The sequence below is a fragment of the Pogona vitticeps genome, chromosome 8, assembly GCF_051106095.1.
Source record: "Pogona vitticeps strain Pit_001003342236 chromosome 8, PviZW2.1, whole genome shotgun sequence".
Taxonomy (NCBI): domain Eukaryota; kingdom Metazoa; phylum Chordata; class Lepidosauria; order Squamata; family Agamidae; genus Pogona; species Pogona vitticeps.
This window is the reverse complement of record NC_135790.1, coordinates 21,102,752-21,161,352: the sequence shown is the minus strand read 5'-3', so window position 1 is coordinate 21,161,352 and position 58,601 is coordinate 21,102,752. Positions and strand designations below refer to the sequence as shown.

Below are 58,601 nucleotides of genomic sequence, written 5' to 3'. Positions count from 1 at the left end.
TTTTAGCAGTAATAATTGTATCTCTTATTCAGTAAGGCTCTTCCTATATGGCTGATCTTCTGACAGAATAGGGCTCATGATACAAACTTGTTCTACAAGGTTTTCTCAGGATTAAGTGAAGGATTATATAATGCTTCAAAGATAAACATGAGAGTGCTCCTTGCAGTGGCTTGTTAGTTCTAGTCTGCAGCCAACAAGTCCTTCATGAGCCGTAGTCAAAACTCAGCAAGTGATTGGTCTGGCATTGCCACATTATCCTTCAGTCCCCACTTTAGAGTTACTGGAGATTCAGGAGGGCATGTGTGGTCTACTCTGCTTTTTGCTATTCCACCATTGTTGGAAGTTTAGGTATTAATGGAAAGTTTGCAATGGGGAAAATATGACATAGGCGGAATAATAGTTGGCTGGATAGCTTCAGTGGTTTGGGTATCTAGCTGTAGAATGAGAGGTTGGGAGTTCAATTCCCCATGGTGCCAGCTTGTGTAGCCTTGAGCAAGCTTCTTCTAGAAGAAGGGAACGGAAACCACTTTTGAGTGTTCACTACCTGGAAGACCCTAAAACGAAATTGCCATAAATCAGAATAGATTTGACTGCACATGGTTATTATTAGGCCTGCAACTGCCACTTGAATACCCCCGTTCCATCCAATTTCAGATGCTAACCATGATGAATCCTAGCTAGGGCTTGAAATCACCAGTGGTGATCAGGGCTAGGAAAGAACCTTGCTTGAAAGCCTGGCATGCTTTTGCCAGTCACAATTAACGATGCCATTCTTGGTGCAGTGATAATTTCCCTCAATATAAGGCAGTTTCATATGCTCCTAAGAGTAGCTTTTACATTAAGGTGACCCAAGGATTCTCCACATGAAACAGGCAGCTGCCTGTTAAGTATCATGTTTCCACTATTGTACCAAAGAAAAGTGGATTAAACGTATAGCAGTTTCAGCTTTCTCTGCTTTATATGTATGGCCTCTTGCTCAAAGGTAGTGTTCCATAATTCCGGTCTACATATTCTGTGCAGATAAATGTGATTTTCACAGACATTCCCTTATCCTAGAGCAGAGCCAAAAAATGGTCACAGATTTTCCACAGACACTTTTAGAAGTGCTCCAAAATGCCTCTCTTTCTGTCACTGTTGAGTGTTCTTTGTATATTGCCTTCAGATGCTCTGCTTGCTTTCCGTTTGATTGGCCAGCCAGCATCATGATAGATTCCACTCAATGCACAATTCCCCATCTTCCACATGACGAATTTAGGAAGAGGCAAGGACTAATAATCTGGAAAACAAATGGTGCTGAAACTACAATGGTCAAGCAAGACAGTGGCACAAAACAGGATGAAAAAGTGTTCTCTGGAAAGCAGAAAATTGCTAGTTTCCCCCTGAGAATGTTAATCAGAGACCATTCAGTTGGGTTGGATTCAATATTAAGAAAGGCAGGATACATTTAGTTGGAATCCGATCTCTGAAGGGGGATTGTGTTACTGTCTCTTATCCAGACCCACTACTTGCTCATTCATCTCAAACATGGTTATCCTGTCATTGTCTTCCCTTTGGCTATCTGCTGTTGAGCGGGCAGATAGCTTTCCCAAGGCGGGGGACTTTCCTTCGCATCCAGGACTCCGGCATATTGCCAAAGCCAGGCAGAAAAGCCAAAATACTTTCCTTGGCCCAGACTGTCTGGCCCGAGGGCAGACACCCAATCAGTCAATGAACTTTCACCTTTTCAAGCATGCTGCCTTTGATCAAACTTGTACCAGGACTGATGAATCCTGGCAGCCAGAGGTGTCTTAGAAAAGATTCAGCCAGGCTACTGGGAATTGTTGAATGTAGATGGCTCTAGGGAAGAGGGGCAAAAAATAGTTCAGCATCTTGGTCTTACTCTCTCTGCCTTTGGAGGTTCTTGCAATTTTTATCCCCCATAGAACTTTCATCAACCTGAATGTGTGGTTTTCAGCTTTTCACAGGAGGGAAACCACTGGGCATTAAGCTTTTTCTTCTTCTCTAGTTGTCTGTAGTTTTTAAAAAAACACGGACACACACAAACACACAAATGTGAAGACCAGACAAGATGAAACCGAGATATGTGCAACTAAAAGCTGAATTAAGCAGTAGAGGAGATCATCCTTCTATATCTTTCACTGGTGTGAAGTCATTTAATTTTGTTTAGTGACTGCTCGTCCAGCAGAAACGACCAGCTCTGTTTGCATATGGAGTATGCAAAATGGCAGAGTTGAAGAATACCTCCCTACAAGAATGATTCAGGACAGCCCACTAATTCCTCTTAATTGCAAAGCTGCCCGTTTCATCTGATTTGGCCTTCAGGTTATGATTCTTGATCTCTCTCCACACATGCTCTTTGAATTGGCAGATTGTGGCAATTTACTCAGGGGAAGGTGCCCAGCCTTGCTTTTCAAGCATCAAGCTGGCGCATATAAGGACACGTTTACAAGATCAACCTGAGCACAGATCAACCTGTCACTGCATGCATTTGCCCGATTCATGAAGTAGCAGAACTGAGACACTTCCTTGTGATTTGACAGCCAGGCAGGGAAGTGTTCCAGCCTTCCAGCAAGTCTGAGTCATCTCGCCATTTGCACTAGTAGGTTGATGCGGTTGCTCCTAATATCTAAATACCTCCATCCTGTGATTTTAATGTTTGGGACACTAGCATAAATTAACTCCCATTCTACTCTTGGTGCAGCACCAAACATTTAAAGACAAGCAAAGAAACAGTTTAGCTCCGTTTGCTTTTAAAATAGAAGACTTCCATGCGGGTGCAGTGAAATGCTTCAGAGGTGTTAAGGAAACAGAAGGTTGCAGAATTCTGAACTTGAACAATTTCAAACGGTAAGGGGGGTTTCACGTTTTTGCTATTTGAAAGAAAGAAAAGAAACCTGCCTGCATTTAGTATCTTTGCTTTATGGAGAACACTGCACTTAACTTGAGCTAGTCACTACAGAGTTTCTCTATCCCTGCCACTTACAGTCCTGTGGTACAATCTAGAAGCCAACTAGCCCTTCTTGCTTATTACAGGGAACAATTTGAGGCTGTGCTGTTATCCCCAGCAGCAGGCAACTGGTGTGATCCAAGCTACTGCTGGGCCTGTTTTCTTTTGCTTCCATCTCTCCTCGGAAACAAGATTTGAGCCGCTCTCCTGTAGAGCCTGTGTATTCTTTGATGCCAGCATCAGAGGTCATGGAGTGTCCAGCTGTTTTTTGGGACATTGTGAGACAGTGTTGTGTGCTTGAGAAATAGCAGTGGAATTCCCCGGCGTTGCCTGGCTCCTCTCTCTCTCTCTCTCTTGGGGCCACAACGGTGCAGAACGGGCTTTGGCAACCTAAAGAAGAGCGGGCCCAAGGCCGGGATGACCGGACCTCCTGCAGAAAGCAGCCTCTTTCAAACAAAGCTGCCTCTGCACCGTGTGTGTATGTGTGTGGAGAGGGATTCTCACTGCTTTGGCCAAGCGTGAAGAGCGCGGCTGAGCTCCACTTGTGTGAAAAGGGAAGAAAACCTTTCACAGAGGATCCATCATTGTGCCAGGCCTCTGACCCCTGCTACCTTTTTTCCACAATAGAGAGGAAACTAGTTTTGTTCCTCTTGAACAGAGTAAGTTAATGATTGCCTAAAGGAGATTCCCTCCCACCCCCCCGGCACATTTACAGCAAGGGAACCACTATAGCCCAGAACATCTGTATTAGGTAGCACAGTCTGAGGACTTCCATTTCTTAAAAGTTGTGATGTGGTGCAGAAATCCAGATGGTCACGTCAGTCAAGGATTCAGTGGGTGGTCTTCGACGAGTCATTGTCTCTCGGTCCTTTACATCGGCCACATGGAACTGTGATGTTCACCTACATTGAAAGATTTTGGGGGGGGAGAGGTGATTACCGAGTTAACAAAAAACTAAGTTAAAACGTATAAACAATAGCACGATCTGCAAAGGGCTTCACAATCAGTGTGCTCCAGCATCACAAGGAGTCTTGTGGTACCTTTAATGCTAGACAATTTATTTTAGAACGAGGTTCTGTAAATTAAAGACCGCAGCCTGTCCACATGGGCATTTGTCCAGCTGTTTGGTGTGCTGATGGGGTGGGGTGGTTTGCCCTTTTTTCCAGCACCCACATGTGGACATCACTGGAGTGGACCAATTTGCTCCAACCTGCACCTTTTTTAACCCCTATCAGGAGGTTCTACTCTTTTGGTGCAGGTTGGAGGGCTTTGGTTTACTCCATTCCTAGCCATGTGTTGTCACTTGTTTTCACATATGAGCCACTTCAGAATGTCAGAAACTGAACACTTCCCCTGATCATCTGCAGAAAGTCGGCTATGTGGACTTATTATTAAATCTTGATCGTTGCTGATGGGATTAATCGCTTTATTATTTTTTAAAAATTATTTGCCTGTCTGTGTATTATTGATCAAAACCATAGCTGAGGGGAGATTCTCAGTTCACAGACAGATAAAGAAATATATTTTGTTAATATAATTGAAGTGGTTCATCAGTGACAATCTTGCAGATGCAATAAAGATAATTTCACTTCTTCTGACCCTTTGCAAATGATCATGGGAAGTGTTTAACTGACTGAGGAATGAGCTAAAAGTTGATATGATGTTCGAATGGAAGGAGAGTGCCAAATAGCACATTGACCTTCCCCCTGACTCTTTGTAGCCCAAAATAGCCAGTCTGGACAGGCTCTCAGTCTGAAACTTGCACTTTCTCAGATGCATCAGAGAACCAAAACACACATTTCAGAGCCATAGAACTTTCATGCTGTTTCATCATTTTCTTGCCAGCAGTATGCTCTGCTTTGTTGTGATTATGTCTAGATTTAGACATGCAAAGAAAGCCTTTGTTTATAGTGCAGCGGCTGAAACCCTCTTGCTTAGCATAGTAAGCGACAGCTAGAGTAGGCCCACTTGAATAAGTAGAACTTATGGAGCAGTCAGCTCACCAGATCCCCACTGATTCAATGGGCCTATGGTGCTAAGCAACAAGATTTTGGCCAATTACTATTCTTAGGACATGGAGATTCCTCCTTTTCTCCTTCCAAAAAAAGTCCCCAAATGTGAAAATGTACAGAACACTCATAATCTCACTCAGCATAGAGGAATCTTTTGAAAAATTTTCTTTTGTATCTGTGATACCTAAAATCACCTAGGAGTGTTAGAAACCATGATTTTAAAAGTATCTTTGCTAAGCTCTAGCATGACCATTAATTAATAAAACATACAGATGTTAGAGGTTTACCAATCTCTTGCTTATCACAGGGCTTAGAAGCAAACATCCCAGTCTAGGCTGGCCATGAGCTCAATAATCAAAAACCTCAACTTAAGCTCTGGTGCTTAAAAGAAAGCTAAAGGTGAACAGAAAACTATTTTCACTTGTTGCTGTTGTTGTGTAGCCCAATGGCTGAAAGATCAGCTTAAAGCATAGGGGGGAGGAGACAGCAGTAGGTGAAGTCTCTAAAGCTGGTGTCTACTGGGAGATGTAAAGTGGGGGAATAGAGAGGACACTTGCAAGTCAATTTTGAAGATGTGCTCTTGGCACAACTAAGGTTAAGCTGCTGAAAATAAGAGGGGTGCAGTTCCTTTTAATTGTGGGGGTCTTTCTAGATCAGCCTTCCCCCCCATCTGTCATCCTCCAGGTGTACTGAATGCCAAATTCACTATTAAGGATGGAGATTTTACTGCAACATATCTAGTGGCCTCCAGCTGAAAGCAGCTGTCCCAAGACCTGTTCATAGCAAGATTGATTCTTTCTCAAGGTGACTTTGTCACACTTCCAAAAAATAATAATAATTAAAAAGGAGATTTTACATGCCTTTGGCAAGGATGGAATTCGTGAGCTTCTGTAAGCAAAACCACTAAGAGACCTTTAAAATTCTTTAAGTGGAATCAAAACAAACAAATAAATAAATATCTTCAAGATCTGTCATGGAGTAAACCTTGGGACTGTGACCTAATTTTTTCTTCCCCAGTTCAAACAATATCTTGACAGAAAATGTTGACGATGATGATGATGATGATCATAGAACTGCTGAGCTGGGAAGGACCCAACGACTGTTGAGTCCAGGCCCGGTCAAAGAGGCACAAGTAGGGAATCGAACCCCAAACTCTTAGCTCCACAGCAGAAGTCCTAAACCCCTGAGCATGAGATGCTTTCATTGCATTTCAAGGTTCCGGAGGCAACCTGAAGCAGAAATGTTAAATACTGGGACAAAAAGATGCCTGAGAGGCCAGACCAGTTGAGGGAAGATAGTTGTTAGGTCTTTAAGAAGAAGAAATGTAATTAACAATTGGTTAGTGCAGGTAGAGTTATTTAGTCACTGCCTAATGTGACAAGAAGGGCACAGCCATGTGGAATTAACCGCCACGAGGTGAGCCACTAATTTGATGGGTTGGAGGTAGAATAAATTAAGAGGCTCGCTAGTGTCCCCTTCTATTTTGACTGTCATGCTTACGTTCTGTCCGTTCGACTGCTGAATGCCTATGTTTATGTTCCTGTGAGCACTATGTAAATATGTACAGCAAGTAAATGTTCTCTGCACTTACTTCTGGTGTCTTCCTGTGTGTCTTACTATGCTGGAGCTTCTGGTCCAAACCTTCATAAGGAGAAAAATCTTCTGCTGTGATTTTAAACTGCTAACAATAGTGACTCTTGGCCAGTAGGCTTGTCCTTGTCAGACAGCGGTCTTAATTTTTTAGGCTTGAGACGTTTGGCAACAGTCCCAGTCTCTTTTAGAAGGATATAAAGAGTTTCTATAGAAGACGCCAAGAACATTTCTTAGCCTATGAATAGGGTTGGAGAGGAGATAGGGTTCCTTATGACCTACAGGGAGTTCTTGAGCCAAACCACTGGATTTGCAGTTTGCAGTTTGTTTTAAGGTAGACCGGAGAATCCTTTAGTGATGTCATATGTTTGCTAGAAATAATAATTTGCCTTCAGTGATGTTCCTTTGACTTCATCGCTGCCCCCAGTCTTCTTTTTAATACGCAGCTGTTTTCCAGTGCAGTGGCAGGCTTTTGATATTTCATTTTTCTAGTGTATCTCCTTTTACTGATAAAATACAATTTCTATTTAAATAATAATAATAACCAACTCAAGACACAGAGTGTCTCAGAATTAGAGTGAGGGTTACAGGGGATGTGAAACTAGATGCTAAAGGGGAGCGTGTTGGTAGGAAGCACCAATTCATTAAGTGTTGTTTTTTTTTAATCTGTCATCTTCTTGAGGGTTTCTTCGTGGGGGAAAGATCTTGCTTTGTTTTGTGATGGCTCATCAGCAATTAAACATGGTCTTCATTTGCACCCCGATGGCTCAGAAACACGCTTGATGCACTAACATACTTTTATCTTCTAATGACAAGCTCGCTGTAGCATCTGTTTCAACTGTAGAAGATAATACAGTAATCTACAGGGTGTGTTTTTTGGTTTGCCCTTTTTAAGACACTGAAAGCCAGCCAAAGAATCTTGGTTAGTGTTCCTTCCCTACCCCGGGGCCATTCAGGTCCATTTCTAACAAGGAAGGAAAACACTTAGTTGACCCAGGGTAAATCTGAAATATTTGGACAGGCCATGTAGAGAAGAATTTTTTGATTTCATGTAGATAAATATTGGTGTGAGCTTAACTGAAGATCAGTAAAAGGATTTGCATGACTGATGTGTCAGTATTGGAAGCAGAAATGTATTTAGGGATGAAGATAAAGCATATTGTTCTTAACTCTGGCTTTTCCACTTTGTTTCTTGCTTTGCAGAAGTACATGTCTTATTCATGGCTTTTCCAGACAGAGCATTTGTTCTTTTAAAAGTACTGGTTTCTGCACTGATGTTAATAATTTCCCCACCATCCCTATGACATCCCTCTTGACTCGCTTAGTGCAGTGCATTCTTCTGACTTTGCATTCCTTTCCATGCCTCTTGGAAACATGGTGTATTTTTTTTTACTATCCCTTTTTACCAGGGGCAAAGGATAGTTTGATGGCACATCCTGTTGGAAGTTCTCCACTGTGACCACAACCTCCTAGTCAGAAACCTTCGAGAGAAAAAATATTCTGAGTGGAGACCTGGATTTCTTTAAATAAAGTTTGCATTCTGGGAAAAAAAGCATTTCTAAGAGAAGCTGGGGTGTGAACCTCAGCAAATTCTGTGCCCCTTCAGCACCGAGTGATAAAACAGGAGGTGGGACAAATACCCCATCTGGAAAGCCCCTAATTCAAATGCTGGACCAAAGCAACACATCTTTCTTTCACCTTACTGGAAAAAAAATGGGAAAAGATGTGTTGGTGATGTCATGGGCTCTTGCCACTACAGCATTTACCATTAGGTGCTGACCCTACCTTCATATTGGATCTTTTCAAAGCCATTTCTTCTGCAGTTCCTTGGTGTTTTCAAGGCAGCGAATCTACATGTGATGCACTTAAAATACTGCCTCGGTCTTTAGGCCGTGCATGAGGTTATCCACCAGAAATGAGATTTCAGTCATCCCCAGCAATATGCTCAATGACACTGTCATTTTCTCTATTCATTCCTCCCTCCGGCCCTGTATTTCCAAACCCAAAAGGTCACCGTGCCCGTCGTTCCTCTTGGGCTGTCGGGAGCACCGCTGTGGAATATGTTCGGCATTCTTGCCTGACATTTCCCTGAAGCGGTGTTAGAGATAGGCTTGTTATACGAAGCCTGTGCTCGAATCAGAATTGGAGAGAGGAACACCTCATTTATCAATGTCATCAGGAGAGGCTGCTGTTTGGTTTTCCCTTTTACAGGAAAAAAAAACACAACGTATCCTAGTCCATGAGCTGCAGTTTTTAAAGCCCAATTTGGCTCTCCGTTCTTGCATGCTTGTATTTTGCTGAGGGTGGGGGAGAAAGGCAAATGTATACAAACCCTTACTGAAAAAAAGAATGGTACAGTGAATGCCAACTGGCCAGCACCCAGGATACCAAAAACAGTCTCACAGCGAAGGACAGGGTCTCCCACATGAATTGTCGGTTTTATCCCAAGCTTATCCTAGCCTAAAAGAAAGAAGGCCATTCCTCTCCATCCATGGTGATAGGCTACTTGCTCTTAGAACCATACTGGTGCATCTCCTTAATTTCCAGAAACAATTCACTTATCTTGGGTTCCACCCTCAGGATGTTCTAAATCATGCAGCCAACTCCTCTAACCCCACTCGGTGTCTTTTCGAGCTTCCTTTCCTCAAGGCACTCTCCTCCCATCTGTGTGCAAGAACCCTTTGCATTTTGAGCACAATTATTGGACGTATTCTCGGTCGCCCTTTTGGTTCCATCAGATCACCCGTCGTATTTATTTGGCCCCACTGCTGCCCGTAAATTGTGAGTGTGCCCTCCTTGTGGCTGCCCATGGCATTGGAAAGAAAACTACCAGTGGCAGAAGAGCAGAATCACACAAGATTCTGAGGATCCCCCTGTTCTCCAGGATACAGTCATGCAACGTTTTTCATTTACTTAGCATTCATTTCACTTACTTAGACTAAGAACCTAAGGGAATTCATGAAGCAAGCAGCAATATCAGGTCTATCGCTCAGGCATTCAAGAAAGAGGCCATGAGGTTCTCAAAGTTGCATATGTCTGATTTTAAAGATAAATTCTTGGGAGTCTAAAAAAAAAAGCCCAGCGAACCTGCCCATTGATGGTCTGTTCTATATGTGCATGGCTTGATTTCATAAATATATCTTCTTCAACCGGCAGAAGTATCAACTGATGACTTTTACATGCAGGTCGGCCATCACAAAGGGGACTCTTCTATCGCATGACAGCTACAGCCCTGTAAAAGAGTCCCAAATGGGCCAAAATCAATAAATGTTACCTGTGCCTGTGAACCCAGGTCCCGGGACCTGGCTCTTTGCTCTTTTTCTGGATGCTTCCTCCTTCTTTTATTTTAGGAACATGGGAAACACAAGACACAAAACGGCCTTCAGTATCAGTTCTGAGGTAGTATGTTCTGCTCTACCTAAGGCAGGCCAGTTGGAGGGAACTAGGGCATGCCATACACAGCTCATGCCTTTTTAAAAATGGGAGAAATAGTAGTACTGAAATTAGCATTGTCAAGTTTTGGTCAACTGCTAACCTCATTCTGCCTTGATCATCTCATTCCATCTAAGAGCAGCGCCAACGTTGCCTTGGGAGAAGTCCATAAATCCCCTAAATTGTCACCCATTTCCCGCAGCAAATGCACAGGCTCTTCCTTGATCAAACCATCTGAGGAACTGAGGGATATCAATAAAAAAAGAAAGCTGTGATATGAACAGTTGCATCAGAAGGGCCTCATGCATTCCCATTTAACCCAGTTGAAGCCAAAATCCAGTTGATCAGAATTACACAGGCATTGTCCTCATTTGCCAGGCTTCTAGTGGTATGTCTGGTCACATCATCGATTGTGCAACCTGATAAAGACAGGGCATGCAACGGACAGGATGGGAAACAGATACCTTCCTTTGCACGATTGCTCTGACAGGACTGCCTAGGGCAACAGGATTCTGGCCTTTCAGTCTACACCTTAAAGATGCTTCCTTAAGGACTTTCCCATTCAAACTCTCTGTTCCAGTCTATCACTGCTGTCCTTCCTGGCCAGACTGCCCGATTCAGTTTTAAAGGAAACGGTGGAAATCTTGCTTTTATTTGAAGGCTTGCCTGATTGATGCCCTTCTCTAAAAACAATACAACATGTAGCATTTATGGTGATGTACGTAAAAAATAAGTTATATACAGGATTTATATGTGTATATATGTTTCCCTTCAGTGAAGGATTGTAGCTTTGTACTGAGCCTCTTGTAAAAGATATTTATTTTGTGTATAGTAACTGTTTTCTGGTGATGGGAGAGAAGGGAGGGCTGTATTTTACACAATGTTGTCCACCTACTCAAGGGAGGAAATGTCAACCTGGAAGTCTCACTCCTTTGTCTGAACGGCTTAGTTCTACATCTAGTGTATCCGTACAATTCGGCATACAAACCTGGAAAGCTGAATTTTTCCTTGCAAAAATGAATTTTTCCTTGCAAAAATAAGTTTCCTAATTTCATTTTAATGCTCTTTTCTTACAAAAAAGAAGGAAAACAACCACCCTTTCCTACTTTCTGTCCTCTCCTCACTTTTAACTTTTAGAAACATAACTGCATTGTAAACTAGACTTTAGCTGTGAATAAAAGACTTGGTCACTTAAATTCCTTTTCTTGCGTTTCCTTCTCCTGGGTTTGTATTTGGGGTTAATTCCAATTTTCTTCTGTTGCAAAACCTCAGGACTTTTGCATGCACCTCTCTTGTTGGAGGGGGAACTAAATGGCCCCTTACTGGCCAGGGAAACTTACCTGCCACTTCCTCTTTCAATCAATCCCAGTTACTTTTATCCAAGGCCCAAACTGGACAATACAGCTAGGATTCTAAATCCACTAGAAGCAGAACTCCCAGAAGTAATAAAAGATGTCTGACTATCCTAGCACAAAGATGTCTTATTCAGCATTGTGCAGAGTAGCTTACTTTTGTTGTGGATTGTTCAGTTTTGTTTCTGATTCATCAATGGGAGGAAAACACAGGTTTTCTTTACAAGTCTGATTGTCCTTGAAAGGAATGATACACCTGGAGGGAAAACATAACATCACAAAGTACAGATTTCCCTTAACATATGATTTGATACTTCTTGACTTTTGCAAACATGCAATAATGTCAAAGGACTACAAAGTTAGGTAACTAACCAGCACTAGAAACCATGAGTAACCACCCCAGTCAATATTAAAGTCTCTCTACAAGAAACATTACTAATGTCTCTTGGAGTCATTGGGAAGAACAGAACTCCAGGGTATTTCTCTGCTGGAAATGTGAGAGATTGAACTAGTGGACTTCATCATCATTTTAGAACTGCAGAGCTGGTAGAGACGCTAGGTAAAGGTAAAGGTAAAGGTTCCCCTTGACAATTTTTGTCCAGTCGTGTTCGACTCTAGGGGGCGGTGCTCATCCCCGTTTCCAAGCCATAGAGCCATCGTTTGTCCATAGACCGTTTTCCATGGTTATATGGCCAGCGCGACTTAGGCACGGAACGCTGTTACCTTCCCACCGAGGTGGTCCCTATTTATCTACTCGCATTTGCATGCTTTCGAACCGCTAGGTTAGCGGGAGCTGGTACAAGCGACGGGCGCTCACTCCGTCGCGTGGATTCGATCTTACGACTGCTTGGTCTTCTGACCCTGCAGCACAGAGGCTTCTGAGGTTTAGCCCGCAGCGCCACCACGTCCCTTAGGTTTTGGATTTGATAATCCATAGAGACGCTATGGATCATCAAATCCAGCTCCTGTCAAGGGGGCCCAGTGGGGAATCGAACTCCCAGCCTCTGGCTCAGCAGCCAGAGATCTAAACCACTGAGCTATCCAGCAGTTCTTCGGGATGCAAAGCATGTACTCTGACACTGACCTATTACCCGTCCACAAAGACAAGGTATATATATTAAATAATAGAACTTGTTATCTTTCATTAAGAGACCAGCAAAAAAGAAAAGAAATAAAAGTATAATACAGTACAATATAATAATCTCCCAGAATTGTGGTCCAAAAGGCAACTTTTCCACATTCTATATATAGACCTGAAGTAGAGATGGAAAAGTTCTTGTTTGTACTGCAGTCGCCATATTGACTGAGAGACTTTGGGAACCAAAATTCAAAAAAAGACATCTTTTCTGGTCTGAATAGTGCAAAGGGGCTTTTTAAAGCATTAGCCCCAGCATGGAAGAATACTGATGAGAGGAATTGACAGATGGATTTCTCTGTTTTGCTTTCTATCCATACTTCTCCTGCTTTTCCTTTTAAAATCTTGAGGTCTTTCCATTGAATTTCTGAAGAAATTTGCAAATGAATGGGAAATTCTTAGAAAAGCCGGAAACAGACAAAATTCTCAACCATCCGCGCTGGCCAAATTCAATTTAGTAGGTTCACCAACACAGATGAACACCATATATTTCCCTGCCACGCAAGTGTGAAAAATGAGGATGTTAAAAATTAAAAGAAGAAGAGTTGACAAGACAAATTCAGCATCTCGAACATGACTGAATAAGCCAGAATTCAAAACCAGACTTCTAAGAACTAGGTCTTTTGAAACCCTCAGCATGGAAGAGCAAATCCATTAATCTTGCCTTCTCCCACATGTGAATGCTTTTGATCATCAGTTCCTCTCATCACATTCCCAGAGAATTTTGTGGACTTGAAAATTCTGTTAAAAAAAAAAATCTGACCCAGCTGAATTGGCAACCATTCCTAGCAGTGATTCTTGTGACTCCAGCAAAATGATTTCCGCCTCCATCGCAAAAGGAGAAACTGGCCCTTTAGCACCATCTGTTGCAGTGCAGAAATCATTGACAAGTTTAGAAGCAATACATGTGATGTGCACATAGCTAGAAAACAATGCTCACCCTCAACCAACCACAGAGCCTTAGACTCTTTATACACTTCCCTATGTGTTTTCCGGTATATATTTTTGGCATTCCCATACATTTATTCCAATCTGAATTCCAACCAAGGGCTATAAGCTTCTTTTATCAATGTGGGCATTTCAGATCATATGAGTTCTCCTTCTGTAACACATCCGTCTTTACAACTGCCCCGCGCTTAGGTCATGCAGTGGCTAGGTTTTATTTTCAGAGCATGACATGACTGCTGATCTATTTTTTTTCTATTTATATAGAGAGGCTGAGCCAAAGAAGTGTCTCACATTCCATTTGAGGAAGGTAAAAATATAACTAGTATATACAATACAAGAAAATGTATTTGTTCCCAAATATCAAAGCTGGGAAATCAAAAGAGATTTTGTGTGTGTGTGCAGGATGTTCAGTTTCCAAAACAGAATGAGTTCCTGTGAGATAAAAGTTTATATGCTGACTGCCACTGCACTTTCCCAGTAATAGTAATGTAGTGCTTTGAACAACAGTCTTGGATTGAAGAAACCTAGTATGATGTTTACCCCTTTGTGGCCCCTATTTGTCACCCCAAAACAGAGAGCACACAAAGGCAAACCAAACAAAACACCTTTTCACACGCTGCCACCAGTTGATTTCTTTATCAACGCACTTTCCTGAAGAAAGACGAAGGTCCATTCATCACTGTCTTTTGAATAAAACAGGTTTATTGATTACAGATGTTTCTATAATAATTCATAAGTATCTTCTTCAGGTTCATCAAGCGTCAATAACAATCTTCTATTTTATCTTACTGGTTACTATTCACTCCTCAAATTAATCACACCTCAGATCTCCCAACTCTCTGCCCCCCCCCTTCAAACTCAGATCCTACTTTCTGGCTCCACCTTTTAACATCTCTAGTGGCCTCACCTCTTAACCATATCAGCATAAAACATGAATAATGCATGGCTTGTTTAACATAATAAGGGTGAACGCCACAACCAGGTTTAAATCCCTACTCACTGAGGGGCTGAGGCTTGTATCAGTCACTATCGCTCAGTTTATCACACCTCACAGCATTGTTTTAAGGACAAAAGTGGCAACAAAGAACAGAACTATGTAGGTTGCCTTTATCTCCTAAGAGAAGATTTATAAGTGTGCATTTACTTCAATGCAGAAACATAAAAACATAGAATTACTGAGTTGGAAGAAGCCTGTAAGGCCATTGATTCCAACCCCCCCCCCCCCCGCTCAAAGCAGGAATCCAAATCAAAGCCGATCTGACAGATGGTTGCCCAGTTTTCCCTTGAGCGACTCCAGTAAATGGGCAAAGAATTAGAACTTTAGTATTTCTGTAGTGCTTCTATTTTACTGTGCAAAATCATCCACATACATTCACTCAGAAATCCACGTGATGGCCCTGTAAGGGTTATGTAATGGCTCCTGAAATATTGTGCAGAGTTTGGGCCATCTTGAAAAGGGAATTGTGAATAGTTCAGGGGGAAAAACCAAAACAATAAAAAGTCTGCAGCATCGCTGGAGGTAGATCCCCCGTGGCTTACTGGCATAGGAAGATATGCCGGTAGATCTTAGCCAAGAAGGAATTTTGTCTAAGATCTGCTGAAATCTGAAGCCAGTTCTAGCTTTACTTGTGATGCTAGATTTGTGACAACACCTTGACGCACACAACAGATCACAAACTTAACTTTATTGTTATTATGACCATAGGTCAGCCATGTCAGAGATACAAAACTTAAATACAGTAACAGATCATATAGTATGTCCGAGCAATACAAAGCAGACTAGAATTCAAGCTGCCAATCAGTGTAAATTTCTAATCTGATTACTGCGGTGATTTAACCATCTGTTTTCTTATTATACAAGCTGCTGTCCAGAATGTTGCAATTTTGAGTGTAATTTCACACAACAGATCCCCACTTCACACTGCAGCCACTCGGTACGGAATATGTACTTGGGGATCTACCTCCAATATATCCAAGATTTGATTCAAAGTCAGTTAACCCTCCTTTGGGAAGGAGAGGTAGAGAATGCTGATGCAGCCTTTAAGCTTTTGAAATAAATCAAGGGAGGGTCAAGGGAGGCAGCAGAAAGATGCAGTCCTTAGGAAAGACACCAAGGAGACAAGCTGCTAATTCCGGTAAAGAGGGCACCAGAAAAAGCTGAAGCCACTCATCATGCAGCAGATTTTGGGGGGGGGGGGGTCGGGCTAAGAGCCTCGGAAGCCACCAGTTGGAATAGAAGTTCATCACTCATATTAATAGGGTTTGACTTTGATGACTATGGGATCCAGTTCACAGCGTCAGTTTCAGCATCAGGATAAAGTGTTTTTGGATCAGGAATGGCATGTCCCAGGACTTTGGTAATAATCATTACTTGAAGCAGCAGTGCTATCCCAAGTTAATGGCAATACAAACAGTACTGAATGCATTGTGAAGAAGGGAGCCTTATCTTGCTTTCTTAGCAGCAGACTAAGGCACATGATGTTGCAGAGTTCCGAATTTCTGGTAAAATTCCTTTTGCTACGCAATATAAGCACAGAGACTCACAGAGAAAAATAATTACAAGTTTCCCCAGAGTCTACCCATTTCTCATTAACTGGCACTTAAGGTCTCAAAACTCACTCTGAGAAATTTATTTACTTATTTCGATTTCTATACCACTCCATCTCTGGGTGGTTTACATTTCTTTCTTTACAGTTGCTTCAAATTAAGATTTGTGCATGCTGCTTTCTTTATTGCACATATACTGGCAACCAAATGAACAGATCAACTGCAAACAAATAACTGCCACCAACAGATGAAGGAGAGGGGGGAAGCATTCAGCAGAGAGGCAGGGCCCTCTTTGAAATCAAAGGTTGAGAAGAATTAAGATCTAGTAAATGGTCATGGCAATTGGCACCTGGAGGCCAGGTGGTATGCTACAGATAGCCACTTGTTAGAAGGGAGAATCCCCTATATTATCTGAAAATATCTGACTGTCGCAGCAGGAGTTTTTTTTCACATCTCTCACAGTTTGCAAATTAACAGGCATACAGGCAAGTCTGTTTGCATGTACAATTGCTCAATCACAAAGGGCTATGGAAATCGCACCTCTGGAACATGGAGTGGTACGGTCTGTAATATACAGCTTGACACTGAAAGGAAGAACTGGAACTCCTCGTTAAATGCACAGAGTGATTTTACATTAGATCTAGTTTTTTTTACTGACTGATTTGCAAAATCTATTGTGCTACCTCCCAAATTATGCAATTGCAAGGGATGATCAATATCATTATTAGCTATGGAGAAACATCATGCCACAGATGGAAGGATCCTTTCCTGATGCCGACAGATTTCAGACAGCATCCATAAAGCAAAGCATTCGACCTTCTCAAATGCATGGAGTGATTCTGCAGTAGACCCAGTTCTTTACGGACTGATTTGCAAACTATCGCCCCCCCCCCCTTTATGTAACTGCAAGGCATCATTATGAGCTATGAAGAAAGAGGTGCGGTTTGGAGGCATATCACTGGGCACATTCTGGAGTCCTCTGAAACCTATTGTAGTTCCACTGCAGAAACGCAGAGCCTACTTGGCAAAGAAACTGACATGGAAAGATTCTCTTAACAATTCATTAGGGCGATGGAAGGCGCAGCAAGAGCAAGGACAGAGAAAGATAAGAGAAACGCCTTTCTGGCGAAAGGATGGTTCCTGTCATTGTCCTTAGGGCACCGGCTTTGAAGAATAAAAACTCCCCAAGCCCCAAGTCAAAAATAAATCCCAATCTTGGTGGCAGGAAGAATAAAATCTGCCTTGCAAGGAAATGGTCTGGGTGGGGATCAGGGCGCCACGGATGCATGGGACCAATCCATCACAGAGCGAGCCTGTCAGCAGCCATCATGAGATAATTAGTCATCTCCTCCAAACGGTGATATCAGAAAGGTGACTGCAGCACATAACAGCTAGCGCAGAGCCAAGAGACAGAGCTGGGCATCTGCCATGCACAGAAGGATGTTCAAGAGTTGGCATCTATGTTTCCACAGTCCAAAGCTTTGTCCGGTTGTGAATCTAAGGATCCCCATCGCTGATTTAAAACGAGAATGATAAAGAGGGGGAGGCATTCTGCAGGCTGGTATAACAAAGTGTTCCTTTACAAATAGAAGTTTCGAGTGTTTCACAGGAAGCTGTTGTCAAGTGCTACAAGCTGCAAAGAGTGATACAAAATAGTTCTGATAATTTATGGCACATCCTGAGCAATGGCTTTAAAGAGACAGCCAACAAAGCTTCTCACAACGGAGGCTTTGAAAGCATGATAAAGAGGCGGGGGAATGTTTGCAACAGGTCTCACTAAACATGCTTAAACATTTAATGTCCATTATAGTTATTTTAATATTTTAAAAAATATTTATTTTTCCAATTGACCGTAATGCTTTTATTGCTTTTTTTAAATTTACATTCGCTAGTCACATTGAACACAATTTTTATTCTTATTTTTAGGGGGATCACGGGACTTTTATAGGCATCCTTCACTCTCGAGAGACTATGGTAACGTGCTCTGTATGGAGGACTTCGATGCTGTATGCGAAGCTCGAGTGTCCTTTCCAGAGCACAAAGCCTGGATAAAATAATATGGAGGATAGCCTGTTACCCAAGCAGCAAATCCCCTCTCTCCACATCACTGAAATAGTCCAATGGAAAGACAAGAGCCAATACAACTGGTTCCAACAATGTCATAGGAGTTGCCAGAACGACACGAACTGCCTCCAGGACTCCGGCTCCAGATTTTGCCTTGAGGTTTACTCCTGAAGCCTTTCCCATCAGTGGGCATAGCCACAAGGCAGAAGAGGTTTGAAATCGAAGTTTTCCTTCTCCTAGATGGGCTGCCTTCCCAGGCTAATGAGTCTGCAGAGATACAGACCATATTGTGGCCTCATTCTGACATCGGAGGATTCTGACCAATGGCTAGGCTGGTTAGGAGAATTGTGGCAGCTGCAGTCAAAGAAAGCAACTTTATCAAGCCCTGCTTGGCATGTGATGAGCTTGCCCAAGGCGACACAGGCCAGCTCTTCACCCCTGAAGGCACAGTGGGAAATCCAACTCCCAACCTCTGGCTCCACAACCAGCCTTCGCAACAATTCCCAAAGAAACTTTTAGCGTGACCCAAAAGCCTGCTTCCATTAGAAAAGCAAAGACACAGATCCCAAACCTGGGGATCACTCATTACCTGAAGTGTGACATCCTCAGTCACAGGACATATTTTCCCTATCAATAGCTTAATTGATACTCAGGTATTAATAATTTCAGGAGCATCTTTAAAGAAAATGGGTAGCTGACTATTAGTACAAGGGGGCCTTGAAGCTTTTCAGTATAAAGATATTTTTAAGGTCCTCCTCACTCCTCTAGGATCCTCACTGAAGGCTTCCTGAATTCCTGCTTGACACTCTATCCACTATGACACCATAGCTGTCAACAGGTCATATAACCCACCTTCAGCCCTCATTTTGACCTTACAGGAAGATCCATCCTGACCAGATGAAGGCTCAGCCTGACTGTTAACTGCCTCTCATTTTGCAGAGATACAGACTAGATTGTGACCTCATTCTGACATTGGAGGATTCTGACCAATGGCTAGTCTGGTTAGGAGAATTGTGGAAGTAGATAAAAATATCTAAACAGTGGGAAGTGAAGAGCCAAAAACTCTGCTTGTGGTGTTTTCACAGGCAACACGGATGTACGTATCTCTTTAGATATAACACAACTCTGGGATGATAAGGTGAGTCATCAGCACATCCAAATATTCACGTCATGCTGGCCCGGCCCTACCAATACACAGTATGAGGCAGTTGCATCAGACAACGGATGTGGAATAGTCACCTTCGATGATAATGGAGGAAAACAGCAGCCTTTTGGAAGTAATTTTCAAAATGCTCAAGAGACTTTTTTTAACATTCCTTTGAGATAGAACCTTTGTCTCCAAACATAACAGTAGAAGTATAATTGGGAGGGGTGTCAGCATAGGTTAGAGCTAGTAACATTGTGTCTAGGGGACTTGAGGTCACTCTGTCTTTGTTGCAATAATCATGTGCTGTGAAGTCAATTCAGAGTTATGGTGACCCATTTCAGGATTTTCCAGGCAAAGAATACTCAGAAGTGGTTTACCATTCCCTGCTTCTGGGGGCATCCTAGGACTGTGCAGCTTGCTCAAGGCTACACAGGCTGGCTCTACTCCACAGTGGGGCATCAAACTACCAAACCTTTGGCTCCACAACTAGATACCTAAACCACTGAGCTATCCATCCAGCTTCACATGCAATTTCACTCCAAGCTGAGTTGTACCCAGTTGTCATTTCCAGGTCAGTAAATAATGCAACAAGCACTGTGCTGCTGTGGGTTGAACTCCCTAGCCCTACACAAGGCTATAGAATACATCTTCAGTGAGACATGATCCCAAGAAACAATTCCTGCAGCCATCTCTGGCTTGCAGTTAACTAAGGCTGGAGAATGTCCTGTTGAAAACAACAGGGCGTACACATTCCCAAGAGGACAGTGAATAACCTCTTGTGCAATTGGTGAAAAAAGGCAACGGGCACAAGTTGCACAACGGGCAACTGTGTGTACAAAAAAAACAAACCCTGCTACACCAGGATTTGGGCCACTTAACAGACATAATGACAGGTATGTTTCGAGATGTACATGTGCTCATTCCAACCCCATTAAAACTGAATACTTTTCTTTGCCTGGATAATACAGATCCCTGCTTGTCTAATGAGACTTTTGCTGAAATTATGAAAAGATGATCTTGTATCTAAGGAAACAGGGAACCAAAATCCCAGTTGGCATCAAGAGGTGCAGCTCCAAATGCTATCAATTGTTCTGGCAGTTCAGTCTAGCTGTTAAGGTGTCTTTATTTGAAGTGCTCAAGGGATACTAAATCTGAGTGCTACCTTCTGCTTTTATGGGATAGATGACACGGCTGCTGTTTAAGAGCAAAGTAGGGAAGGGTTGTATCAAGGGGCCTCTCACATCTGAAAGCGCTGGAATGCAAAGATGACAAGCTGGAACATACGCAATGCAGCTGCTGTGTTTACGTGCAATTACTGGGCAAGGACTACACCACTGCTACTATCCAGTGATGTATAATACACAAAGGAAAGAGCATCATGGAGTGTAGCTCATTAGCTATCTACTGCTTGAGGTTTCTAACAGAAAATGATCTGTTCTCTGCAGAAACCCTAATGAGGCATACAGAGACTTCAGTCAGGATTTTGGGAACAGGTGTGCCATTATGGTGTCAACAGGATCTAGAGATAAAACGAGGAAGGGGGTACATTTCTATGCATTAGTAGCTCTGTTCTCCCCACAAGACAGATCTAAAGCATACTAAAGCTGATGGGAATTCTTTGCATCCACATTGTTCACATCAGCCTTGTCATAACACATAACAGACGTGTGGAAGAGTTCAGGAGGTTATGGAAGAAACAGTCAAAGCAGATTTTTTGGGGGGTCAGTGTAATCAAGAATAAATGCTACATGGGGGGAGTTGGAAATTTACAATCCATTTATTCTAGCATTTGTTTTCTCCCTTAATAGTACGGAAACCTTTCTGCAACTTTGCTTTGTGGTTAGCCAGCTTTGAAAGCCATCAACTGATTAGATGTCAAGAGATCAATATTCCAATCACAGTTTCTCCAACAAGTTTTTAAAGGTTTCTGGCAGGTGGGAGGAAGGTAAAATGGATGGGCATGTCACTGAATACCTCTGCTGCGCTAAAAGGGACCAAATAGTGCGGTGGGGGAGTGGACAATGAGTAAAGGGGCATGATCAACAGCTGAGTCAGTGTTCAGCTCGCTGAAATACAACCACCGAAATGGACAGGCTTTGGAAAGCATCAGACTCCATGTAAACAAATTCATGTGCAGAGAAACTGTCTATCAACCCAACTGCGCCAAAGGCAGGTACATAAACAGGGTCTGAATTCCAGTAAGTGGAAACATTTCCACACATGAAAAATGTTATTTAGACTGAGGAATAGGTTCTGAGGCTGGGCTATTAATGGATTTGGTGGTTCATGCAAGTCCAGCTATGGTGGCCCTGAGACCCCAGTCTGCCAGGCATCTAGTGTAAACTGGCTTCACACCCTCACAGACACACAGAAAAGTTTGCTACATTATGCATGTTATAAAACAAGACAAATGCGGTAATTGAAGAACCAGCCATGGCTGCTCTTGAAATCCTTTGCCTTTTTTTCAACTTCACATGGATCATAAGGATCATAAAGAGTCTTTTGGCACCTTAAAGACTCACAAGTTTTATTTGCTATAGGTTTTTGAAAGATGCAGTTCACTTATATGAAGTGTAGCATCTTTAGGCAGACACTTCCATTCCCGAAACACCTATCTAATTAAAAAAAACTCTTCTTGCATTCCACAACAACTTGGGTTAAATAAAACTTTTGGCTATAAAGATGCCACAGGGCTCAACAGATTAATACAACTACCACACTGGGAATGATAGTATGGGCTATTTTAACATTGTGGTTGAAGTTATTTTTTATTTACACTACCACTTCTCTAGTTTATCTCTCGGTTCTTGATACACTGAAGCACTTTGATGGCTACAGATTCTTACTGCCATATGGGTATTCTCAGACACTAGACATGTGTATTGGCTCTTACTACAGGAGTATTAGGTGCATCTGACTGTGAGGAACTCGAGCACAAATGATTACGCAGGACAAATATCACAACTACAATGGTAATGTTCAGCTGAATTTGTGTAGAATGGAATCCACACACATATTCAATCATTGACCTCACTCTTAAGCAGCTGCCAAATTTTGTATAAATGAGACCGTATTGGATGAGAAAACAGAACTGGGAGTGGAGGTTGAGAAATGTTGCGGAAATGTGTGGAGCGGTTCACAGAACTGGCAGATCCTTCTCGACTGCATCAAATCAAAAGTCCAATGAAATCAACTTGGCGTCACTCAGGCAGTTGTCACATGAGATGAGTTAGTCCAGCTGCAGCCCTAACACACAGGTCCGTGTGGAATCAAAACCAGCTTCTTAACACTCCTAATGGAATCGACTACATCCTTTGAAATTGATCTGTATTCATCAAGGACAACTAGGGCTTCCATAAGGAAGATGCTTAATGCCTCGGAGAGCACTCTGCAGCTGTCCCCTTCTTCAAGCTACCTGTTAAGACTCTACTCTACATTTCCTTTGGTGCAAGAAATTGGAACAACCAGTGATTAACAACAGCCCCTTCACAGTTTTTAGTTCTAAAGTAAAATAGCAGCATCCTGCTATGAGATTCAGCAATATTCATTTCTGTTATGCTTAAGAAAAAAAAGGAGCAAAACCTTCTTCCTTAACATTGATATTGGTAATAGAGTCAGATTTTGGAAAGAGATTGTCTTGGAGGTTATTATGTGCCATCAAGCCACTTCTGACTTATGGAAACTCTTTTCAAGATTTTCTAGGTAGAGTACTAAGAAATGTTTTACTGATTCTGTCTTCTAGGGGCACTCTGGGATTGTACAGCTTGCCGAAAGCTATATAGGCTCGCTCTTCTCCCAGAAGACACAGGGGAGAATCAAGCTCCCAATCTCTGACTCTGCCAACATGTGCCCAACCGATTTGACTGGCCTTCGAAATAGTAACTTGATTTTCCTCTGTTTCCATAGCTATCACTGTCTTCCTGCTGCAGTATTTGAATCTCCTGCTGTTTTTCTTTGTTTCGCCTCTGTGCAAGCTGCTACAGCTACATGGAGCTTTAAATAACAAACCATGATTTCAATAACAAATCAAGGTTGCAATCCAGAATACTGTATAACGAACTCAATAATGGGGAGAAAAAGAGAAGAGGAGGAAGAGATTTGTGTGTGTGTGTGTGTGTCTGTGTCTTCTTTATTTTTGGTTTTGGTTTTTGCCTGATATGCTAGCACAGACTGACATGACTACTCTACTAAAACTAAAACTTATATTTGAATAATTGAATCCTTTTCTGGTTTTGTCTTTGATGTGTTTATCTTGGTTTTGTTTTGTTTTGTTTTGTTTGAATGCAAGAATAGGCAATACCTTTACAGACCACTAAAAAAGAACACATCATCGTACAATCTGCTAGGTTTCATGGATTAGGACTTCCACCAGGTGTGGATGGGTGTGAAGAACTGAAAAAGTCAAAAGTTCTTGGCAAGATGGTTTTTGCCAGGTACATTTTTCTTAGATGGATGGAAGGAAATATGCATTACAGATGTATTCACGAAAGCTTTCACGGCTGGGATCTAATGGTTGTTGTGGGTTTTTTCGGGTTCTTTCGCCGTGTCCTGAAGGTTGTTCTTCCTGACGTTTCACCAGTCTCTGTGGCCGGCATCTTCAGAGGACTATTGTTAGAGCATGGACAGAGTTCCTACTCCAGTCCTCTGAAGATGCTGGCCACAGAGACTGGCGAAACGTCAGGAAGAGCAACCTTCAGAACACAATCAAAGAGCCCAAAAAACCCACAATAACCATGCATTACAGATGTTTTAGTTACAACGGAGACAGCTGTGGATTGGATGTCACATCCTAGTTCTTCAGGCAGAGGAACAGACCATGTAACTTTAAACTTAAAACATCTCTAACACATCCTGTTTTCTTCACATCAGTACATAATTGACAATGTGGTCCTGATCCATAAAAACTAGGTCGTATGATTTTTTTAAACTTTAAGTTTAAAAAAGTTTTAAAAAATCATACGCCCTAGTTTTTATGGCTCAGGACATTTTATCTGAGCAGATAGGTGGGGTATAAATTAAATAAATAAATAAATAAATATTCAGGATATACATCAAAATCCTGTTCACTTGGTCTATTCCCGTTTAAGCCATAAAATATATTTCTAGCCAATTAAAGGTTTTATAAATATACAATCCCAAATCGTCGTGTTTTCGAAAATGACCCTGTCCTGAGGAAAGACAAGAAACAGAAACGTCCAAGGGTAACGCGATAAATGTCATTTTATTCTGTTTTCTTAGTCACTGTACAAAATGAGGACATTTATAATATAATATCTCCACCAACACGCTGAGGAACGGCTAACATCTCCTCGCCCGCCTCAGGTAAAAATGAGGCGCCGAAGCTGCCTCGTTTCCCTCACTCCCTCCTCCGCCTCCCGAATTAGCCCCGCCTTCGCCCAGCCCTGGTGGCCCCGCCTACTCCTTTCTCGCTCCCAAGCTCTCCCGCCCGCCCCCTCCATCCCTCCCTCTCCCCCTCCCTCCCTCTCCCCAGCAGCCAGCCGACGCCGCGCGGCATTGTGGGACACAAACAAAGTGCCCGGCTAGGCTTGCCCGCCGAGTGCGAAGGGAAGGGAGGGAGGGGGAGGAGGAGGAGGGGGGGAGGAGAGCCCGCGCCAGCCAACCAGCCAACCAGCGAGCGCGCGAGTGGCCCCGCGCCGCCACCGTCGTCACCCCCTCTAGCCGCGCGCCCCCTCCTCCTCCTCCTCCTCCTCCTCTGCCCAGTCAGAGCGCCTGCGTAGGGGCGCGCGGGCCCTCAGCCTCCTCTTTTTTTTTTTCCGCCCCCCCTCCCGCCCCGCTTTAACGCCTGCGGCGCGAGCCCAGAAGAGCCAACGGCTGTGGTGGCGGCGGCGGCGCCGACGGTGGCCGCCATGGCCCAGCAGGGGCCTACGAACGGGCCGAGATAGTTGTGGGGAGGGGGCGCGGTGGCGGAGCAGGAGGAAGAGGAGGAGGAGGAGGAGGAGGTGGTGACGGCGGCGGCGGCGGCTGTGGGGCTGGCGGGGGCCGCCGCCTCCGGGCCCGGGTCGGGGGGCGAGCACAGGAAACTCGGCGCCGCGCGTCCACACGCACAAACATAGACCCGTGTACCAGTCCCGAGAGAGAGACACCCCAACAACACACGCGCACACACACACCCCTCCACCGGGCCCGGAGAAGGCGAGGGCCCCGCCAGTCGCAGGTAATTGGGAGACGAGATGGGGAGGGGGAGGGTGTCAGGGCGGGGGAGGGGAGGAGGAGGAGTCGCTCAAAAGCAAGCCCCGCCCCCCTTGGCACACGCCCCGCCCCCTTTCTCAGGGCTTCCTCCTGTGGGTTTGCTGACTTGTTACCCGCTTAGGCGTTGGGGCGTTTATAACTCGCTTTTGCTGCCTTTTCCCTTGGACGGCCCGCTGCTCCCTCAGCCACCACTTGCCCCCTCGGGGGGGGGGGGGTTGCGTTTCTTCCTGCCCATCCTTTTCCATCCCACCTGAACTCCCCCCCTTTGCTCCCCTTGGCCTTCTCTGTGCCTAGATATTCCAGTGTTAAGGCCGGGAGTGGTGGATGCCTACAGGTGTGGATACCAAAAGATGCAGGGATGGTGGGGAAAGAGAAATCCAACAGGTTGAGTGCATTCACGCCTGTCAAAAAAAAAACACGTCAAAGAGACTACTTCCCAAGAATATATTCAACAATCCTTGTGCTTCCTGGTTTGCTTTTAAATTTTAACAATGATTCTGGGGCCACAAAATACCATTAGAGCATAAATCACTCATGGCTTCCTAAAAGCTGGCAGCTGCTCCCTTTATTCATGTTGGCATTGTGCAGTAGTAGTACCTTTCTCTCCCCCACTCCTTTTTGTTTTGTTTATACATCAAATTCTGTTGACTTGGTCTATTCCTAAAGACTGGCTTTTAGCCCATTTAAGCCATTGTGCCTCTTGCATTGCAATTCACACGGTGCCCACTGCAGTCTTTAATGGTGGCTATCCTGATTTCTATTTGTATGTGCCAAGTGTAGTGGATAATGTAGTGGGTAGAGTGGTGTATTAGGACTCAGGAGACCTATGCTCAAATTCCAGCATGGCCATGGAAACTCACTGGAAGGGTGCAACTAGTAAAACCACCCACTTACCTTTCTTGACAGCAAACAACATCACAGTTTTTGTAATCCATTCTTTGGTTCCATCCCCTAGTCCTGAAAAATCTCTCAGTGGTCCTTTTTGCACCTACTCATTTTGTCCTTCCATATTGAATGTACTACCTATCTTAATATTTGTTTGTATGTTCTTGTGCATTGTTTCTGTTTTTCCAAACAACCTAACATCAACTGCATCATATTTGCCAGTGTTCATGTTGTAACTTCACTTGATTATTTTTCTACACACTGATGTGGCTTACTGTCACTTACCCAGAATGCAACTGTCTTCTGATCCCTTGGGAGTTTAAGACTTTTTCAAAGGCTTTCCTTCCAAGTTATTTCCTTAGTGATGTGCCAGTTCCTAAAAAGTTTTAGGTTGTTCCTGTGTAACCTCTTGATTTATCTCCATTCTGTTCAGATATATCACAATGCCCAGCATTTAGCCAGCAGTTTGTTGTAGTATTGAATTACAGGGGTAATAGATTGGCAACATTCATTTTCAAAACACTGGAAGGTGAGACAAAGTTTCTCCTTACAGTACAATTGAGTAGAATACACATTGTTTTTAAAAACAAACTGAAAATTCAAGGGTGTTGCAGTGTTGTCATTTCTCATCTCTCCAAGATATATATCGTTAAGCTGATTTCTCATTATTAGCACCTATTCTCCCCTCTCCAGTAAGCATGTTTTTGGAATATATATATTGTATCTAATGGGCCACTAAAATTATTTTCTCTTGGTACAGAGGATAACATCTCAGTGCAGAAAGTTATTTTCTCAAGCAGTTTGTGTGGATAGGTATTTCGTTTTATCTGTTGTGGCTTGTATATGGTTGAGAGCCAGCGTGGTATTGTGGATATAGTGTCAGATTAGGACTTGAGACTTGGGTTCAGATCCCCACTTAGTCATGGAAACTCACTTGGGATTCACAGTGGCAAGCTACTTATTAAACATCTCATATACCTTGAAAACTCATCAGCATCATCATAAGTCGGAAGCAACTTAACAGCACATACATAACCACAATATGTGGTTAGATAATCTGCTGTAGGCCACTTGATAGCATTGAACTTGAATATAAATAACTTGGAATTGAGTGTCTCCTGGTATCCTTGACCCTGGCTGGTTTTAGATCATTTTCTTCACAATGAATTGTTCACTTGTAAAATAAGTCTGCCTTACGGCACAGCTTTATAAAAATAAGGATTCTACACTGCATACATAATTATCTAGGCATGCTCAAGCCTGTTGATTTCAGCGGTCATAAGTATGGCATACTACATACGTTTACAGCTTTAAAATATTGCTTTAATGGTTAATAGCTGGGCTAGGCAGCTTAATACTGTGAATAGATCCTTTAAAAAAATGGATACAGAAATACACTGTTTTGCAAGCAAATTCCCAACACACATAGATTAAGTGATCCATTAAGGGTTGTCTATTACTATTACTCTTGACAAGAACTGCTCCTAGGCAGGGAATATGTGCCCCATGATAGATTCGCCCTAAAAAGCAGGATAAACATTAAAGCTTATTTGAAAGCAGGACAGAACAATTTGTGAGACAGTTAGCACTTGTCTAATGTATGAAGAAGTGGTCTTGTCCACAAAAACTGATATTAAAATACAGTTAGTGTTTAAAGTGCCACAACATTTTTGTTGTTGCCACAACATTTTTGTTGTCTTATTTTTTTTAATATATGTTTGTTTATGTAACATTTAGTTTTACACTTTGTATGGTTGATTGCAAGATCAGGTGTGGAGAACATTTTCAAACTATCCTTGACTTATACAGTACTTATGTTAATCTGACAAACTTTCTTTATGGTTTTAAGGAATCCTGGGGTATGCAAGTCATACTATGCTGCACCATGTCTCATATTACTCTTGGGGCATTGACTGAAGTAAACCCTGAATTTAAACATATCCATAGTAGGGTTATTCTGTCTGCATGATCATTTTCCTAATCCTAAATCACAAGTGAGTTAACAAAAGGTGTTGCTATTTTTTCTTAAAGCAGACAAGAAGTAGATAGGGTAAAAACAATATCTTCCTCTTTGAGGAGAAAAACAAGTCATTTTTCAATAAAGATAGCTTGTTGTCTAGTGCCTTGAGTAGGTAATAGATAATTTTGTGTTTTTTCATCCTCTACTACTAGTACTAATAAAATAATACAGCTGGTGCTGTGGAGGAATCTGGTGGGTTTATAGGTAAAGATTTTGGCTATACTGTTGTACAGGATGAAGTGTCAAGACTTGTTTATTCTTTAATTCTATATAGCTTTGTAGATATATGCTCTTACTTCCAGAGCAGCAGTAGTGCTAGACTTGATGGAAGTTGACAGGTTTTGCTTTCTAAAGCAGTATGGTTTTATATGGCCCCATAGCATCCTGTAGTAAACTTTCCAAACCTTGTGCCAGATGTTTTGGTCTTCAGGTTCCACAAGCACAGCCAATATGGCCATTGTTGAGGGATGCTGGGAACTGTAAATCAACAATTTGGAAAATAGGGGAAAGGAGCATGGTCTCTTTGTACCATAAAATGGGCACATTACATTCAGTTTATAAACACTGGCCTGAATTCTGTTCACCAGTCATCAGCCTGTACATGTAAGGCTGATGACATCATCAGCCATGGCCTTTTATCTTTTATTTAAAATCTTCTAACTCCCTTTCCAGTTCTCTAGGGATCCCTTTCCTCCCAGGAAATCCTTTGGAGGTATTGGGTGGGAGAGCCTTTAATGTAAAAAAAAAATTGCCACCTTCAGCCCTAGTGTGTGTGTTTTTGGCATTAAAGGCTTCTCCCAATCTTGAGATCCCAAGGGGTTTATCCATGACAAAATGGATCCCTAGGAAGTCTCAGAACCTGGGGGGTGGGGTGAGCTTGTGGGAATAGTGATATTATTAACCTTATACATGGAGCTGCACCAACAGAATTCCAGCTCCTTAATTTATTATCAGAATAAATTTCAGGGTTCAAGGAAAGTAGAAATAGTTTTTTCCTCTATGTAGCTTGGTTTTTCAGCTCAGACACTTCACTTGCCATAAACCTCTATTTGAATAATTTGCTGTGGTTTCTTCAGAGAAGGAAATGAAATTAGTACATTGGGTTGAGAAACAGTCCCTAGAGATTGAAGGACACAGTGAGGTTCGTGGTTGTATCTGAATACAGATTTCCCATCTTCAACCAGTTATAATGCAGTGCATCACACTGGCTTACAATTATAATGCGGACTAAAGAGGTAATGAGCCTTGTACGTAGCATACTGAGGTACTGTAATAGTATAGCATTGCTAAGAAGCTGGATTACCTGTCAGGAAGTCACTCTTCAGTTGTCTTTCCCATGAGCTTTCTAGAATAGTCTTAAGTAAGTTGCGCTGTCTCAGTCACAGAACCTCATCTACAGTATGGAGATAATGATTGCAAGGTTTACCGTTAGGTAATGAGTGAGAAAAATTGAAAATGTTGCAGAGAAATATTACTAGTATTGAGTGTTTTGTCATAGTCTCTTACATTTCTTCTGTAGATCTCTGAACAATTCATGTATTTCAGTTCAGTAGTAGCAAGATTTTGAGACACGTGCCTTTTTAGTAATAGCTCCATTCATATTCAGAATTATTCTCAGAGACCTAAAACTGAATGCAGACATGATTAATTAGATCCATTGTGAACAAAAGGTATAATTTAATAGCTAAATCATTAGATCTACAATAAGTGCTCAGTGCAATTAGCCTAATGCCTAATATAAACTTTTTTCTGGTAAAATTCAGAAACTTAATGCTCTACATCTTGGGATAATATTAATAAAAACGTTGCTTTCATGCAGATACAACAACTTATACAAGAATCTGTTATTTTCCTTCTCTGTACAGTAGCCCTGTCTATCTACTCCTGGTGCTAAATAGACAGGGCTGTTGTCTGTGCTTCTGGGGTTGGTCCAAGGTAAAATTAACACCTCTTCCATAATATGTTGTTACTTTGTGGGACAAGCCTCTTGGTTCTTCAGTAGTTGCCACAGGAGATAGATGAATTGCAACAGCATTTAAAACCAGAGGATAACCATACTTACAGAGTCCCAGGGATCTAGAAACTGTAGCATTAATATTTATCTGCCTTCTATCTTCCCACCTGCTTGGGGTGCTGTGGGGGCCACATTTTGCCCATATCAATATAGTTGGTCTCTGAGCATTATTAATGTGCTCAGCAGATTAACATAAATAGTCGTGCATAGCCTCAAAGACATCTCACACAAAAGCAGTACCCATGGTACTTCTTTTCAGGCAGTGGTAACAAATGCTGTCAGGCAGTTGAGGATCATTTGATACCTTTCCTTATGGCTAAGGGCAAGTGAAAGGTAAATACCTGTAAGAAGGAAACTCCATAGAGAGAGAAAGGGAGCTCCTGATTCTGGCATTCATTTACTGCTTTCATACAAATATCAAAATAATTGTAAGCAGCAGCACTGTATATTATTTCTGAATTGCATTGTTTTTAGGAAAGCATTGGATTAAAACTTGTTTTGGGAAGGCCTCTTAAAATAGCATACAATATGTAGATTTGTTTAAATTGGTATAAGGGAGGTGAGGACAGTACGAGATACTTGTCTTGTTTAAACTTGAGCAAGATTCCTGAAAGTCACTTCCTTTTGAAGAAGCAGTTTATGTAAGTAGAATGGGTGGGTTAATGAATACATACACACCTTGAACACTTCAGAAGGGCAGCATAATGTTAAGTAACAGTGTGAAACCCAGAAGAAAATAAGGTAGATTGAAGACTTCCAAAAAACTAAAATGGAAAATTGAAGACATTCTTCTGAATTGAAGATCCTCTTATCAAAGGAAGTTGTTTTAAAATAAGTTATACAATTAGTTTTTGTCATTGCAGGTTTATATCCAAGATTCCGAGGTAGCAGTGTGAATTCATCAGTATAGTATCACAATCAGCAACTGCCAAGCATATTTGTTTCAATATTATAGTAGCAAGACCACTGTAAAACACACCCTCTGACTTCTGTCTCTTCATTATATTATTGCATTTTTTAAAATCACAGTGGTGCCTCGACTTACGAATGTAATTGGTTCCGGAACTCCGGTCGTAACTCGAAACAGTTGTAAGTCAAAGCACCATTTCCCACAGGAATGCACTGAAATGCAATTAATCTGTTCCAACTGGGAAAAAAACAACAAAAAAATCACTGCAAGACTCATCAGAAATGGAATTAATCCCTTCCGGCTGAAGGGGGGGAGAAAAGCAAGCGAAGCATGTAAGACCCATCAGATATGCAAAGAAAGCAAAGCAAAAAGCAAGCAGAGCACATCGGAAATGCAAAGAAAGCAAAGCAAAAAGCAAGGGAAGCATGCAAGACCCATCGGAAATGGGGGGAACCAGAAAGCAACCCAACCCCCCCAAGACCCATCAGAAATGGGGGCAAAAAACAAGCAAACCCCCCAAGACCCATCGGAAATAGGAAAAAACTCCAAAAAGCAACTAAAACCCCCCAAGACCCATCACAGCACAGAAACATAACCCCCCCAGCCCAAAACTACACTGCAAAACCCACCAAGAAAAGTTTTTTAAAAGCAGAAAGCAATACCTTACCTTACCAGGCAGTCCGAAGCCTCCTCCGATCACGCATTCTCTAACTGCTGGGACAAAAGAGCTACAAAGAATCAGCCTCTTCCCGCCTTTTTCCCTGCCTTTTTGGTGTTTGTAACGGGAAGCTCCGGCCGCAAGTCAAAGCAAAATTTTGCGGCCGGAGCTGGTCGTAACTCGAAATGATCGTATGTTGGGACATTCGTAAGTCGAGGCACCACTGTAACTGGAAAACTACAACATTGAAAATATACTTGAGAAATGGATATACTTAAGAAACTTGTGTCAACTAAAGCATTTTTAAAAAGTTTTCTGAAGTCTGCAATTTAAAATGAAGACCTGAAGATGGAAGCTTTACAGTTTTCAGACATAGCTTTTGACAGGACAAAATTCAATTTATGCTGTATTTCCTGGAGTTTTTTCAGGAGCAGGATAAATAAAATAAATATAGGTTTAGTATACTTAGCTATCTACCACTGATGTTAATACTTGATTCCAAGTAAATGTGTTTATGAAGTTAGCTCAGTGAGGCCTTCTTTATGTCGGTGTGTAGAGTATAATAGCCTCTGCATGGTACTATTGATGTTTGTAACATTTAAAAGAATATCCTATTATCTCATGTATTTTTAATGTTTTTGTTGATTTGATTTACAAATCTTCATGGGATAAAATTTTATAAAAGATACTTTAGGAAAGCCTTAAATAAAAATAAATCCTCTTGACTTCAGTTGAAATTAGCAGATTAACTCTGTAGAGAATTGCAACCAGCATGAAAAAAACCCAAGAGCTGTTAAGATATATCTTGAATAGGGCAGCTTCTTAAAGACAGCCATTCACTATCTAAACTTGTATCTTTCAGATAAGGCTGTTTTAAGAAGCTGACCTGAGATGCCCATGCCAGTATAAGGAGAAAGTTGTGCTATATTTAGAAGTCTGTGAGTATTACTGAAAGCAGCAGCAGTATTAGGTGGAGCAATTATTAACTCTTACAACACTTGAAAATGTTAACTCACCCCTTGAAGAAATATTGCTGGAAGAGTTAGCATTTTGTAAGGTTTCTGAAGAGCAATATTCTTTTCTATACTGTGTTCAAGGATAACAAACATAGTTGTGATTTCTTAAAATTAGTGTAATTTAATCATTTTACTAAGGCCCAGTGAGTTGTGGCAGGCTTATTTATTCTTAGTTGTTTGCTAGATTAGAGTCTAGTCTCCTAGCTGATTAAGGAACCAAAACTATGGACTTCAGGGAAGTTGGTACTGTATTCTCATAGCAGATTTAGAGAAGATCTAAGATTCTGTATTATCCCATTAGCCAATTTCATTGCTTCAACATAGAATGAATGCAGTAGTTACATCCTAGTAGTTTCCTAGTAGTTCTTGTGTGTGTAGACAGATTTTTTTAAAAAAATAAGTTTGTGATCGAGGTCCCCATTATATCTTCCATTATGTTTACAAGCTGTAGGCTTCATAGATTGCATAAGAGGAGCACTTGGAAGCAGAGTTATTGAAATGACAGGTTTTGAGTATTTTTGCATTGTGTAGGTAGGGAAGCCCTGGAAACCACAGGTGTTTTTCAGTAGGTCTTTAACAGTGTTGCTAAAAGTCATTTTAGCTTTCTGACAACTCTTATGTAATAAGAGAGATGTAGCTTCTTTATCTTTATTCTTCCTTTCAACACTACAGCTCAACAGGTAGGGAAGGAGAGTGAACATCTAAGAAGGAATGAGGCACAATGCCCAGCAGCATCCACTTTTTTGTAGCATAATACTCAGGGCTTGAAAAATCCATTCGTCTGTGGCAAGTGAAAAAACGCTGCTTGACGAGCCACAGCTCCCTCCCTCCTTTACCCTCAGCCGTCTCTCTCTGATCCTGCAGTCCTCTCCTCCCCCTTCCCATTGCAAAAGGAAAAACAGCCCTCCCCAGAAGAGAGTTTGAGTGGTACATAGATATATAACTCTGCAGGAGAATGTAGAGTAGTCCCATGCTGGAGAATATGGAGATCCCCTGCTCCAAATTTCAACTGAACAATCTGGCTCCTTAAGAGGCCGGGGCCTTTTGCTTTCAGTTTTATTTTTCCTGGAGACATTCAAAAGAAAGGCATACAAAATACCCCACAGGCACACAGGTAATAAAGCATCCCAAGTCTGAGGATATATTTATTTTGGTTTTGTACGCATTAATATAGAGAAAGTGCCTAGTTTAAATTTAAATTGAAGTTTAAACATAAATTGCAAGGCTGAATGCTGACTGGTGAAATTTTTGACTGACTGGTGAGACATTCTAAAATTTTTCAAGCCCTGATAATACTGTTTTGTTGTTGTTGTTCTTTTTATTGGATTGCAAGCTTCCCTGCCTACTTAGTACAGTATACTGTATGTTTTAATGAGGTTAGCATGTAGCAGTATTATATGTATTGTTTATATTCTGGAATGCAATCTTTAAATTACATGAACATGATAAGTACAATGCGCAGGAAATTCCCAGTGGTTGAGTTTTCATGCATAATGTCTGAAATTTCCTTGATGGAATTCAGAGGCAAAATCCAGGGGGTTTTGCCTTCAGATTCAGCAGGATGGAAGCTATGCCAGTTTCACCCAGAAAAAATATTGTGCAGCCAGTGCTTGGTGCAAGAGAATAGAATGTTTATCAGCATTAGATTTAGTCCAGTTTTCATTGTGTATTGAATACATAAAATGCTAGTTTAAGAATGAGAAAGTATTTTCAAATAGGAGTGGGCAAAACTGACAGAAAAATGGACAAAAAAATTAAAAATTCTACCATATATTTATATATTTGTAAATGTGTAGGCCAGTTGAATCAATGGAACATGCAGAGGATCTGACTCATCAAATCCCCACTGATTCAGTGGGCCTGCTGTAGTTGCGACTTAGTATATTGGATTTCAGCCATAGAATAACTATCCTTTTAGAAACCATAGGTAGTCCAGTCTGGATATTTGATAGCCAAGTTTTATGTCTCTTTATGGTAAAGTGCTGCTGTGTTTGGTGGAAATTATTCTCAGGAAAGTGCATAGGATTGCTGCCTTAAGACACTCTCAACAGCAGATGTGTTGTAACGTTTTTGTGAATAAAGTAACTGTGCACGGTCCTGTGCCGTACCTTTGTTTTGCTGACAAAGCTTCTCTTCTAGTCCTAGCCCAGTTGTCAAATATTAATCAAACTGGAATTTCATGTTTTTAAGGAACTCTTTGTTGAGATTTATACTTTATACAACCAGGACCAGCAACCCAGTTTTCGTGTAACTCTAAACAATAATTTATAATTACAAGAAAATGCTGGGTTAAACTTTCAGTTTAAGTCCTCTCCTCTCCACTTTCCTTTGCTGGCATACCTATCAAGGGAAGATTGAAATCACCCATCTCTTGGTTTAATTTAAGTGACATTTTCCATTGCGTACAAACTCTGCCCTTCCATTCAACCCCCATCATCCCCTGTCATCATGGCCATCGGATAGTATGAGGATGTGTTTTTTTTAACTATGGCAAATTGTAACAAACTGAAACACAGTTTTATCTTTGCTTGTTTAAAGAAGGGACAGTTTGACTTGATTCAAATGTAACAAGAAACAACAGATTCTTTTTCACAAACTATACCAGCGAAAGAGAGTGCATTTGCACTGCGAGTCAGTTTCTGTGGTCATGATCTCAAAGCTTTTTCCTCAACGAGTCAGAACACAGAATTTAAATCTTGCATCCTTCTCATTTGCAGACAACACAGGGAACAATTTTTTTTGGTCTGCAGTAGCATATAAATTCTATTACTGTCTGGGAGGAGTTAGATTTTATGACCCAGTAATGACATGTTCTCCAATTAATTTCCAGGGATTTAGATGTTTTCACTGTTAAATGCATACATAATTTAGGTAGTAGTATTAATCTTTAAGGAAATTGCATTTTCACTGTGGACATTTTTCTTCTAGATCCTCTTCGATCACTTGTTTCGTGGCTACTGGAAAAAGCAGGAAAATGGGTGTTAAAACATTTACCCACAATTCCCCTGCTCACAGCCAGGAAATGCTTGGGAAGCTCAACATGCTGCGTAATGATGGACATTTCTGCGACATCACTATCCGTGTCCAAGACAAAATTTTCAGAGCACACAAGGTGGTACTGGCAGCCTGCAGTGACTTCTTCCGTTCTAAGTTGGTAGGCCAAGCAGAGGAGGACAGCAAAAGTGTACTTGATCTGCATCATGTGACCGTGACTGGATTCATGCCCCTTCTGGAGTATGCATACACAGCAACATTATCTATTAATACAGAAAATATTATTGATGTGTTGGCTGCAGCTAGTTATATGCAAATGTTCAGTGTTGCTAGCACCTGTTCCGAGTTTATGAAGTCAAGCATTTTATGGAACACCCCGAGTAGCCAGCAAGAAAAGGTGCTAGATACAGGACAAGAAAGCAGTGCGAATTGCAACTTTACCTCTCGAGATGGCAGCCTTTCCCCCGTTTCCTCAGAATGCAGTGTGGTAGAAAGGACCATTCCTGTTTGTAGAGAGTCACGGCGGAAGCGCAAAAGCTACATAGTAATGTCACCAGAAAGTCCACTCAAATGTAGCACTCAGACAAATTCCCCACAGGTTCTGAACCCTTCAGCTTCCTATGGAGAGTCTAGAAACCACCCAGTAGACTCTTCCTTAGCGTTCCCTTGGACTTTCCCTTTTGGAATAGACCGAAGACTTCAGTCAGAGAAAGTGAAGCAAGTAGAAAATTCTCGGACTCTAGAAGTGCCTGGTCCATCTGAAGCATCTAGAAGAATTGCTGACTATGTGACCTGTGAGAGCACAAAAGCCAGCTCACCTCTGGTGATTGAAGAAGATGTGCGTGTAAAAGTGGAAAGGTTGAGTGATGAGGAGGTCCACGAGGAAGTGTCACAGCCAGTCAGTGCATCCCAAAGTTCTCTGAGTGATCAGCAGACGGTTCCAGGAAGTGAGCAAGTCCAAGAGGACCTTTTGATCAGCCCACAGTCATCGTCTATAGGTAGACTTGCATTTATGTATGCTTCATTGTGGTTTTATTGGAGACTGTATGGAAGAGTTTTATCTTACATAGTGTAGGGATTTTTTCCCAAGCAATTCAAATAAGTTACATCATGGTGCTGATACTTTTCATCATACTTCAAACACAGGATTGTCATAATAGTGAATGGTCACTCATTCCTTTACACCTGAGCCTTAAAAAAAACAATCAGTCTGAATGGCAGGTGCCACTGAGTTCATGGTGTCTGAATCATCATTAAGTATACTTACAGTTCAGCCTTGGTGGATAGGCAGTAGTGACTTGCCTCTGCCTTTAAAAGGAAATCTCTGAACCATATGGCTGTGCTGCTTCAGCTGCATCCTTGCTTTAAGGAAGCAGGAATAGTGTTCTAGCAACACATGCCTTGCCATATTTTTGTTGCTCTTTTACATCATGCTTTGAATAGCCTTTATGTTGACATTCTATATTGATCACAGTTCTATTCAAATTAAATTGCTTCACCTACATAAGTCTGCATTTTGCAGACTTATTTGTTATGAGTCATTTTGAGTAGAAGGCACACAGATACGAATGTATTGTTACCTTACCAGGCATTTTATATCCTGTCTGTCAGAAATGTGAAGGCATGGTTTATAAATTAACAAAAGAGATGGGATTTAATTCTTGGCAGCCCTTAGCAAGATGTTGATTCACTCAACTGATGTAATCTGACCCCATACCCTTAAAAACATGACAGTAAGACTACAAGGAAGAAACTGCTAGAGAGGTGTGGTTGGTTATTAAAAATAATTACATGAACACAGTTACATATAGGTACTTGCATCACTTAAGACAAAACAGAAACTTCATCAAATAAATAAACCTAACTGAAATCAATCATTGGGGAATTCACGGTTTTCTGATATAATTTAGTCAATAGTTTACCAGTCTAGAAGCTGAAGGATCTTATCAAAAGCTTTGTAAAGGCTCTAGATAGGCACACAGACCTCACAGCAGCCAAGGGTTTCCAAGTCACTTCAGGGTGAGCAGTCTGGAGCCTGTCAGTACTTGCTTCGGGAGCTCCTTTAATGGACTGAATTGTGACATTTTGCTTCTGCAGGAATAGCTGAACCACAGCAAACAGCTGTTCTAGGAGACCTTCAAACGCAGCTAGTTCTTTTGGTAATTTGGAGGCATAAAAACAGATTTTAATATCGCACAGCCGTGGTATGGGGAGGTGAATGGAGGCAGTATTGGCAATGATTGTTTTAAAAATTAACCCAGGCATACAATGTCAGTTTTTGAAATCAGTTTATTATGATCCAGTGCTTTTTACTACTTCGTTAAGGTACCTTCAATTTCATATAATTCAAAAATAATTTAAAGAATTAATTAGAAGGGGTGAGACATTATAGTGCGACAAGCTGTTGGCCCATGGTAGAGGGCCTTCCCTGTTGCTGCTTTGGAACTTCCTCCCATAGAAGACCAGGTTGGCCCCATCTTTGCTCTCCTTCTGCAAGCCGGCAAAGACCTTTCTCTCTAGGCAAGCTGTCCCTTAATGACTGGCTGCCTGAGTGGGGTTTTTAAATAGATAGTTGAACCTTACAGTTTTGAATGTTTTTGGTGTTTTTGTTTACTGTCTTTTAGTGTGGTATTTGTTTGATCCTTTTTAGTATTTGTATACATACTGTTTTTAGTTTTAAACATTGTCTTTTAATGATGTAAACTGTCTTGGATCCTTCATAAGAAGAAAGCAGGGTAAAAATATTTTAAATAAATAAATGTGGCACAAAACGCCCAATAAGAATGTCTGCTGCAGGAAGTGGGTATATCAGTGTTTGAATGTATATGTGGCATATGGTCCACTAGAAATTTCCTTCTGTGCTACTCCCTACAAAAATATATTGGTCTGAGTCCTGCCAGTGATTTACATGTGTGTAAGTAAAATAGTATGACTTGCACAAATATCTTGTATACTATTTAAATAGTAGACTTAACATCTTAACGCTAAACATATCGGCCAGTATTTTATTGAGCTTCTGCTCAGTTGAAAATCCCACTGGTGTAGTAAATCTGGATTGCACTGATTGTTTGTCATGTTTACTGTTGTGCAAGAGAAGAGAAGATTTCCTTCATTGAGATCACTACATCTGCAACAAACGGCATGATCCTGAATTACTGCAATGGCTGCTGGGCTTTTGATTAAAAAAACAACACTCAGTTGGACACTATGTTTTCAGAAGTTCCACTGTATGATTTGAATTTTAGCTATAGCTTAATAATCAGCCAGACAAGATCTGGTACTTCAACGATGAAATGACAAACATAATCAGGCTAAGAGAAGTAGACATGTAAAGTTTTAAGATCTCCAGTAATCAGAGTCTAAGCGTGATGTGGCTAAACCACTGATTGCTATCACCAGTAATCTTTTCCATGGTGTTCTTTCCATAAAATATTGTTTACTACTACCACCACCACCTAGCATCTGAAAATATGATACAGTATAATTATGTGAATAAGGCGTAGAATTAAGTCTAAGCAAAGTGGAAATGTAAAAAATGTGGGCTGATTCTATTTCAGTTGAAGTAAATCCTCTTTGTTTCATAAAACTTGCTTTCAAATCATTGGACTGAGCATGATTTGGAAATACACTTGCTGTAAACAAGATACTGTTGGAGATGATCAGAGCTGGGAGGTTGCATAGGGGAAATGTTGGGTTTCAGTTACTGCTGCTTCATTGGCTCTTTGATTTCTCTACCTCTATGTAGTGCACTTTTGAATATGTCAATATCTGTCTATGGACACAATTTAAAATAATAAATTTGACTTTTTGATAGCATTTCTACATTCAGTTGCACATACCTGATTCCTCTTCTCATCCAGGAATCCTTTTTAGCTACAGCATAGCAAACTAATTATGACATATTCTGTAATTTTGAAATGTATATTTTAACTGCTGAACGAGTTCTGAGGCTATCCTCAGCAGTGTGTTAGCAAAGTGTTGTGAAGACTTCTAGGTGCTGGTGTTTGTGAAAGAACAGCAGCCAAAGATAGTTCGTTTTTACCAGATGGGGTGTGTGTGATATTTCCATCAAATTGAAGACTAATTTATTTCTTTGATTGTCCAGGTTCAATAGATGAAGGGGTCACCGAGGGATTGCCAACTCTCCAGAGTACCTCTGGTAGTAATGTTCATGCAGATGATGATGAGCGGTATGTATCAATACCATGTGATTTCTTCTGTAGGGCCTAATATGCTGCGATGCCTGAGACTGTGTGTATAATAACATATACTTATAGTTTTAAAAAGTTACAAATAACGTGTGAGGTTCCGCTTGCTTGAGAAGGGCAGTCAAAGCTCAATGCTTGATTGTATGCTGAGGTGATTCCGAGACCTGTCTTTTAAACTGAAGAAGAAAGAGATGTACACTTAAGTGCTTTCAGTGCAATGAATGCTTATTCCATGCCAGAAGCATTCAAATCCTCTGATAAGCTTCCCTCAGTCAAAAGGTGGAAATGTTCACAATAAAAGGAGGCAATTTAATATACAGTATTCAGTCCACCTCATGTTCTATAAAGGAGACAGAAAAGTGATGGAACACAGCCATTTGGAGATATGTAATATGCTTTTAAAATTCACCAGAGAAGTGAAAATTTTCTCTGTTCCTCAACACAATCATTCAAAAGTTCGTGCACGTGCTGAACTTTTTCCTTTGTATGATTGGTGCTAAGAAATTGTCTGATATATTAACACAGAACAAATATGGAGTTACAGTAGTCTTAAGCTGGAGACATCAGTGTCCAAGTTCCTGCTCAGTCACAAAGCTTCTGTCATAATCTTAAGTTTCTTATCCTAACCTGACAACTACTGAGCTCCTTGGCATAGCAGATGGCTGTCGAGGAAGCAAATAACTATTTTTGTCTATTAAATGCTATTATGATTTATCATGGACATGTGCACGATTCTTAATTCCTTCCTTGTCCCAGGGTACTTTCAAAGAGAATACCATAGGTAAGGGTAGCAAAAAAAAAAAAGAAGAAGAAGAAGAAGAAGAAGAAGAAGGAAATATTAAGTCCATAGCTTCTTTTATTGTGTTATTTACTGCTTTTAAAACTTCTCCTTTTCAAAATTCCCATTTTTTTGTTTGTTTTGTGTTTGCATATGTGCACTTTTTGGACTGCAGAAGTCCTCCAGATGTTTTGTCTATAGTTCTATCAGACACAGTCTTTGAGGAAGGATTCAGAATACTGTAGTCCAAAAACATTTGGCGGGACTGTTGCCCACTTATACCATGCTGGGTTGACAGAATGTATGCACCATCTATACCCTTTTGATATGCATCCATCATGGCTTCCCTGAAATGATTACAAGTAGCAATTATTCAATTGCAGAGTCACTGTGAAAATATTTTAATAACACATCTTAATTTTCATGCATTGGCCATCTGCAGTTTTATCAGTTTCTTCCAGGCTTCCACTGTAGACGTAATAACCGTTTAGAGGATGGGCAAACATTCATATTTGCATTTTGATAGTTCACATTTTTCTCCTTGATCTACTTCTAAAGAGTGATTACTTGTTTCTTCAGATTGGAGAATGTTCAATATCCTTACCAGCTGTATATAGCTCCTTCAACCAGTAGCACAGAGAGGCCCAGCCCAAATGGCCCTGATAGACCTTTTCAGTGTCCAACATGTGGTGTACGATTCACTCGTATTCAGAACCTAAAACAGCACATGCTTATCCACTCAGGTAAGAATTTTCGTTGTTGTCTTTCGGCAAGACGTAGCTTGATCATGTGCCCCTATGTTTTAAAGAATATATCTGATAGCACTTGGAAAGCCCATCGACAGTCTATACAGTACAGTACTTTTCTTCAAAGTATAGAAACCTTAAAAATAGACTGTGGAACTAGTCTATACCTCTATAAATAGTAGTGGTGTTCCACTTTGTGGATTTGGCACAGTGCAGAACTTGTACATGTGCCTGGCAAAGTGTGCTGCAGCTACGTTTTAAATCTTTATATTAGTAGTTCCCAACCTTGGGTCCCTAGATGGTCTTGGACTAAAACTCTCAGAGGCCTTTACCACTCAGCTGTTCCGGCCAGGATTTCTGAGAGTCGTGGCCCATGAACATCTGGGAACCCAAGGCTGGGAACAATTGCTTTATAAATATCCACTGTATAAAGTAAAAAAAAAAACTGTCTTGTCCCCCATCTGTATGTAATGTGGGGAAAATACAGTACATTGCTCTGAAACAAAAATCTTTGCTGCAGGAGGGTAGTCATGGTGTTCTCCCCATTTCACAGAAAATAAACTTAGGAGTTGTGCACCAGAGAAGAGGAAGCATTACAATATATTTTAACAGTATTCATCACATGAATAAGCGTGGTTTTAATCAACCTATGAGTTGCAGTTTTCATAGTAATTAAAACCATAATAATTAAACAGTTTTTCAGTTTTTGTCTCAAAGTGACAGTGGATTAACAAGCATCTTTGAACTATGATTCTTTGTGGACTCTATGATTCACACATTGGGTTCCTTTGTGCCTGCAGATGGTCTTGGAAACATACTAGAACTTTCACCATTCATCTCAGCTAATATATCATTCCACCCAATGACCACTCCTCAGTTCCCTCCAGGCAGCATTTTCAAAGAGTTCGGAGGGAGTATTCTCTTTGAAACAGTTACTCTTTTTGTGTATTGCTTACCTTATAACTTCCCTCCTCTTAACTTGTGACAAACCTTACAGTTTCATAAAGATAAAGTGTCTTTGTTTATGGACAGTTTCATTCTGACATAAAGTATTCTTGAGTTTTGATACAAACCAGCAGGTTGTTTTAGGGAAACTAATTGACTGTTACCAAGAAACTAAAATGGTGAACAAGTGTTGTCACAAAGACTATCTAATTGGATAACGAAAGCTGTACCATTGTCCTATGAGTTAGCCAAATGCCCTCTGCCTGCTGTCTTGAAGGAACATTTGACTCAAGCTACAGTAGCTTTGATAACCTTTTTAAAAGAGATCCAATTTTAGGACTTTTGCAAGGCTGCAACTTGAACCATTATACGTTCGACGTTAGAACCAAATTGTAGGCATTGTTCAGTCATATGGTGCTGTTTTCTATTCTTGTGCGGCATCCCACCCATTGATAAATTAGCTTGAGAGTCACCCATGTTTGTGAATCACAAAGACCACAAAGAAGAAGAATACATTACTTACCTGTAACTGGTTCTTTGAATGGTCATCTGTGAGTTCACCCAACCACCCCTCTGTCACACTACTTCTGTTTACGCTGAAATGTTGGATAGAGGGAAGTGAAGAGCAACAGTTGGGTGAAGGGGTACATTAACTGAGAGGAGGGGCTTAAAGCTCTAGAATTTTCCCAAAATATTCTGTGCAGGTGGAGAAGTACTCATGTGCATAAATTCACAGATGACCACTTGAAGAACCACAGTTATAGGTAAGTAATGTGTCCTTTCTGAAAGATGCTACTGCAGCTTTGTCCTGCCTGTCAGTTGTTGACAAGGCATGCTGCTGGGCATAAGAACATGGTTGTTGGAGTTAGCCTTCAGAAATTATTAATGATGATGGTGGTGGTGGTGTTGATCATCCCACAGGAGGAGAGAGCTGAATAAAGCAGCCTGTTTGTGATTAAACAAAAACAGTACAGTCTCTTCTAGTGTTTACTCAAAAGCATGTTGTGTTCCCTTCAGTGGGACTTACTTCCAGTTAAGTTTGTGTTAGGATTGCAGCCTTAGAGTGCACTGATTCCCATCAACCTATGAAACGCAGAGCAAAGAAGGGAGACTTTATCTGAGCCCTGGCTGTTAAGAGGAAGGTATTATAAACAGATCATGAACCACTGAAAAATACGCTGTAGACAGGAAAAGTCACCAAGTCATGTGATTCCGGCATTCCCTTTTTAAAATCCTCTGTCTGATCACTTTAGGTTTTACCTAATTACTTGATTCAAGGATTCTACTTTCACCGCACCTCACTTTCTGGAAATACAGTAACTGCTGCTGCTGCTCTAAAGCTTTGGCCAAGTTTGCCACCTCTGTTTTTAGACAGGGCAGATAAAGCTTCTGTGTATGTGAACAGGGCTGCTGCCATTCCGCTCGCTAGCAGCTGGAATTTTGCCCATGGTGGTGTTTTTTTTTTTAGTTATGGAGAGTCAATTTCTTCTTGTCCTCCCACAGGCATTAAACCATTTCAGTGTGACCGTTGTGGGAAAAAGTTCACCCGGGCTTATTCGCTAAAGATGCATCGCCTGAAGCACGAAGGTAAACGCTGTTTCCGGTGCCAGATATGTAGTGCCACTTTCACTTCCTTCGGGGAATATAAACACCATATGCGGGTTTCCCGGCACATTATCCGCAAGCCTCGGATTTACGAGTGCAAAACATGTGGCGCCATGTTCACCAACTCTGGAAATTTAATCGTTCATCTGAGGAGTCTGAACCATGAAGCGTCAGAGCTAGCAAACTACTTCCAGAGCAGGTGAGGTGCACTGCAAACAAAAACCTCTCAGGGAAACGTGCTCTTTTTTTTCCTAAACCATCTCTTCCTGCTTTAGGGGCGACCTGTACTATTTTTTTCCCCATTAGGTTGCCAGTTTATTGCTGTCCATGTGGCTGCTACATCCCTCTTGTTAGCTGTCTTTATTCTGCTTTGCAGTTGTATAAACGGATGCATTCAAATTGGCTCCCTTTAATAGCCTGCTCTTTTTTTATGATCCAGGAGTATCAGTGAGCAGTGCACTCTAAAGCTGAGTATAACATTCCCTTCTTGCCTCCTTGCTTTCTTGACCAATTTTAATAGATGTATTCCAGAACAAGAAAATGGCATTTATTTGGCTGATGTAATCAGAATAAAGTCTAGTTAGGGTTAACTGCTCTTCTGTGATTGGGATAGATAGTTGTACCAGTTGCAGAAAGAAGGTTGATCATTTAAATTGTAAAGATTAAAAGGAGAAACTTAACTTGACCCTGGAAGTCAGTGGGGCTTAAAGCCACTTTATTTTGAATGGAGTAGGACACCCTAAAACTTGCTATTACAGACAGGTTTACTATCAATTGTTGTGTTAGTGCCTGCTTTTAAATTAGCTTCTTCTTGCATTAAAATGATTATTTTTGCTTGAGCAGTTTCTCAGTTTGTTTTGAATCTGTAACTATCGTTTATGTATACCATGCTGGTTTCTTATTCTGACTCTGTCATAGATACAAAACCTATGTGTATTTTTACTTAAATTTAATTTTTCTGAATTTAACATTTTCCTGTGTTGCTTTTAAGTCCTTGTTAGTTTTCTGTTCACCAGCTTGAATACAAATGTTGAATTGTCCAAAAGACTATCATCTGGAACTGTTTCTGTGTAATCTTAGTCCAGTAAAAATATTTTTCATTGGGTTGGACCCATTGACTTTGGAATCCAGTATCATCCAGTGTCATGGAAGAGTAAAGTTCCTTGAAGCACTGTGTGCAAAGTATGTTATTTTACCTATTCAGAACTTCGGTAATCCCTCTTTTATTGTATCTTTGTTGCAAGCCACCAATCAGTTTTAAATCTGTAGTCTCAAGCCCAGCAAGGCCTTTTCCTTGGAAAAATTCTCTCTTCCCCGCTCTCACCTTGGCTCTCTGATGAGTTGCCTCAGGTCCAGCATCATTAGAACTGTTCAGGTTCTAGCAGCAGTGCTCCAAATGTAGCTTTTCCAGTTTCTTTTTATTTTATTAAAATCTACATCGATTGTTCCTAATAATACAGAAACGCAGACTTGCATAACTCTGCACAAGATGATAGCTCTAATGATACAGACAGAAGCTCTGATCATGCCAAGGCAGAAACACTGTTCACAAAGCCCGTCCACAGACACACTGGGCAACGGTTGCGATGGGAACTATGCAAGCGATCGCAGAATCAAATGGTAGAGTCCTGTTAGTCTAGGCACAACCAAACAGGATTCTGACCAGAAAAATCTTGGCTCTTTTTTTGACAATGAAGGTATTTGATAATGTGCTGCACATTTCTCAAATATCATGACAGATGTCAGAATTTGAATCCACATCTGAGTTATGAAGTTGCTACTGGACAGTCTGCCAAAAAAAAGGACCTTCTGCATGAATTTTTTGCAAGTTAGGAACAACTTACTAGTTTAGACATATATATGGAGGCCATTTGTAGTTGATACACGTTACAATTTTTCATGCTAGAACAACCATCTGAGAATAGTGCTTTGTGGGTAGCATAAAGATGATGCTGATCACTAAACCACACTGTGATCAACTCCAAAGGAGTTAGTTGACTATTGGATGTCATTTACCACTTGAAAGTAGTTGAAGATTGTTCCTACAGTAGCCATAGTGACATCTTTTCCTGAAGGAGTTGTAACGCTATGTTATGAAGTTAGTTTCCTGTGTACAATGGCTAAAGCCAGCCGAAACCTATTCAGTGTTCTTCTGACAAGTAACTCTCTCCTGACATTTTACCTCCCTTTTAGTGATTTCCTAGTACCGGACTACTTAAACCAAGAACAAGAAGAGACCCTCGGCCAGTATGAACTAGGAGAGCATGGATTTGAAAGCAGTTCCTCTGTCCAGATGCCTGTCATTTCACAGGTCTCGTCAACTCAGAATTGTGAAAGCACTTTCCCTTTGGGGCCTCTGGGTGGGTTGGCAGAAAAGGAGGAAGACATGCCCGAGCAGCCAAAGACGATGATTGCAAGTGCCGAGGGAAGCCGAGATGACCCCCTGAAACCAGGGCTCTCATCTATTACTATTGAATAAGTCAAAAAGTTTGGTTTCATTTTTGTCTTTTTGGAAAGTGCCTGTGTTTGGTCTTGTACACTTTAATTTAATTTTCAGAAGGGGGTGAGCAGAATGTACCCCCTTTTTATTCTGTAAGCTATGCTGTTAAAACCATAAACTGCAACAGATGTTACACTATTCTTCACAAACCAAATGGTCACTTCTGTGGAAATACTTTAAGGCTGAAATGCACAGTTAAGGTTCTGTCAGAGCATCGCATGCACTTCTAAAGTGTTAAGCACACACAAATTACTGCTATATTTTCTTAGTTTAAAATTGAACCTAATCACGAAAGGATTATTTTGCTACCCTGTTTCTGAAGGTCTCCTAGTAAAGGAAGAGAAATGTATAACTCTTTATGTAATTTTCGGAACACTGTCAAGTATTGAGCAGTCAGAATATCAAACGTAGGTAGAACGTTGACTATGTTTTCCTGAAAGGAATTGGTTTTGTTCCTTTGCTTCCCTTAGAGTTATCTTTTTTTTTCTTTTTCAACTGAATAAATTGGCTTTGGCAAATCAGGGTGGAGTGGGGACATGTCCAAGTATACAGATTCCATTCTTTGAAGAGGTACATAAAAACACTGCCATTGAGAACTCTTATTTAAACTTCAGAACTTGGAATAGGAGAGTATGACAGGATGAGAACTTAGAAAAGCAAGAGAGTTTCTGTGCATTAATGTACTGTCTTGTGGTTATACATCTATCTGTGTACTGAACTGTGGTTTTATTAGCCTGTTTTTAGATAAAATAAGCAATTTATTTTCCTTTATAGGCTGAGTTTCTAACCCAACAGGGGTTGTTTACAAACGGCTTGTTAAGAATAATAAAATGTTCCTATTCTAAAACATTTTTATGCCCTTGCCAAGCCAGTTTCATAAAAGTCATTGCTCTGGCTACATACACAGCTCCAACAAGCAATAATATGAAATTCTTGCCATTTCATTTTTCCTAAGTTTATAAAAGGTTGCAAACACAAGATAGGGCATTTTGGGGCCAGACGTTTTCATTTTGTTGCCAACATCTTCTGTTATTGGTAAAGCCTGAAAGTTGAGAATTAGACTCCATTCTTTTTTTTCTGTTCATGCTTTTGAGCATCCTCGAACATCTAAGCCTCATACTTCACCTAATGCTATAAAAATGAGATTTCCCTAAGGAGGTACTAGACTTGAATTTTACATGAGCATCAAATTGACAAGAAATTCACAAAGGGCTGATGGGGGGGGATGGTTTGGTAACCTAAGAGGCCAAATAGCAGGGCTGTAAATTTATGCAACAAGTATAGAATTCTATAGAAAACTATGGAGGTAATCATTTCAAAGAAATGTGATGTTTCTGCTAATGGCAGATGCACCAAATCTAAATAGACTGTTTCTTGCACTTCCCTCCTACTTTTGTAAAGGGCTTCAAAAAGAATTACTTTAAAATTTTTAAATGTTTTATTAAATAGAGTTTGGTTTCTCTTCCCATCAGTTTCAGATAAAAACAAATGGATAAAATCTCTCTTCCAGAAAAATACTTTCAGCAAGCAGCATTCCTGCTGAAGTACTGTCCCAAGTTCCAGGCCAGTCTATGATGGAATACGGTGCTTCTGTCATTGACTAAAATAAAAAAACTGAAAACCAACCTAAATGGTGTAGGAAGCATGTTAATGGCATAGATATTTATTCTTGACAGATAGTCCAGCAAATGTCATGTAGCTGTTCAACTTCTTGTGCACAGAGAATTTGTTCAGCCCACACAATGTAGTCTGTATAGTATGAAGTGGATTAGTTGGCAAATTGTACATGTATGCACATATGCAACAGGTTTTCTGTGTTACTAACGAATTAGTAGAGTTAAAATTTGATTTAAAAGAGCAAACTGATTTCTGAAAACATAGTAGTGAAGAAAAGACTAAAAGGCATTCATCAAAATTCTATTTAAGCTCTTTTTACCCTCACAGAAAGTATAAACATAATCAGTGTTTGGATGGAGCATGACTGCTGAATTGTGTGGCAGTGGGAATCTTTGCACAGTTATTTAGTATTTTAAAATTCCAGCCAAACAAAGTAGCAGTTCACAGTTCTTTCCATAGAAAGGTTTTTAAATACATGGACAGGAATACTGTCTCTCCCATAGAGCAACTTACCAATGAAAACAAATACCCCCTTTTTTCCTTATTTCTACCCTCCTTATTTTTATCCTCAACCTGTTTGTTAGTCAGACTTCAATTAGAAGCATTTCAAATTGAAACCCTGTCAATAAATGTTAAGGATCTAAAACCAGCTAGATGTTAAAGACCTTGAACACATTCACATCTTGCTTAAAAATACAAGTTCACTTAATGATGAGATAAAATTATATGCATTACAGATTTTAGGTCAGGGGTGGGACACCGTTAGCTCTCTGGTCTACATCTTGACCCCATGGTAATTTTGCTACGTCCCTAAACATCTAAATTCTGGCCAGAGTTAGCTATGGCTCCCAGAATCCCTGAGCCAACATGACTACTGGCCATAGCGTTGGGACAATTTAGGGAGCTGTTATCCCAGAAAGGTTAATTTTTCTAAATTCTGGCTCCGGCCAACACGAAGGGAAATCTTTTTCTCTTCCTTCCCACTAGAGCAACAACCATCTTTTTTCCCAGTTCTCTGCAGCTGGCCTTCCCCTGTCCATAGGAAAATGGCCTCCTTTTCTCTGGATGTCGCCGATAACCGTTGCAGAAGACATAAGTGACCTTCCTTAAATATCGAGGTGGAAGATAACATGTACAAGCCATTCAGATTTTAAAAGGTCAGCCATCCCGGTTTTAGATTCAGTTAAACATAAGCTCTGTCTTTTTTCCTAGTATCATCATAGGAATTTCATTTGTGAGCAAGAAGTTTCCAACAGTGAATGACAGTGAAATTGAACATCCTTTTTTGACACCTAATCTAAAATTTCTGGGTTTTGTGGTTCATGGGCAGGAATTCATGTCACAACTCAGTTGGAGGTGCACATGTTACATAATGCTCCAAGAACCAGGACATACTATATGGTGTCTCTGCAATTTGTGGGAAAGCGAGGTTTGCAATTGAGTGGAAAGCATCTGTTTCCACACAGTATGCTGAAACGGTACAAATAAGGGGCTACCATCTGCACCCGATACTTCCTCGCTGTTCCCACAAAAGGAGCAGAAATCGCATACTTCAGTGAGGATTTGCAAGCATGTTTTGTTTTTTTCAACGTGTGGACTCATGACAGTGAATAATGCCTAAAGAGAAGGTATTTAATGAATGGGAGAGGAGATTGTGTTCCCCAGAACTGCAATACAGATGTCAAATCCTTGTTCCACATCCTCATCACCAGCTTATATCTCAGTTTCCTCTGGATGCATCATTAGAAGATAAGTTCAGCCTCTTTTTCACAGACTGACCAATGTTAAGCTTCTAGATCGAATGCAGAATACAAAAAAATCTGCTATGTCTTTAAAGGATAATTCTAGCGTGGACACTTCTTGTTAGTCCACAAAGTATAAATGTGAGTCTTTTTTTTTAAAGTAACCAGTGCCAGTGTAGCAAATATATATATATTATATTTTATAAAGCTATAATTCCTCAGCCCCTGGCCCCCAAAATGAATCGAAGCTGTATTTTTTTAATGTGCATTTGCAAATTTTTAAATAGTGACTTTGGCCTAGGGCTTGGGGAGGGGGGTTGTTACTAATTTTTCTTCACCAGCCTCAAGATAACATGGGGTAAGATCTAAATTCCTGCCTCTTTCTTAAAGTGTGCAGAACCTGGCATACCAGGAATGGTTTGGGTGGTATTTGATATAAATGAGATGCCGGTTTTTTTGCTCCTCAGTTGCCTTTCTGCAAAACTTGCTTTTCTGATCCCAATAAAGACCAGACAGAACAAAATGTTAATATAATCATTGACCTGAAATTCTGTAGGATACTGGCTCTTGCCTGGGATATAGATTTCTATTCTGCCATGGTCTAAGATCTTTCATATTTGGCCAGGAAGTGGGGATAATATATTTTCAAAATCAGTAAATACTACAGCTCATCAGCGAAATAAAGCTGTTTTTTTTCCTCCAGAAAAAATACATATATTTATAAATGCCAAAATACATTAATATAACTGACTTCTTGTTTCATTTTAAATTCTCTGCATGGTATCAGAGGACGTCAGCTGCTTTATAAGAGTTCGGAGAAACCTAAAAAGGATGATGCAGTTTGTTTTTAGTCATTTAGGCGGCTGCCCGCTGCCAACTTGATCTGATTAAGTCCCAGCTAATGGAAGTGTGTGCTTCCTGGCCCCACTTTTGCAGCTGTCTTTTCTTGTCTTTCTCTGGGCCTTTGTCGAATCCTTAAAGGGGAAGGGAGTAAAGCTGGAGTCAGAAGTGCAAATGGAATTCTCCAAAGGCATTCCAGCTGTTGTGCAAGTCGCCTTCCCCATTTTAACTGTGCCAGTCTTCAGTCACCAGCTGCCATCTCATAGAGCTTTTCTTGTTCGTGCTGACCACCGCTAGGCTATTGGCATGTTTATTGACTTAATGGGAAAAAAAACTTTTTGGATTGGTTTGTTTTTATTAATGTTGAAATACACTTTGCATTTTATATACTATATCTGGCTATTAGTATTTTTCAGGAACCCATAGTTCTTGGTGGCTATATATATATTTTTGTGACTTTTTGTAAACTAAAGTGCCGTTTCACTGTTACAATCATTTCTAGAGTTCTTGTAATCAATGTGAATATCATGGTTTTTTCAAAATCTGTTCTGAGCCTGTAGTGTTCGCTTTTGTGATTCTCTGTGTAATGTATATATTCTGTATAGTTACCTTGTACTGAAATATTAGCTTGTTTGATATAAGAAGACTACGTATTGGGTACCTTTTTTGCTAGCCTGGTTGTTTAAACTTTAAAAAAATCCTTCAAAAAATTTTTAAAAAATCTCCAAATCGGTCCTATTATAAGTCAGAATTGAGCGGGAAGAAAAACTAGTTTTGAGTGTCTTTGGATAGAAACATGATGCTAAGATTTTTCATTAAAATATTAATGTTTTATGGAGTAAGCACGTACCTCTTGGTCATTATTTCTCTCTATTTCTGGGGTTATGATTTTCAATAAAAGCAAAAGGCCTGTGGGCCTTATGGTGTCTAGGATGAAATGCTAGCTGTGCTGATGAAGAACTTTTTGCATACATGGATCAAGGCCAATCTACAGTTTCATAGGCTAAGTAAGTTCTCTAATAGTGAGACTGTCTGGAATGTAAACTATCATTTTGGCTAAGTGAACTTTCAGGGTGAATAGGAGGTGAGATGTAGTTAAAGCCTAGCAATTCTTTCCTTATGCTCTATTAGGTTTTATACCTCCTGTTATATAGCTCTGTTCATGTCATGGGTCTCCTATATGTTCAAAGCTCTGATGGAGGGGCAGGGCTAGTATCTTCCCTTGTAAGAGCTCCATGTGCTTAGATAATGAGTGAATGTGGCTCATTGCTAATAAAACCGCTGCACACACAGTTGTTGGATTTGCAACCAGAAGGATGCGAATTACTGTCTTCGTGCAAACCTGGCCCATCTGCAAAGCTTCAATAACTTCGGCTGGAAGCTTTAGTTCTCAGTGGTTTAAAAATACACACCAGATACAGATGACACCAAAAGGTTAGGCCTGTTGGTTGAATCCTGTTTTGCAAAAGGCAGGGAGTTGGTTTCCTTCCATCGTATATTCTAGGGTGTAGGAAATTTTGGCCTTCTAATTGTTTCACAGTCCCAATTCTCTTCATTGCTTATTGTCATCTGTGCTTGGGTGAAGTCCAGCATGAATTGAAATTGAAGGCATCTGGACAGCCTATAGGATGCAACCACTGCTTTTTCTTTAGGCCCTAGTTCATGCCTTTACCAAATCAGCTCACTCAAGCATTGCACAGTGGTCATGTTTCAAAGAAATACTGTGTATGGGATTAGATTTTCAAGCTCTTGCTTCCTCTTATGGCCCTTGAAGCCTGGAGCATCCTTCCGTTGTGGAAATGAATTGATCCAGCAATGAAAACCACCAAGCCCCTGTCCCTGCATGCCAGGAAGGTGCTTTCTGCTAGATGCAAGGCTGCTGTCTCAGCTTGAACAAAACAAACCAAAGATGGGCCTTCCCCCCACCACCACTCCTCTATACTTTTCCAGGGGGGGGGGGGCACTGAAATCAACTGATAAAGCCAAGTGAAATGCCTGGCAAAAGCCGGGCTTCTTGGGTCTTTCCACTGGTGTGGCAGCTAATGGACTGGGCATTGGAAAAAAGGTTTAGGTAATCCTCCAAAGCAGAAGTGGGTAACCTCAGACCCTTAGAGACTGAACTCCAGCTCCCACCATCCCTCACCATTATCTGACTAAGACTCATAGGAGTTGTAGTCTTGGAAAGCCATTGGTTGTAGTGCAGAATGTCCGTTGTTTCCCCTCATCTGTAGACAGAAATGGGAGTCTATCCTATAATTGCATTCCCTACCCTTGTATCTTAACTAGATTAACATATGAGAACAGCAGAAGATTCAGCAGTAATTTTGTTAGTGTGTTCCAGAGAAAAGGCAATTTCCACAGTCTCTGAAGACATTCAAATTCACCTTGCACTGAAGTTCTTCCTTTTAAAATCTGTTCTCTACTCACATTTTCTTCATACTTTTCCTTTCCCCATCCTCTTCCTCTCAACATCATTATCCTTTTCTAATTGTGACAACATTTTTCTTTGATTTCATTTTGCATCCCTCTCTAATGATGGCACTACTTTCCCCCTCCATTTTGTTCTTTCCCAACATCCTTCATTCCTGTAGACTGGTGATTTGTAACCCAGAGTCCCCACATGTTTTTGGATCAAAACTTCCAAAAGCCTTCACCACTAGCTGTGCTGGCCAGGATTTCTCGGAGTTGTATTCCAAGAACATCTGGGGGCTCAAGGTTTGGGAACCACAGCTCACCGGGGATAAGGACACCAGGATCCACTCCATCACGCAGAGTATCAAGTCCAAAGGCACTCACTGCGTAGTTGGTTGTGACCAAGCAGAGGCGGGAGCACAGGGCTGGGAGGACAGAGCCAGAACGAGATGCTGAGATGCAGGAGGCCAGCAGAAGCAGGAACAGGAGCAGATGCAGAAACTCTGGAGGCCAAACACAGAAGTGCAGAGACAACATCAGGGGCCAAGGCAGGAACAGGGGCTCCAGCGCTCAGGAGCAGCAAGACACAGCCCACCCAAAGACCTTGGTGGCTGAGGCTAGTTCTGTGAAGGAGAACCACTCCTTCAGTAGACCTTCCCTCCAGGTGTCCAGGCGAGCCTCATGAGTGGCCCAGCAGCTGCTACACAGGCCAGGGCCCCAGCCTGCAAACACCAGGCCATTCCTGGCTCCGATCCTGCAACTGCCAGGGTGGTGCGGGCCAGATCCTGACATATAGACAACCATCTTAGACCAATAGTAGCACTATTCTTTACTTCTCGGCAGCCCAAAATGATTTGACTCCTTGCCTAGGAGGCTTTCACGTGGTCCTCCTTCTGGCATGGAAGATTAAAGCCTGTCTCTGATTTTCCTAAGTGTTGTATTCTGTGACACTGGTGTGTTTTTTGCCACCGACTCATGTTTTGAAAAGCTGATGCCCACACCCAAAAAAGGCATGCGCTCTAGTGCCTCAACTGGATTCTGGTGTTCTGTTTTCCCCTAAGCTTCCATTTTTGAAGGATCCAGATTAAAACTATTTTTGTAACAGTGTAAACAAACCCATGCATTGCGTAAACTATTCCAAAACCATGGGGTGAGGGGGGAAGGAGACATCATTACATAATGGAGAGGAGAGTGGGGGGTTTTTTGGGAAAGAAAGAAAGAAAGAAAGAAAGAAAGAAAGAAAGAAAGAAAGAAAGAAAAGGCTGTTCCAAGTATCGGCCCCCTTTCCTTCCCCAATTAAGGGGAAAATGTCTTTACATAATGTTAGCAGGCTACAGATTCACTTCAGGGTTGATGTGACAGAAGTTATAAGCAACTGTTATGTAACCCACCAGCTGATTGATTTGAAATTAATATCACCAAAGAGGAGAGCAAAGTAGGAGAAAACGGGGAGAGAGAAGCCGTATGGAGAACCGGTTAAGTAAATAAAATAATGTTTAGATTGACATATTCTTCTATTGGATATTATTAATAGAGATTCCAGCAAAATCCTGGGTTGAAGGATTGTTAAAGAGATATTTTCTTCTGGAAGGTCGTGGAAAAAAATTTTGAGGGTGCCAGCTGGGCAGAATTGTGTTTTGTGCTGACCAATGGGAATAATTGAATAGCCCATATTTATTTCCCTGTAAGTTTTGTTTAAAGCAAGGTGGGCAGACTAAGATCTGGCCCTCCCGAGGTCTGAATGCGGCCCTCGGGAGCTCCCTTGCACACTTCTCCGAAAATGAATTAAGGTAAAGAGGAGAAAAAGGTTTCCCCTAAGGACTCTTTGAGAACATCAATTTCAAAGGGTCCAGGTAAATATGGGTAAACCCAAGCAGTGTCATGGTTCCCACGCATTTATCCTGAGGTTTCTTGTAGGGTTGCTTCTTCATCCCATCATCCAAAAGGAGGACATGGAAACGTACGGCAGAAGAGGACAGTGATTTCCATAAAACTGGCTTAGGTTCATTTTTATAGACCGCTAGAAATGGCTGTTATACTTTCAAAAAAATTACAGTGCATCACATGCACGTCACGAAGATGTATCCAAGTAACTTATTCACCCTTTGCAGAGGCTGCTATCTCCCATCTGCAGGACGATCATCTTCTGGGTGCCTAATCTCCACCTCTTTATGGTTCTTTATTTTTAAACCCAACTTGCTCTGGACAACCTTATAACTGGAAGGCATCTTCAAAGACGGGATGCTCTTCTGGCAGTTCTTCAAACAGAAGACTGTTTTCCCTAAAACAAGACACCCTGCCTGTCCTCTCTCTAGCTTGCCACTGGTTCCAGCTTCTTAGCAGCTGCCGTGCTTTATTTTGAGAAGCTACAGAGATGGTGCTATAGAGGGTGCGTCTTCAAAGGGACCCAGCCCTGTGAATTCAGTATCTGGAGACCCATAAAAATACTGAGGGTTTGTGGAAACTACACACACCCCATCAGCTCTGTTACCATCTTTTGAGTTGGCTCCTGCAGCTCTGACAGCGTTTTCCTCCCCAAAGCAATTAGCAGAGGATAAACGAATCTCCAGGACTGGTCTATGAACAAGGTCAGCTATTAATTTCTGCATGTGACTCTAGCTTCGCTACCAATGCATTAAAAGGGGAAGGAGCAGAACAGTTGGCAACCCAAGTGCGCCTGCAGTTCAGGAAGTGGCATCCCAGAAAAGTTCAGCAACCTGTTCATAGAATCAGATTTGGAAGGCGCCTAAAGATCAAAGCCCATGTCATCAGAGCTTCAATAGGAAGCCAGGCAGCCTGGCCTGCTTACTGTACATGTGTTTATTTTCCCACCATGTGGCAAGTGTGTGTCTGCATGGTGGCTGTTAAAGACTGTTGACAGCAGGATGCACATGCTCAGCTTATGCCCTAAATAGATAACTCTTGCTGATCCAGCCATTCGTAGCACAAGTGTGAGGAACTTGTAATTCTCCAGATGCTGCAACTCCTTCCACTCCTAGTCAGCACAACCAATGGTGATGGATGATGGGACTTATAGTCCAATGACATTTGAAGGGTTACATGTTATCTATCAGGAAGGAAGGAAGGAAGGAAGGAAGGAAGGAAGGAAGGAAGGAAGGAAGGAAGGAAGGAAGGAAGGAAGGAAGGAAGGAAGGAAGGAAGGATGGAAGGATGGAAGGATGGATGGATGGATGGATGGATGGATCCAGGTTTATTATTCAACTACAGTTGGAGAGTTGGGTTTTGTAGAGAGTCAGATTGGGAAATGGGACCAACGTCCTCTTTCTTTTGATTAAGATGAAGGTAGCTTATCCATTAGTCAACAAGTATTTAAAAGGTGGAAAACTACCTCTAACAAAACCATTGCTTTAGTCATCGTGAAAGCAAAATGTTTCAACTCTTGAGTTATACTGATTTTCCCATTTATTGGACCCATCTTATGTTTGATATAATATTTCACTTTTGTACCTTTCCTGTGATGCCACATAATGCACAGGTGGTATGACTCTGATCAAGGAAACAATGTCCCTTAACTGAATTAACCAGGCACAGTGTTGTTGTTTTTTCGTAAGCTGTTTTTCGAAATTTGCAATCTGCATGATCTAAAGAAAATAGTAACACCACTCACATGCTTGCATTGCTAATAACCCCATAAAATCACATTTGTACAGTAAAAAGAAAAAGCAACGTCTTGATGGATAATTGTTGGAAGTCCTAGCATTATTAAAAACAAACAAGAAGCAAAGGAAGAATCAACAGAAGTTGCATCAAAATTGTAAACGCAGCTTTTCAGGTCGTTGCATATAGAAACATAGACTATGATTATAATAATCCTGATCAGAGGGAGGGAGGGAGAACACAACACAAAGAAGAAAACAGGACATTTCTTTCCTGAGATTCAAAAGGTCAAAGGGAAATTTAAACCTAGTTTAGGGGTGCTGAAGGATCAACAGGGCAATATATTATCTCACCAGGCAAAAGTAAAGAGAAGATGGAAACAATATACTGAAGAACTACAGTGTACAGAACAGGGGCAAGGATGACAGATTCTTCAAAGAAATCCTTTTGAAAAAGAACCTGAAATTTTAGAACGTGAAGATACAAGGAGCTACCAAAATCAACTGGACAAAATATATCAGCGGGAATACCAATTGAGCTATGTTGACTAACTCTGTCAGAATCCTAACAAGAATATGTCAACAAATAAGGAAAACAGATGTCGGGGGGGGGCAATCTTTCATCTTTTGTACCAAACAAAGATCACACTAACAAGAACCAAAAGTGTTTTTTGAAATGACTTTTTGGGGAAAGATAGAAGAGCAAAACAAGATAAAGAGGACGGCTGCTTTGTTTTAGAGCAAAACTGCAATTCCTGGAAAATAGCCAATATTTTTGCTGGGGAAAAATTTTTATTTCGCAACTTGATAGGCTTCAGAATGATCTGGGAGTGACTTATGGGGCCACAGAAAGGGTCCTTAGGATGCTTGTGGGCCACAGGATTCCATACTTAATCCAAAATATTGATCCCAGAGCCAGTGTTGACAGCTTTTCCCATGATAAAGATAAGCAACATGTTCATATCACCAGCTGTTAGATGTGCATTGACAACAGCTGGTTAAAAGAATAACAACTTATTGTTCAATGTATTTTCTGTGGGAAAGCTGGGATTGCCATCAAATAACATCTAGAAAGGGTTCCAGGTAGGATTCAGGATCCTTTACAAAGCTCAGCTCCTGTTTGTTGAATATCACCCAAATTTTAGGGGAGGGGGAGTCTTCCCTCATGTACTTAAACAAAGAAGCATCCTGGTCATCATCCTGCCCTACCTGCAGACTTTTAATACTTCTCTTTTGCCAGTTAGAATAGAATGTAACCTAAATATGCCCAGCACCTCCAAAAGATTGTATCTTTTTCTAATGGAGAAATAACACAGAGAACTGGTTGAAAATCACCTTTAGTTTTAACTAATGACTGCCCCATCGTTAGTTTTGACAACCAAGCAAAAATTCACCATAGGGTAACAGGTAGGTTACCTCTTTGTGGGGTGTATTTATTGTCCTTATTGTGAGATACTATTATTACTCATGAACATTCAGTGGGTTTTATAAGGGGAAAAAAAGATTTCCCCAAAAGAGCAATAGTTAATCTGCACATAATGAAAAACAGCCTGTCATCACGTATTAAAGGTATAATTAAAGAGGCATTTAACAGATGCAGTTTTTTAAAAGATACAGAAGGATAATGTGTTGATGGATGATAGAACCGCACAGACTAAATGTCTATAGATAGGAATTTGGCTGCCAGTATTACATAAAGTCCCTTTAAAA

General features: G+C 41.1%; 1 protein-coding gene across 5 annotated transcripts; it reads left to right on the top strand.

Moving 5' to 3' along the window:
* The first annotated feature begins 25,141 nt into the window (after positions 1-25,141).
* ZBTB44 (zinc finger and BTB domain containing 44) lies at positions 25,142-51,704 on the top strand. 5 transcript variants are annotated; one of them, XM_072979051.2, is made up of 7 exons: positions 25,212-25,349; positions 32,734-32,809; positions 35,816-36,879; positions 39,987-40,071; positions 41,447-41,610; positions 44,062-44,362; positions 46,357-51,704. In XM_072979051.2, the coding sequence occupies exons 3-7, from the start codon at positions 35,862-35,864 to the stop codon at positions 46,640-46,642; spliced, it is 1,854 nt and encodes a 617-aa protein (XP_072835152.1). In that variant the 5' UTR covers positions 25,212-25,349; positions 32,734-32,809; positions 35,816-35,861; the 3' UTR covers positions 46,643-51,704. The 5 variants fall into 5 exon arrangements, with proteins under 5 accessions (XP_072835155.1, XP_072835153.1, XP_072835151.1 ...); XM_072979052.2 differs by lacking the exon at positions 32,734-32,809 and having other exon boundaries at positions 25,199-25,349; positions 44,062-44,145; XM_072979050.2 differs by lacking the exon at positions 32,734-32,809 and having other exon boundaries at positions 25,199-25,349.
* The last annotated feature ends 6,897 nt before the right edge of the window (positions 51,705-58,601 follow it).

Bases quoted from the DNA above. Each gene is read 5' to 3' on its own strand.
- ZBTB44 (XM_072979050.2), top strand. From the start codon at position 35,862: ATGGGTGTTAAAACATTTACCCACAATTCCCCTGCTCACAGCCAGGAA. The intron at 36,880-39,986 runs GTAGACTTGCAT...TTGATTGTCCAG, and splicing joins CCCACAGTCATCGTCTATAG to GTTCAATAGATGAAGGGGTC. The intron at 44,363-46,356 runs GTGAGGTGCACT...CCTCCCTTTTAG, and splicing joins GCAAACTACTTCCAGAGCAG to TGATTTCCTAGTACCGGACT.